The 68,780-nt window shown below is 31.8% G+C and overlaps 1 protein-coding gene across 1 annotated transcript; it reads left to right on the top strand.

Annotated features, from left to right (window-relative positions):
• The first annotated feature begins 8,996 nt into the window (after positions 1-8,996).
• Positions 8,997-65,199, top strand: LOC124369001 (inosine-5'-monophosphate dehydrogenase 2). Its single transcript, XM_046826601.1, has 12 exons — positions 8,997-9,358; positions 17,009-17,057; positions 22,374-22,475; positions 42,410-42,538; positions 46,088-46,243; positions 47,914-48,201; positions 52,832-52,922; positions 54,899-55,138; positions 55,510-55,666; positions 57,823-57,966; positions 59,800-59,909; positions 64,698-65,199. Exons 1-11 carry the CDS (start codon positions 9,261-9,263, stop codon positions 59,903-59,905), a joined length of 1,560 nt encoding a protein of 519 aa, XP_046682557.1. The 5' UTR covers positions 8,997-9,260; the 3' UTR covers positions 59,906-59,909; positions 64,698-65,199.
• Positions 65,200-68,780: the final 3,581 nt, after the last annotated feature.

Raw genomic sequence — 68,780 nt, 5'->3', positions numbered from 1 at the left:
AAAATCTCATGGTTGCTCAGGCCAATCGATTATACCACGGCGACCAATCCATTCATTAAATGTGTTATTTTTAAAATCTCGAACTTGGTTACTGAAATATGCTGGGGCACCATCTTGTTGCCAGATGAGCGAATGAATATTGAAAACAGAATTGTTTCTGAGCTCAGGAACTATTACTTCTTGCAACAACCGTAAGTAACTTTCTGAGTTAACATTCCCTTGAAGAAAATAAGGACCAATCAGTGCAGTACTCCAAAGACCTCCTCATACCATAACACCAGGCACATTGAGTTCTGCTTGGATTACATTATGAGGATTTACATCCGACCAGTACACGCAGTTATGCAGATTATCGCGGCCATTTAGTTTGAAACATGCCTTATCACACCACAAAATTGATCGCAAGAAATTTGGATCAGTCTCTGAGCTGATTGTTATTGTATCACAGAATTCCAATCGCCTATCAGAATCATCCTCGTGAAGCGCTCCGAGTAAATATGGGCGGTACGGATTAAATTTTAATTGTTTTAACATTCTTTGCACACTTCTTCTTGATACTTCGAGTTCAGCAGATGCCTTACGAGTCGATTTACCGGGACTGGATACAAAAAGGCTTGAGCAACTGTCTGCAGGTTTTCTTCGTTTCAAACTGATTGTGTACGACCGCACTTCGGGACATTTAAAACGCTTCCTGTGTTTTCAAATTTCTTATTTAACTTCCTCATATCCTGTCAAGTGGGTATTGCACAACTGTAGGATGTAAACTCATTGGGTTGTAAACACACAAACAAAATATAACAGATGCAAAGAACGTCACTTTACACTAGCCACTGGAACAGACAACAATGAACGTACTCCGTGTTGCTGCCAATTTAACATTGTACCAACCTATCGAAAAAATTTTCCCAATTGATGGGGAAACTGACACATGCGCTACGCTGTATATTGCGTAGTTTGTCTGTTTAATTTATTTTTATTAGAGGTTAAAACTGAAAGCTCATAACCTCTGCTTTTAATCGAACCAGAATGGTGAAATAATTGTAATTTTTAATGTTTAATTTTTTATGTAATCTCTACTGCTTTAACAGTCGAAAGTATATATGCGTAAAACATATTTGTACATGAAGACATACGTTCTGCCTGAGGATCCGGTCGGCAAAGGAAACTTAATAATAATTGAATCGCCGGGACGTAGCAGTAACTAAAGGCGCTAACTAAAACACAGTTGGGTATAACACTAATTATAGACTCGTGTGATACCATTCGAAATGAAGAAGCGGTTCAGGTTGACGTAAATAAAAGAGAGGTCAATAGAAACGAAAACACCCGAGTTACACCCAAGTTGGGCACTAGTAAAGCTACTAACGGGAGTTCCATTAAAACTTAGTCTGTTTATGTCTGCATTTATACAGATAAAGCAAATAATTTACAAACAATAACGTCCAGGCTTTATGTCGCTAACAACGAAAATATTGGTTAATATCGAAGATAGGTATATTTCACATGTAGCCGTCATCTCGAAATGTCAAACTGAAGAAGTTAGGCGTTTAATTGACACAACTCTAATGGGACAACAACTCCAAACGCTGACATAATAGTTTCAATTTCAAACATTTAGAAACTCCATCATCTTGAAACGCAAGTCTTTGCGCGTTACATATTATTCTAAAAAACATGAATTATAGTAAACAATCACACTCTTGAGTTTTTTAGTTTTAATTTATTCATTTTCATATTTGCTGAAATAATTTTTGTTTTAAAACATCAGATTCGGGGTTAGCAGCAGAAAAATAACAATAAAAAAAACAATGACTCGAGAACTATTTGACTGGGGTATATGTGCAAGTAACGTTTTTTACAAACAACCCTGATTGTAATATTTATTGTGACGCAATTAGACTTAATACCATATATATTTGGTACAACGATTTTGTACCAGAAGTAAGAATTTGGAATTAATAGTGTGCCAGAAATATAGCTACGGAGTTGCATAATCACATGAATACTTAATAATCTGTATTCAAGATGATTTATTTAACACTATATTCATCATTTATCGTTTATATGCACAATGGACGATTTAAAAGTAGTAAAAAAGTAGATAAAATATAGTATAATAAGGTAATAATAACCTTTGACGTCTCACAATATTTTTTTAAGTATCACAATAACTAATCAATTCAAAGAAACAATCTTGAAATGGTGTTATACAAGCTTCCAGAAGGGAAAACCAATATATTCAAAGTAAGTTTATTTTTCTTCAAATATTTTACATTCAACAAAATATACTTGACATAAAATAAGTTTCTCTGTTGTTCAAATAAATTACCTCGACATAGGATTTTAGCTCGCGAAGATTAGCACCGAAATAGATAGGCCAATTTCGATATACAATTTATTCTATCGTGGCTGGAAGTAACGTAACGATCTCCACTCCAAGAAAAAAAATAAGGTGGGAACATGAGCATGCTAATAACATTTTTGTCATTTATTCTTCATATACACCTTCGGTATAATATTCAGTAAAAGACATTAACACAAGTTTCAAAGAAACCGTGAGCTAATCATTGTCTACTGATAATTATATGACAAGCCACCCGACTTTAAAATACCAAAGTTTACAACTAGAAAAGTTTCTTGATTGTGAGCCTGGTCAGTAGCCCGCACTGCCCCTCAGATCTCCCCAACTCATGTGTTTATGTAGTGTGTCCGTAAACCCGTTGCTGCATGGATATCTCACTGGGTTCCTCAAGTCATTGTGAACGCCAACATGAAACGACAAGTCGGTCAACTAGTCAGAGTGGAATTGTCAGTTGAATCCGGACATACAGTCGTTTATAACTTTCTTAATTATTTTGTTTCATTATAACACCCTGTATGTATGAAGTTTAATAGTTATTTAGTTTACTTAATTGCGTCTGGCTAAGCCCACTACTAAAGAGGCCCAAGTGTGGGAGTACTACTCCGCCCACTTCCCTTCAACCAAGGCCGGCCGTATAGTATTTTTCTGAGAGCAACGGACTGTAACTGATACCCTGTAATAAGTTTTATAAGTTTCAGTGTGTCCGTTTTATTTATGGTTTGGTTTTTAATCGTCCTTAAAGGATTATTATTGTTATTTAGTTTTAAGTTACCGGCATTTATTAAATACATGTTCTGTATCCATTACGAACCCGCTCTGTGCCGCTGGATCCCGTGTGTGAATCGGTATTCATGTTCTAAATTATAGCAGTCCCAAATTCATAAGTTAACTAGGCATGTGTTGGCAAGCCTTCATATTATAAGAGGAGAGGGTTAAAACAAGCAGTTGCCGATTACGGTAAATTAACAAATTTTGTTCAATCTGAGTTTAAAATTAAACGTTTTAAATAATAGTTTAACAAATTACACGCTCACGATAACGACTAAGAGCTACATAACATAACATTCTAAAATTTGTGGACCACTCAGTCAAGAATAAAAGTTAAGATGGTAATTTAATAATAACATTATTTTCATTATTTTCTAAAATTACATAATACGGGTTAACACTATTAGCAAAACATACTAAATGTTACATCGGACACAAGTTATATAACATTTACTAAAGGTTCATTTATAGCACGTTCTGCTATAAGTAGAAAATCTCGGTTTTAAAAGTGCGACATATACATGCTATATCTAGCAGATTCTGTTACATTTAGCAAAACTTCTACTATCTATTCAGAGACGGTAAAGATCAAAGAAACCCGTGCTACATCTATATTTTGCTACATTTAGCAAATGCTAGCTTGTATTGCAACTATGTGTAAACCCGCCTATACTCAATTTCAGTAATCTCTAATTTATATTATATAATCATTTGGTCTCAATCGGATTAAAAATTTCCGAGTTATGAATGTTCAGAGTTGCAGTTTGATTAAAAAGCACCAAAACTGGTCTTTTTTCGTTCTTATCGATATAAAAACTAGAAATCTTTGTTAGTAAACACTCTTATATATCGAAACGCAGAAACAAACAAGCTAGATTTTCATATAACTCCCATTTATTTTAGTTCTATAATTTAGTTTTTGGTAAACTTTCGAACTCAGATATCTATACTTTTTGATCATACAGTAGACATCAAGATTTAGCTTTGGTTTTGAATTTTGATTTAAACTTAACTACTGTGTTCAATATTTTGTTAATGTTATAATTAAATTTTCCTTTAGTTTTAAATACACTTCATATAAGCTGTATTTGTTGCAGAAGATTTTAATAATCACTCTATATGCTTCCTGGTGATTGGTGTTAGAGTTGTCTTTGCTGCAAAATTTATACACTCTGCTCTGATCTTTATCCACCTTTTATCAGTTGAGGAGTACTATAAAATAACGATTTTACGGTCTACTATTTAAAAAATGTCCCGGGTGTGGATCCCCGGACCCTTACTCATATGGGAGGTTTCGCATACCATTGATTCTACGGTGTTCCTGACATCCCCCAGAAAAGTATTCTGGTTGCGCCACTGGCAGACTGTGCTAAGTGTTGTGGGGTTTTCATTCTAGGAATTTCATAAATTCATAATCACTGATTTGAAGGCGGGAATTTATATCAGTTATTTAAAACACTACAAGGGCGTGGCAAATTTCTTTGAATAGCCTGTTTACCCAAGAGTATATTACACTAAATTATATTACACAACATAATGTACAGTAAAGGTAAAGTTTAAAATTACATTTGAATCAAAATGTTCTTTACAACTTTCCCTCAGTTGCAAGCTCAGGATACTTACTGTCAATTGCCTGTATTAAAACGTTAATTTTATACTATAAATTAGTATAAAATTAAAAAATACGAGATTGATGATGGACAGCAATACCAAAGGCCTAAGATAACAACTAGGACTGCTGAACAATTTCTAAAATTGAAAAAGGGTAGATTTGTTCGATCAACGAAAACCGATAAGTTAGGAATAAGATCTAATGAGTGAAATATGGACTGAACCTTATCCAAGGTATTGAAAAATTGCCGCCACATGTAAGAAAATATAGGGATTATAGTGAATAATAACTTCGAACAGGAATAATAATTAGTAAAACAGGAATAATAAAGATGGGTCTAAAATCATAGTTCAAATCATTACGATTAGTCTGTATAAACTGCGAACCAACGCTTGATATTCTTAATTCTTCGTAAAATATCCCTTCAACCTTATAGAATAAACAGGAATAATACGACAGACCCAATTAATTTAGTAAATAATTAATTAAATAAGAAGTAAAACAAAATTAACTTTGCTGTTTCCAGGTGAATTCGTCGCTTTTAGGACCCAAGAAGTTTTAAGAGGTTTAAGCATATAAATATACATAAATGGTACAATTAAAGGATACAGATTAATTAGCTCTTACACATTATCACAACTTTTGGTCTGAAAATAATATATCACTTTAGGTACGATAAAACTAAAAATAGGAACAAAATTTAAATGTATGTAGTTTTTCTTTTGAAATGTCATGGCCTAAAACCAACTGTTTTTATGATCTGATAAAAATGTCAACATTTCTGCATGGCACTCAGTTTCAAACAAGTGAATATGGACCGATCAAACACTAAACAGTCGTTTGCTGAAATTATATGCTCATTATAATAATTGCAAGAAGGAAGGATTCATGAGGCACCTAAAAGGAAATAGTCATAGAAGGGAAGAATTGGCAAAAGTTTAAGGATGTATGTTTCCTAGACTAGCTATGCAGGTACGCTACACCCATTGTGGCTAGCTCTCCATACAACTAGTTTCTATAACTCTATTAGCTTATCTTGCAAACAAATGTCTTTGTACCAACAAGAATCTGTTCTTACAAATGGGGCATCTTAGTCCCGTAATTAAGAAACATCGCGTTACTCACCTTACATTAAAGTGTTCTTGTACCGTTGATCAGAAGTCTAATGTTATTATTTTAACACGCATATAGACTTGAGTTGTACCAAGGTACAATCACTTGACTACAATTACACGAGCGTGACTTCCTCCAAACACCACCACAGAGATATTTGTTAGTTTGCTTCAGTTTAGTGTGTGTTTTCGCTAGCATTATTTCTTTTCGATTTTGAATAGGCAATGCAACACCGACATTTAATCTGTATTCACGAAGGTACTTAACATTCGACATACGGTTTTAGCATTCTGCAATACACCAATAAATTTCTGGTTCGATTTGTTGAGTTAATAAAACTCCAAGCCGTTTCAATGAGTCTATTGTTTGAAAAGGTCATCTATGTAATAGATAATGCATCTTAAGATGCCTAATTAATGTTTCATTAATTTCATAAACAAATCATATAAACTAACTTTGCTTCACTATATAAACGCATTTAGCACTTCCAGTTTACACAGCACTGTCCCCGCATGGGCCGATTGCACTTTTTTATGATATCCGACAATTGACTTCTTTTCATATCTATCGTTCTGAAGATTGTATGACCACTCCACCGCCACAAAACTCAACCTACTCTGATTTGTAAAAGACGTAACTCATCAATGTCATTGAAAAGTGACAAGAGATACTTGGGTAGTTAAAAGCTTCTACCCATGGACTGAAATTACCCAGCTTTCGAATTGTATGTTGCCTTTAGTTCAAACTCCAATAAACTGTTTCAACTAGCTACCTTGAATTTTCGTAAACGTGAGGTAAAAACAGTTCAGAAGTTGTTAAACGTGTAGAATTATCCATCCAAACAAAACTTCAACAACTCGACAAGTCCAAGTGAGCTTTTTATGTAATTTGTTCAAGATCTACAGCTGGTAATAAAATATAACTGTCCACTCAAGGCGCAGCACAACAGGTCTTTCCCAAACTGTTTCTCAAAGGAGTTCAAACGTTCTGTTAACAATAACTCAATAATACTTCAAGAATCAAACAAACTTCATCGAGAGCGCTCTACCTATGAACAGAAAAGTTTACCGGTCACATGTAAAAGCTTTTAAAGCAATCACTAGACCATGCAAGCTTCACTGTAATGTATAGTATTTGGAAACGCCCGATGAGTAGTGTAAATTATTTATCCATTACTTTCATCAGTGCTCCGAAAATATGACCATCCCGTACATTTTAATTTTCATGAAGGTATGTGCTTATCAGATTGCATGGTGAGTGAATCGAACAGAAATTGAAGCAACTTTATTGGATTCGCCAAAGCCAGGTAACATACCCCCCAATGTCCTCAAATACTGCTGCTCTGCGCTGGTACCCAACCTGTCAATCTAATTTAAGCTCTTCTTGTCAGTGGAAACTTCCCCTCAAATCTTAAATTGAGCTTTGTTGTTTTAAGTCGGAAAACCATGAATAATCACTAATTATTTGTCGATTACAGTACAACCTGTGTTTAGCAAGCTTTTTGAAAGGTTAGTACTAGGAAGACAGATATTTTACATGAGGAGTGTACTGTACTTGCTGTTGAACAAGATGGATATTTAAGTAAGAGGTCAACGGTAATTATTCTGCAGATGTTTGAGAAATAAATGATTAATAAGCCTTTACAAAACTTCATCAAGTGGAGTGCTTATATGTTTTCTTCAAGGCGTTCTGCCGGGTTCCTCCTGTGTGTGTAACTAGCTAAGCTTGAGGAATATGGTATCCATGGTCTCCTCCTAAATTGGATGCTATCTTCAAGATCGAGGCGGTGATAAAATGACGCGGTATCCTGAGTGATTGAAGTCTCATCAGGGGTGCCACAGGCCTCACTCTTAGCATCACTTCTGTTCCTGTCATTTATGTATGATATAGACTTGGTTATTTATGCCAACTATTTGGTGTTTGCGGATGATATTAACGTCGGTCACTGATTTCTGACATCTTCAAGCAACTCTGTTCTCGATTCAGCGTTGGTGCCATTCAAACAATATGAGCGTAAACAGGTAAAAGCGCTGTTTTCACTTTCAACGAAACCCACACTGAAGATTATTTTTGCAGCGTTACCGATGAAACCGCTATACGCAGTGTTAATAAATACAATGACCTGGGAATAGTCATGTCCCAAACTCACATCAGGATCATGTGTTATCAATTTGTAATCGGACAATTCTCAACTTGGCTTCGTTCTAAGAATCTGTGAAAACTTCAAACCTCCAAATATCAAACTGACTCTGTACAAATAACTTATTATACCTATTCTGGAGTATGCTTTTTTAGTATGATCTCCCCATGTATCGTAATTCTGAATTAGGCAATAGATTTGGGCTCCTACCACTTCAAAAACGAAAAGAAATGACCAACATTGTCCTTCTTCACATACTTCTCAATGGCCATGAGGACTGTTTGAAGTTCTAGTAGAAAACTGTTCTGTGGACTATGTGATTGACTTCTCGTGTCGTGAGTTGTGTCCTGTTCAGTAACAACGCCTAAGTTCATTTTATCCTGCCTAGACTCCAAGCAGTTTTGGGTATTATACCTTTTCATTCCCTTGGTCATGTACTAAATACTTTTGCACCTGAAGAAGATAATAGATTTCAATCCGCGAATGTGTGTGTTATACATTTTGTAACATATAAATTTATATTGTTATTACAAACGTTTTGTTGTTGTCTGGTATGTAATGAGAATGCTGTTATAAATCCTAAATAACTTATAATTATAGTTGTATTGCTGTAATCGCTCAAAATGAAGATGAAAAGTTGTTAATAAGAAAGTGGTTAGCATGAAAAATATATAATTATCTTTATTAATAATTATTATATGTTATATACACTATCAGTTTCCGCTATCGACTAATGTAAAGGAGAATATTGCAAGCTGAGAAACAGTTAGTAATAAATAAGTAATCCGTATATTTAGCAACATGCGCTTGTAGTACAAAGCAACAACTAACTGGAACGTATTTAGTTATTTATGTTTGTACAAAATTATTGTTTTGACTTATTTCCAAATTTATGGGAAAGTATTTCGTTGTAATGCTGTTGGTACTGTTAAAGGTCATACGTCAATATCAGTCAGCTGTTTTCTGAAGATAATCCAATCATCGCTGGCAAATGAAAAGGCGGTCGTATTTATACAAAAACTCGGCTGCACTATACGTCTGTGATTTGTGTTTGTACTAGCCTATAGTTGTCTGTATGTATGTTAGTTGTATGTAACCACGTGGGTTTAAGCCAGTAGACGATACTTAGAAAATAGTGTACGCTTTCTTAAGGTTTGTTAATTAACAAAAGGATAACGCTAGTTTATTTGTTGTTAAAATTCCAATTATAGTTGAAATTAGTTTAACCGTTTGCAAAATAAATAAACAAATAGCCTATATTTAATATGGCTGATTATCTGATTTGTGCTGGAGTTGGTTATATTCCTGAAGACGGACTTACAGGTGCACAACTTTTTTCAAATGGAGACGGTCTTACTTACAAGTAAGTATTTTATTTCTTAATCACAATTATACAAACACATCTATTTATAAGGTGCACTTAAAAGTTACTTTGTATCTAGTTGCTTTCAGGTTAGGTTTTAGATTTACATAGGCCTAGTTATGGGAAGAAATACAAAAGCCTAGGTACCCATACATGATTTTCAAATATTAATGTATGTGTATTTGTAAGTGTGTATGTTAGGTTCAGCTTTACTGTACCTAGAGTGAATTATTGGGAATTATGTGAGAAGGTAGCTTCTTCAGACTTAAGTAATAAGCACCTCTATATAGTAAAATAGAGTTACCTTTTGTTTGAAAAATTTAGTTGTACTTGCAGCCTCATCTACTCTAGGCCTTAAGGAAATGCAAATTGAAAGCTTGATTAAAATATTGTTCATTCAAGTATTATTGACAAGTAGTTTATGATAAGAAAGAAAATATTTACTGATTTATAAAGGAAATGTTTATTTGACTAAATTAATAATTTTAAAATGTATTGATTAACTGAAGTGTAATGTGATGACAAATCAGTGTTTTGAAACTTTGTGGGTAAAATGACCGCAACATACACTGGCACTTGCAGGGTTAATGTGCTTGATACGATTTTTTTGTGAAATTCCAAGCCTGAATTTGTTGGGAGAAAGTTTGCTGTATAAAAGTTGTTGATTAAAAACTATTTAACAATTAAATTACAATTACCAATGATGCTCATTGTTGTTAATAATCCACACTTGTTGGTGTCAAATATCAATTATATCATCATTACACTTTAACTACTCCGTTAATTGTTGTTTCATTTCTTGAATTAAGTAATTTTGGATTTTTATAATACAAACATTTAATATTTTGTTTGAAAATTGTAGTTGTTATACTAAGCTATTCAGTTTTTAAACTTTGTAATGTGCTATTTTAAATGAGAAATCCCCTATTTTTGAATGATTTACTAGACAGACTACTCATTTAACAATTAGCCTATTGCAAATTCGTTCAAAGTTTAAATTTTTGTATGTTAAAGTATCCAAAATTTAAGTTGAAAAAACTGGAAAAGTTTTTCAGGTCAAGCATTTGTAGGAACCTTCTTTATTTTTGCATTATGAATATAATCTTAGCCATATCTAACATGATTTATGAGTTTTTATGAAGCCTTCTGGTATGTTTTTATGACTTAGCACTATATATATTTCATAACATGTACTCAGTGCTAAAACTTATAAACATCTTATTAATTTATCTTGTATATAGGGAATGTATGAAAGTTTTACTTATAGTAGGAAAAATAAAATGGAGTTATATTCAACAAGAGCTGTTGTATTTTAGCTATTTACTATTATTCTAATCAAAATTACAGTACCTGGAATTTTTACTTATCACTGGTTTGTAGTTTAATTAAAACTAACAAAGAAAATACCTTAGTAAGATTAATATTAAAATTGAGTTCCAACTGCAATCACACATATAAGCACTAATAGTTGCTGAAACATTTTTATAACTGTGCCGTTGTAAATATATAGCCCTTCTGTAACTTATTGTATCTGTTTTTTGTGCTTTTTTCACCAAGACGTAACTTTGAGAATTCCTGTGTTATAAAATTGTAATTTGATCCAGTGAAAGTTAATGTTACTAATACAAATTTTTTAAATGTCTCATTGTTGATTTTAGAGTTCTATTTTAAAATGGAAAAAATTAACTAATTAAGGACCTTGTTAGTTTTGCAATTTTTGCTGAAATACCAGGTGGATACTGTAAATATTAGGATGACATTATTCTATAAAAATGATGGCCATCCAGGAATTGTAGGGAAATTATTAATACGTACCTATGAAGTTTACTAATAGAGTTTACTTCTGAGGAGGACTTTAGTAATACCAAGGCTATCTTCTCTGGCTTTTAATTTTTTTCTTGCAATCATATGAATAATTAGAACAGAAAAATAAAATTTAAGTTTTTATATAATACTGTAAATTTGTAAATATATGTTGTTTACAAGTAGGCCTACTATGCATTTAAGCAGATTTTGTCATTTCATGTACAGTACTATTGTTTTATTTATCAAACAAATACTGTAATGTACGCTACCTTCTAATGTGATGAAAAATGAGTAATAAATGTGTACAGTATGACACATTTTTGTTTTGATCTTTTTGATAAAATAAAAAAGATAAATGTTTTGGACAAACATGTTTGTGGACAAGCCACAATGTAAGACGTCTCATTTATATTATGAATTAATTTATGATGTTATTTAATTTACTTCAATTTGTATCTGGTGAGCAGAACATGCTACCCTCTTGTCTGCTGGGCTTTGTAAGCAACATTATATGCACTTAAGTTAGCATTATCTTCTGAGCAGGCTCATGATTTTTAAAATCAAATTAAAAAATGTTTTTAATTAATGAACCGATACATCGGAATTTGAAAGGATCTGACAGAACGTAACTAAAGAGTTAACGCACAGTCAGAGAGGGATTGCATTTTACCTTTTGACCCCAAAATCAATTGAATTCTTGCTTGGACCAAGAGTAACCTATGTGCTTAAGTTTCTAGGATCTGTATATCAAAAGTTAACACACAAGCAGGTAGTTGGAAAGATATACACACAGACGGAGAGACTGCTTTTTTGACCTTTTGACCTCAAAATCGATAGGGTTCTTCCTTGAAATAAGATAAATCTGTGTGCAAGTCTTTTACGACCCTTCAACTATCTGACTCTTAATACCCAGAAGGACAGACAGACAGACAACACAATTTCATTAAGGTCCTGTATGGTTCTTAATAATATAAACTAAACATCTTTCACTGTACTCTAATTGATTATTTAAAACCTCCGTAAGCAGATCATTCTTATATGGCGAGTAGCATACTTAATATTTAGATTAACCAGTAACTGTAGGAACTATGTTTGTTGTAATTTAACTATTTTCATTCTTATTTAATGTTAATGAAGATGCTAACTTTAGCACAGTAAAGTATATTGTAAATATAATATGTTAAATTTATTATGGTTTCAGCAAATTAGATGCATACTTAGGACATTTATATTTGTTATGCAATTGTACAGAGATTTATTATCACTTACGTTCAGTTCAGAGTTAACTTGTAATAGTGTTACAAGTTTAGACAGTATTATTTTGATTGGTGTTATCTTAGAAATAAACCTACAGCGTAACATTAAAGTACAAACACTTTTTTATTAGACTTTGTGTTTGCCCACCACAAAGATCTCAAAATAAAATAAAAGGAACTAAACCTTAAGTCTATATGCTAGTACTGTATGGATTATATTTTTCAGCATTTTTACAAATAAGTTTTTAGTTAAAAAAATGATTCACTATCACAACAAGATAACTAACTAAGACTTATGATTCTTCTAACTTTTACAATGAAAACTTACTATGGCAATATAATTAAAAAAATCACATATTTTTGTAATTAAATTGTGTACCTGTAATAGTTGTGACTTGTTTAATATGGGACAAGCTTTTAGATTTGTGCGCTTAGGTTTTAGGAAGCCGCCAATTTGAAAATAAAGCTTCTAAACAATTGAAATTATTTCTGTCATTAGGCTTTAAGGCTATAAAGTTGTATACCAAATTTCAGCTCATTTGAATGTTACGTTCTCAAATGAATAATAGTTATGTGTAAAAAACAAAATGGTGGCTATTATTGAATTTTAAAATGTTTTAATATTAAATTTAGGTTTGTCTTAGGTCCAGGAATAATACCTGAAAATATTTTTAGAGATTGGCAGGTGTTCACAAAAGGGTGTCAATAACTTCTGCAGTTAATAGTGTTCATTATTTCAAACAAAATATGTCTTATAAACATAGGACGAAAAATGTCTCGTTTAGCCGCTAGCCACCATTTTGTATTAAAGCTAAAGAAACCAAATTCGGCATATAGTTTTGAATAGATTAGATGAAAATTTTAAAAATAGTTATGTTGTTTTAATATTAAGAAAATTACGCCCGTTTAACATTTTAAAAGTAATTTACTAAAAGACCAGTACATTTATAACAAATTTAGTAGACATTAACTATTTGAACAATTTTATTACAATTCCAATGGGGTACTTGTTTCAATGAAATCTATCAATGCATAAGCGAGCACAATCACTTTAAAGATACGCTTACACAAACGAAGAGCAATAAACAACAGATACCTTTCAACTGTGACATGTTTGACAGATGAGTTGTAGGATGTATAATTTTGATAAAATATTTATAAGTTGGAAGACTATAGACAAAGAACAGAGTGTGAGATTGTGTACTGTCATGATGCAACCCCAAAGTCTATTTTTCCTAAATGCAGGACTGTTTATGCAACAGCATCTCCCAAAAGTACTATGATTCCCTGGTAGACTTGTTTTCTGAACATGTCATATTTGAATGTCTGATGTCAATGTCACCTTGGTAATTGGTCCCATCACCTGTTTTGATATGCTTAAGGATTGTGACAGTGGCAAGCAGTTTTGGTTGATTCTAACACAAATGTTTCCAGTAGTGATATGAATTTTGTGCTGACTCGCACATCTCTAAGTTTGTTGAGACACAATATTCAATGCCATGACCCTAAGTTGACCGGCAACTTGACTTTGAAAGCAGCTTATTTCAAAGTTAAATTACCATTTCTATGAATCACAATGAGATTTCTCATTTTGGTCATAATTTTCAATATACAAGGTCATTTAGGCATGGGATCATCAATTACAAACATTGTGCCATTTTAAAAATGATCAAAACATTTTTAACACTGTTTGTGACATATAAAGTCCTCCCTCTATGCTTGACTAAGTAATTGAAATATATTTATAAAAGTTTTTTCCAAATTTGTAGTTAATTTTCATACATTAGCTTACATATTGTTCTAATTCTTTGGTTGTTACTTAGGCAAATTTGTTCATTATAGCAACTTTAGCTCGCCAAGTAACAGTGAGAATAAAATATAGCTAGTAGAGTATTCTTATTAGGTTCACTCAGTGGCATCTCTTTCAAAGGTTTTATATCGTTATAATATACCTCATATTCTGACAAACTCTGTTCCAATTTGGGTGAATATAGACTTGGTTTAAACAATAATAAAATGCCCCTTAAACATTCTAAAAAGGCTTACTAGTTAATTTAAGAACAATAGATTAACGTTTTTGTATTCAAAGCACAGGTCTTCATACTCTTCAAGGCTCCAAGTTACAATTTGGTCCCTCAACAAAATTATCAATACTAGCCCCTTTGTAAAAGGTAAAAATTAAACTTTGTAGAAGGTACAACTTGTTCTTATAGGGAATGTAATTTCATTATTCATTACAAAGATACAATCAACGAAATACGCCTGTATAACACAGGTTTATGTTAGTTTTGGATCCTAAATAAGCTTAAAATTAAATAATCCTACTCCTATAATTTAATTTATTGCTAGAAACACTTCTTGCATGTAAATTAAGATAGTTGAAAATTAAATTGTATTAGTAACATAATTTTATCATGTTCATGGGTCATCTTATTTAGTTTTTAAGACTTAAACATTGTACCTACTTCAAAACAAAACTCTTAGGTTCACAATATTTAGTGTTAATAACTGTTATAATTATAATATAATATACATATAAATGTGAAATATATTAAACAATATTAAAACATACTGAATTTCAAGGAGAAGCAAGGACACCGAATTAAAAGCATTGATCCTATAATTTTGAAATTCAGTTCAAAAATAAAATTGTAATGTCAAGGACTTTTACAGATTTCCTGGAAAGAAAAAATACTTCCTTTAAAGATACAAATTTAAATTATATTTATAGAAGATTACTAGAATTCAATTAGTCATATTTGCTGTTTGAGAATTAATTAATGAGAGAATGCTAAAGTGAATCACTTTGTGTTTATGTAAGATGGGCATAGTTCTTATATTTGTTCAGGCCAGGTTAGATTACTTGTCTTTAACTGGTAATGAATTTAAGTTGCAATTGTTTTCAATCAATTGCCTAAACAAATTTTTAAAAGTTTGTGGTCTTCTTTGAAGATGTAGCTAGAGCAAAAAGTGGTACCAGCCTGCTTTTGACCAGTCTGGATATTGATCACCATCATCAGACCACATGGGCCGGTTATATAATTCCTTTATATAACCCAGTGGTTTATATAAGCAGTTGTCCTGCGTTCCTTGACTTGGCCTTCACATTCTGACAGATCAATGTCTCACACTCTAAAAATAGACTGTCAAATTGTTATCTTCCTTATCAGATGCAAATGAATATGAAAAGGTGTTATGCAAAATTTTGTCCTATGAATAATTTTGATTTTTGCACAATTTGTATAGGATTAAGTCCGGTCCATTACCTTTTTTTACAACTACTAAATTGCTGATAGAATGTTATACAAATATAAAATAATTTTAACACATATTTTTGGAGAAGTATAAAGGATTATTTAAATGATTCACATGCAGTAGTTTTTGTTACTAAATTTTTAAAATGGAGTAATATACTGCTTGTTTTGGGTTTGTTTCACTGTAAATGGTTGAATAATTGTACATGTAGTGATGCATGTCTTTATTATTGTCATGGAATTTAAGTATTTTAAGCCATTAAATATCTTTAAGTCATCATACTCATTAGATATTATATTCCAATGAGTTTGCAGGTACGACTGGCATCATACATACAATGAATTTTTGACTAATGCTCTGGTCCAAGAAGCTTGCACCTAAACAATTTTGATGAATCTTCTTTTTGGCCCTTGTAATTGATCATGCTGACTGACATTGATTCTTCCAAATATTGTTAAATCTACATTTAATTTACAAAATTGGTTGGATTTTTTACAATGTGTAGTTTTGTACGTGCATGTTTGTGCACATGTGCGTATGTGTATTTGTGTGTGTGTGACATTAATGTATTATGTAACTTACATATGTACTTTGAAAGTATATTTAACTAAATTAGGGTTTTTTATATACAAATTCCACATATTCTAATACAGTAGTTGATCTTGATCTGAAATCTTTGGTACGCTTCTTTTGTTTATTGTACTTTTTTTAAGATGACCTTTTTTAACTTTTTTGTGGTTAATTGGACTCTATCTTCTTTGTTGTTTTTTTGCTGTTTCCATGTTTTTCTGAAAAGGAGTTCTTAAAAAACAACATTTGAGAACAATTGTCAATATCAAAAGCAATTCTTATTTTCTTAGTTTTGTCAGATAAATTACTTTTGAGTGTTTGAAAAGTAGTGACTGACCTTTTAACCTCCACATGGCATCTGATATGATATAAGCCCGTTTCATGGTGTCTTTAATGATGGGGTTGGCAAAAAAGCTCAACCACACTAGTTAAGCAATGTTTTGAGCACTGTCACTAACACACAAAGGATGGCGGCTGAAATATATGCTGTGTTGCCTAACATGTTTGAGACTTCCTTACCATAATCCATCTCCCTGCTACATAGTGTGGAAAAGTGTGACTACTCTGTAGTCTGCTACAGGGGGGCTTCACCTAGTGGGATGGATAGTTTATTCACAGTATTACATTTGTTATATACTCGTATGCCTCCTCCATTTATTCCATTAAAATATTTGTGTAACCTGTCTGCATTTTGTATGGCAAATTTAAATTCTGAATAATTAAATACTGGATGATTTATTATTAATTTACTTTATTTTTTCAGTGATTTTATCCTTTTGCCTGGATTTATTGACTTCACTGCAGACGAAGTGGTAAGTAAAAAAATTGTAATAAAATAATTTAGTTTTATTTTTTATATGTGTAGCATTATATAGAGGGTTTCATATAAGGTAATCTCAAATCGATAATAAAAGAACAGATTGTTAGAATAGTGAACTAAACGGTTTCTTTACAAAATAAATCCTTGAAAGCAGTTTAAAAATATATATTCATACATTTTAAGTACAGATTGTGCCAAAATCCTGAGGTAGGGGTTTGGTGCTTTATTTTTTTCAAGTGTAAAACATACATCATGTTATACATAATTTTAAGGTCTTTGTTGCCATACTTTGGTACAAAAACAAAACTGTATATTTTTTATTTCAAAATGGCAGATAAAAAACCGTTAAATATATGAATTTACTTATTGTAAAATAATTACAATAATGATTGTAGTGGTACGTAGAAAAACCACTTAAGTAAGGTCAGGTTTTAAAAGGTTTTTTCCAAAATTATAAAAAAATATCTAGGAAATATAATACATAAGACTTAGTTCATATTCATTGATAGTTACATATTTAATAGATCAAATTGTGTGTAGCTATAAAAAAGTAAGTTATGGTAATCTAAAAAAATGTTGTGAGTAAGTTTAACGTTAGGATTAAAGGTTGGAGAAAAACTATTGATAATCCTTAATAGTTAACAATGGTATTCAAAAATGTTAATAGTAAGTGTAAGAAAAACATCCAGTCCTAGTTCCAAATGCTATGCAGGATATTTGTTAAGAAGTAACTAGGTAGACCAGAAAAATTGACAAGTTTTAGCCCAATCTTATGAGAAACTTGAGACTAAGCGGCTCAAGGTCATGCTATTGACAGATGACATGGAGTCATACTATTGTGAAAATTACCAGTACCGTTACTGCATGCAGTTTTCAAACCAGTGCATAAGAAAATCTTACATTTTGGAGATGATTATACCAAAATACAGTGGTGTATGCTACTATTAACCAAATTAAACACATTACTCCTAAATGAATTCTAATATGTTTTCAAAAAGGGAGGATCCTTCTTTGCAATTAAACAACATTATGGTTATTTTGATGGAAGCCTTGGATCACTTAAATTACAGGGCAGCTTTTAATGTGATCTATCTAAGCATTCAATTTGTTAATAATTTTAAATTTTAAAGAGTAATCCAAGTCCTGTAGTTAGATAGTGAGGCATTTATCTAATTTCATATCCTAATTCAACAAGACAAGTTGCAACATAGTAAAATGATCAAGTTTCATGGGAATAAATAAAAGTTGGAGCCCCTTAAAACCTATTCTAGGTCAAATTTTGTTTAGTAATTATGGTAATGATATTTTAAACAATATTAAAGCTCAAAGAGACTTTTCCAGGTCACATCAGAACACTATCTATTGATGAAAATTAAAATTATTAAAATATAAGGTAAACTTGGAGGATAACGAGTAGTTCCACAGAATTATGCGCACATACAAGTACAAAACACAATTTATACACCAACAAGAATTTTTTAATCTTTTAAAGTTTTTATTTTTTTAATGTATCAAGGAAAAATCTTATAACACACTAAATATTCAGAGTTTAATTTAGGCCTAACTGCATAAATTATGTTAGATGTGTCTTAAACAGCTCGACTATATATGGAGTAAGTTATGGATATCTGATGTGCGGAAAGAACAAATTTTAACTGTGTACATTTGATTAAACATTTGCAGCTAATCCCTCAATTGTAACAAAACATATTTTTAGATAGACTACTTATAAAATTAGCTAGATAAAATAATCAACTACTGATACTTTTAATGAAAAAATGTAGTGAACTGCAACAATAAAATAAAAAAAGCAATATATATACTGTGTATACATATGGTCACTCATCTTAAATTATATTGTTGTGGATCAAGGTGCTAAATTGCCTTGATTGCTTTAATCATTTTATATTTTAGAGCAAATTACACAACAGATACATGAATATTCAACACCACATTACCAACAAAAAGGTCAGCATTGAAGAACTGAACATTGAGTAAAACCAGTTAAAATAATCTGACTTAGCATGTAGGTTTATTATGAAGTTACAAGTAATGTGATGAATACATATGCAAATCCAGTTATTTTTTTTCTAAAAGTTTTATTATTAAAAGTGAAAATAGTAAAGTCTAATAGCTAGTATTTCATGTACATTATAAATGTATTTACAAGAAATATATAGGAATTTAAATGTAATATTAACTATTAAAAACAAATTATAAAGAACTTCTGTAATAATAATAAACAGCAAACACATAAATGACAAAATAAAATCTTCCTTTGGACCAGTCAACTAAATCACAATAGAAGCTAACCAGTTAACATGGATCTGTCAAAAGACGAGTTGCTCAAAAAAGTTTTTCCAATATCAAAGGACTAGCCACTAGTCTATTTTTCAGTTATATCTTTTTAATCAAACTTGCTATTGACAATCAGAAAATAGGAACAATTGTAAATCAGATTAATCGAGATATTTCACAGTTTAATTTGATGTATTGTTTAATGAATGATAATGCATATTAAGTACGTACCGAAATTATAAAGCTGCAATATAGAATGTTGCCCACTACGCCAGAATGCAAAAAATGGGATTTTGTCTTCTACTTTTGGCGTGGGACATTTTGTTCAGGAAGAAAGTTTCCTACATTATTGTGTTAAGAATCTAGATAAATCATCATGAGGGCCTATCCTATGTACAGGTACTGTTTTATAAGTTTTGAGAAACTCAGGAAAGACAACCCATAACAAAAATTAATTAAATTAGCTAAAATTGGAGCTATGTTAAAAATAATTCTTTTCAAATTATTGGTTTACATATCAAAATCATTCTAACCATAGGTAGGTTTCAATCTATTTACAATAATTACAACATCAGTGGCATTTACAGATTTCCACTCAAATGAGTTTTGATTATCCGAAGGTATAAACAAACCTGAAGCAGAAGGCTCTCTGTTCTTAAGGCATTTATAATTTCATCTATTGAGTAGTTATTAAAATCTTCAGCAGTGGCAAAATCAGTGACAAACATTTTTAGGTTTGAGTCTACTTATAGGTTTATCAAATCCCATGCTGCCTTGAACGGATTGAAGAATGCAGCGGTGAAGTCGGTCTGTTCACATATATTGAGACAAGGTATTTCTTTCTCAAATCACGGAATGCAGGAATGAGTTGATGATGAGACTTGCTTAAGTCATTTGGAAGCACCATACAGTTCCTCATATTCACTAACTCAGGAGTGAACCTTAGGTCCTAAAGCTAAGCAAATCGATATTCGATGTTAATGGGAAAGCAAATATTAAAACTTTCCACACAACAATTAAAAAGAACAATCAAATGCCTTATTTTGTGATAGCTGTTTCACGCAACATTAAACCATTTTTCTTAATTGCTATTCCTGCAAACTCACAGTTCAATTCCTCAATAAAAAAACTTAAGTCAATAGTGTTACATTTAGTTGAAATAGACAAGAAAATGGCTACACCCCCTGTACGATACTTACAGCAGAAACACGCAACAAGATTAAGATTGGAGTTCACCCACTGTAAGCCAATGTTCCAACCCACATAAGATATCTAGGCTATTATGTTCGCATAACATTTCAAGACCTACAACTTGGCCCTCAAGTAGCAAATGTTAATGTAGAACAATCTGTTTACATCGATTAAGGAACAAAATAAATTGGACAATGTTAAAGAAGGTTCAGTTAGACCACACCTACTTCATTCTAGGTTATTTGTAAGCAAGCCACTGTGAGTCCAAACCATGTGTATTAGAAGTAAACTCAGTGAATTGGCACTCTTGACCTACCTGATGAGTTGACTGTATCACTTAAGCGCACTGAACTACATGGCGGAGACGAATCCATATTATTATTAATATTGATAAGTGATAATCCTCTGTAGTTGATCTCTGACAGTTCATTTGTATACTTTGCAAGATATTAATGTCTCAATGTTGTTACACTGGGCCAAATGTCTGCTATCATGACCCTGTCTTTAAAATTAAAATCACAGCAGAACTTAAAACTACTGTTAACCTTTGGTGTCAAGCTTATCTTCTGAAAATGAAATGTCCGAGAAGTGTCCCTTAAGATAATTCTTTACCTCATCTACAAAAGTTCCTCCTCTGATTTTTCCCAGATGAAACCAGTCATGTTTTACTCCAACTAGGCCTAATCTTCTGGACTTTTTAGATTTAGTTTGTTTTACTGTAGGATATTCCAAATTCTTTGTTTGTTTTACTTTACTAGCATAAATAACTGTCTGCCACTCTTTATTGGAGATAAAATTGAAATTATCATGAGCGAGTTCCGTGTACTGGTGTCTGGCAGACTGTTGGATTGGCTTTTTTTACAAACTGTTTTTTAAGTTTGTGAATCATCAGCAGAGCTGAAACTTAATATTCACATGCAATTTTTTAATCCTGAATCTCTTAACTTTGAATCACCAACATTAACACCAATAGGCCTATCCTGATCAACATTCCCAACCAAGTATCTGTCCAGTTTGAGGTTAAGCTTTTGGCTATATCTTGAAACTTTGTTACCATGTCATAGAGGTTACCGATTAACCTGAGTAAATTCAAACACTCTGCAGAAATCACATAGATTTCTCAAGCTTTCTAACCTAGAAGAGCACAAAAAACACATCCACTTGACATCCTCTCAAAGAGACTATACTATCAAGCTTTTTATTGTTTATGTTTACACTCTGTGAGTGAAACCACTGCTCAAAAACGGTCACAAAAAATGCTGAATAACTTTCTGTAACAATATTATTGCAAGCGCTACAATAAGTCTTTTGTTTATCTACCACCATCTTACATCAGATGACTAATATAAAATGAAGTGAAAAATAAGCACATTAACAAGAGAGTATAAACCAGTTCATATTAGATAGGGATCAAAAGGAGGATAACATATGTTTGCTTATCCAGTACAAAACTGTCAGAAAAATCCTTATTCCAGGTTATATACTTAATAGAATATAAAACACCCTCCAGTAATATACACCCTCATTTTGAATAACTTGTTATTGTTAACAAAGAATGTTGTTATAGAAGAACAATAAATGTGAAGTTGTAGGAAGAACATTAAGTGTACTTTGGCAAGTTATAAGCTGTAAAGCTTTACAACTATAATCAAGGTTTAGTTTTCAGATAAATGAATAAAGAGTACTTTTGTCATCCCAAAAATGTTTGGTAGCTGAAATACTCCACTCTCTTTTTGAATTTTCTTTATATCAAGCTGTGTTTATAGTTATGTTATATTAAACCAGAACAGACCAAACAGTAGGAGATTTTGTGTTACAGGACTTGACATCAGCACTGACTAAAAAGATCACCCTGCAGGCTCCTCTGGTTTCGTCTCCCATGGACACAGTCACGGAGTCTGACATGGCGATCGCTATGGCGGTAACTATAACTTGTCTCTTTGTTATTAATAAAATTAATTATATGTATTCCTACGAATTGAAACAGGCCTACGAATTGAAACAGGCCTAGGCAATGATCCTACAGCAATGACAAGGAAGTAACAACAAATTATTATGCGTGTTTTTATTAAAAAGAATAATAAACCTTAAAAATCAGAAGTAATATACATTACGTAAATTTAATATTTATCCTTATACTTAATTTATTTACATAATACTAAATCCAGTCAAAACAAGTCATGCAGAAGGGGTAAATGAGTAAATCATGTCCAAGAGTTATTTAAAACAAATCTAGGCTAAATTAGTTTAGTATTAAAAGGTTTAAGGGAAGAGAGTTAGTGACCCCTAAGTCTTTATTCACGGAAGCCACCTACTATGTATTATGCACAGCATAGGGACTATACTTAAGCATAGTTTCGTTATCTAGCTGAGATAAAAACATCTATCATTGTTTTTCATAGCCAATCCCATTCTTATAGCTTGACCCTAGAGAATTCAAAAGCTAAGTAGGTGTCTGAAATCCCAGCAACTGACCATTGTTCTACTTTTCAACATGAAAACTTTGTATATCTTCTATAGAAGTTTATATATATTGATGGCTTTCTGTTCATAAAAATAAATGGTGTGAAAATGGAACAATATACTATTATTCCTTTACTATGATTATAAAAATAAATGGTGTGAAAATAGAATAATATACTATTATTCCTTTACTACCTCTCGTACACATTATTTATATCTTATCTGTATACTTGCTCAACTGTGCAGACTATATCACAGTTATGAGTCTTTTCTCAATAACAACCTTCCTCAACGTTTGGTAGGCCACACATAACCGCGAGACAAGGCTTTCTACTCTTGGCCTCCTAGGTCACCTGTAGAACGTTTTTACATTTCCCTTAGTTCATAATATTGATCAGCTTAATAAAAGAATAATCAGCAGCAACAGCTTCAGTGGGAGAAGACATCTTGTGCATAGTTTGAGATGAATTGACCTATCGGCTACATCTCATCCGCGTAATTCCAGAAGGACATAATGAGCATATATTATATACTTCTGTAAATGTTATTCCCTTATGAATATTTCAAAGTCTAATCTGTTTATACGAAGTGACTTTAACATAAATATGACAGTTTAAAATCAGGTGACATGCAAAACATCAAACCAGAAACCTGCTGTTCATTATTTTTATTAAATTTCAAATGTTTAGTTTGATTAATGTTACGAGCATAGTGTAATGTTAGCTTGTGAAGTTTAATGTTTTAGTTAAATAATTCCATACGTGATATGATAATAAGCCAAACAAAAATTATTAATCTTTCGAGCACCAATGTACTGCAGGTAAAATACCACCATCTATTGGGTATTTAGAGAATATTAATTATTTATTAGAAATAGCAGTATTTTGTACCATATTCCACATATATACGGTAGTTAAAAAAGACTATCTATCATATTTAAGCTGTATACAAATATTTAGTGTGAATTTTTGTTGAAAAATATCAGATTTATACAAATGTAGAGATTAGCTATTATGTATGTGATCATGTGTTGGATTTACAAATTACATTGCATCATTGTAATGCTTCTCTCTATAGAATAGTTACTGAAACAATGAATAGAAACAGCTAAATGTATGTATACAAAAGAAGTAGTTGATTCAGTTATGGAATCAATTAGTTCACAACGAATTAATTAGATATGGAATAATTGAGCAAGGACGCCCACATCCTATATGTGTAGAAGGATTAATAAATATCCATTATTTACAAATAAAAGGACTTTTTAAATCTGTAAATTACACATATACAGTACTTAATAATACTGTATTCATAATATTAAAGTTGTATAAAATTAACAACTGTCTCCAAGTACAGTTTCCAAAACTGGTTTAAAATAGGCATATATGCTGGAAATAATTTATAATTTATTTTGCATATTTATGCTCCCTTTTATAACCAACTATAGATTTGAATAAGAATTGTTTTTATGTATAATTCTTTAATATTTGCTTGTTACTTTAAACTCAAAATTTCAGAACAACTAAAAACATCTGTTAAAAATTCTTTCTATACTTTTAAGGTACATTAGATTATGTATTATTTATTATTATATTGAATATTACTTGACAGTACATAATTTACTACAATGCAAATAAAAATGTACATATTTATCTCTATAAACAAATGTGCATTGAGTTCCAAACAAAATGGGACAAATGCACTTTTGCCTTCTCAACAAGCTGTGAGATTCTAAAAAGTTATTTTTTAGCCTGGTCTTTCTGAAACATAAACTGATTTAATGATGGTCTTTTTTAAACCAAACCTACATTTTCTGTCTAGACTTGAAGAGTTTTGAGGCTGTGTTATTTAATTTGAAATGCATGAGGAAAAAATGTCATACATGTGCTTAATTCATGACATCGTTAAGGCAGCAAAATATTTCAACTAAGTATGCTTCCATAAAAAAGGAAAAACGAAAAAAAATTGCTAATTCTAGGATTAAAAAAAAGATAAATAAGTTTCATATTTGCAGGGAAATTGTGGTATTACTCATACGTTTCAAAGTAGGCATAGAATTTTCATACTGTTTTGTTATTTCCTGGATATGCATAAATAGTTAAAACTTAAGTCAAAATCCTTCATTGAAACTAAACATTTCCTTTAAATTTACTCATCCATTTAAAATTTATATTTAAACTTCAGTATATTAACCAATGAAATTTTATAAGCTCATTGTATGTGACTAACATTCTTTTTCTTTCATACTGCAATAATTAATCACCATGTACATTGGCATAAGATTAAAGGCATAGAATTTTCATACTGTTTTGTTATTTCCTGGATATGCATAAATAGTTAAAACTTAAGTCAAAATGCTTCATTGAAACTAAAACATTTCCTTTAAATTTACTCGTCCATTTAAAATTTATATTTAAACTTCAGTATATTAACCAATGAAATTTTATAAGCTCATTGTATGTGACTAACATTCTTTTTCTTTCATACTGCAATAATTAATCACCATGTACATTGGCATAAGATTAAAGGTATTGTTTCACACAATCCCCCCCTGTATGTATTTTATTTTAATAAAAAGGGAAGTTGGTTTCCCTTTAACCTTTTTCTGCCCATCCCCATAGGCTAATGGCCTTTGGGAGGATCATACCAAACAATGTAGGGAAGTGTTAATACAGTAGTATGTACACAGTAATAATAAGATATTACAGCCACAAACAGGGCTCTACCTTGTACTCTAGAACTCATATTCATGGTCTATCTATATCGTAGACTGGTGTCGGTCAGTAATTCCACTTTGATGTCTGCTCTTCCCCAATTTCAAGTTACATTTGATTTTTAAATTGTTTTGCTTTACGGGGACTATTCACCCAGCTCAACCTTTTTTGCAAGCCGAGGAGACCAATGTAACAGAGGACATTGTAACAAGTTACAAGAAATAGTAAAAACAAACCCTACTTTTCATTGTGGCTGTGACTGTAGGATGAAATAATTAGTGTTATATAATGAAATATTATTATCGTATATCCAATTCTGAGTATATACTAGAGCAATAATGTTTCCAAATAAAATTGTTGCTTCTTTTTTATAGTAACAGATCTAGCTACTACTAAACATGCTCAATATATGTGTGTTTTAAAGTTCCCTCCCCCATCCCCCTATTCACTTTCTTATGAATAGAGATGTAGTGATTTAGTTTGGGGTGTGTTTATATGACCAACTGAGGAGTTTTTTGACGGTTGAAAATTTTTGACCCCTCCCCAAGGGGGTTAGTCAAAATTGTTAAACAGGAACTCCTAGCAAGAGACACCCCATTTTAAATGTATTATAACAATAAGAAGAATGGCACAATCTAGAGGTCTCTAATGTTACTTTATCAAATTTGGTGGACAATTAAATTTTGATTGTGTTCATACATAAAAAGACTCCTCAGTTGGTCATATATTAAACATCCCCCAAAATAAATCTCTCCATCTCTATTCATAAGAAAGTTGATAGGGGAGAGGGAAGGGGTTGGGTCTATTAGACACCAGTATTTTAGCCAGCTTAGTCTTCAACAGTAAAAAAACTATTCAACGCCAATATCAGTGTAACTTAATAATATTACAATACTATAGTTAGCATTGAGTCTGGAATTTCATTTTTACCATTGCATTAATTTAATGAGTAACTAAAAACTTACTTACTTGAGTTTGACTGTCAAGTAATTAAATTACAAACAATAATTTTTACAACAGAGGAAGTGTAACATTGAAGTGTCAGTGGTCAGAAATCCACTGTAGTTTTATTTCTCCGACAAACGGGCTACGTTATATGTTACGTGCTTTGTTCAGAATGTATTATTGACGATGGATTTCAGGGATGGCAGGATTTCGGACATTTTGGAAACAGACAACGATGGTGAATTACAGAAATCCTATCCATCTTGTATGACTTTAATAGTATCAATTGTAGTTGCGGGAAAAAAACTGTACCGGTTTTCGACACCTGAAAAGTCGCAAGTTGTACCGACCAGTGTTTTGTATCCACCTATTTTGACCCGACCGCTATTTTTTACAATCAATCTCCAAGTACTGAGACCGATTCGAGAGGTTGAGCATCGGACCAAACCGGGACCACGTGGCCGGCAACACAGGTATTCAGAGGCCGGTTATCCAGAGGCCCATGACCCCTGGGATTACAGACATCGTCGACACGAGCACTCCCGCACGCGCGTTTACAGTCATGTGCTCTTTATCTACTTTGTCCTCAACGTGCATTGATCTGTTTTATTACTTCTTATTAAATTTAATTGGTTTTATTACCTAAGTAATCTTTATAACAATGAAATTGAGTATAAACACGACCAACCTATAACTTAGTAAAGATCAATTCTAAATCTATGGCAATAAATTAAATTCAGCAAGCAATTACTTTACATTATCATTTATGCCGCGTTTATACTCAGTTACTTTTTTATCGAGATTACATATTTCACATTATAAATTAAACAGTAGTTTCTGTACTCCAAGGTACAAGCTGGTGATTTAGACGAGACATGTAGAAAGGTTTATTAGCCTATATACATCGATTGGTTAAAGGTGTAGGGTTTGCGGCAACCCGATATTTTTTCTGTTCAGAGTACACGGTTTTCCGGACAGACTATAATAAATACATGGGCTGTCGCCATGAAAGATATCAGCAAGTACGATGGTTATATATAGACGTAATGGAGTAATATCAGTACATTATGTAATGGGACATTTCGTAATTACCGTATACCGAGGCAACGGTACAGTTCTGGAGTTACTCAATTACTTACGGACAAATAAATAGTATTAGTTTTGAAACTTTGAATTATTTATAAGCAATTCTGAGGCTTGGTAATTATTTGAGCGTAAAAGTGTTTAGAAAAATTAGACATTACATACTATTAAATAAATTATTTGTATACTTAAATTAAAGTACTAGTTTTGCAGGTTTTGTGACCGGTTGTGGATCGTTCTGGTTTTTAAATTGCTGCAGTAATTGTATTATTTTAATAAATTTCAATAAATTACCAATTATGGGCAATATAGCAAAGGTTTCAGTTCCACTTTTTACTTGGAGTAGGAAATGACTATACTTTTTTATTATCAATATCGCCGTGAAATGTAGTCATGTCGACACTTTTAATTGCAAGTGTCTCCATTGCAAGTGTCTCTCTGCAAGTGAAATGTGTCTCCATTCTATATTGTCGATTTCAATGGCGTTACCAACAAAATTGTATTGTGTCCGCTAATCGTGCTAGTACAAGTATCGCTCAACGCGTGGCGGCCTGTAAACAACTATCTTAGCTAACAACTAATTTTGATTCAAGTATTTTAGAGAACACGTGGGTACCGGTTGAAAGTGGTACTGAACCCCGTCTTCATTCTCTCTACTGTCAAGAACCGGTTGATATCATCTCGGGTTGAGACAAACTTCTAAATTCAACGCAGTTGTCTGAGGAGAAGCGATCTTTTACATCCTGCTCACCTTGCCAGACTAATGTGTTTGGTGGAAACTAGAAATTTATTTATTTATTCTTTTATAAAAACAACTGCTACGGATTTGTTTACTCTGACAAAACTTTTTGTTTAACTCAGCCTACAAAATTTCAAGCTGGAATAAATGTTTTCGGATTTAATAAAACAAAAATAATGTTAACTGTTTTCGAATTCTAATAGGAATGGCTTTACTTAGTCTACCAGTAGCGGTTTTTGCCAACAAACACAATTTCTCACTATTTTTGAACTTATGTATAATATGTATATCGAACACATTTCACAATAAAAGTATATATTTATGTATTTTAAGTCAAAACAATTTAATACGGCAACACTCAACATTCATTATAAACAATTGCGTGTTAGAAAAGTAACATCTAATTTTAAGACAAACTAGACCGAGTTATTATAATGTAAAAAGATACAACGGAAGAAAGTTAAAAATCTCGGGCACCAGGCATGGACTAGTAGTACAACAGAATGTGTCTGTCCCGAAAGTACGAAAGTATCCTTTACAGTTGTTTTTCTACGCTACAGACACTTCACTCAGTTACATCCGTTCCTAGTACAAAATATTCGCGCTCGCTTAGCAGTAATTGGTACGTGTACCATTTTAGGAATACTATATAAAGTATCATTGTATATCTATATTTTGTAATCGGTTACTGTTAGTATCAAGTATAAACGAAGGAATAGTAGAAACTAACCTAATTTTTTATTGTGGCTGTGAAAACTGCAGGGTTAAAATAATTGGCGTTTAAAATTGTGAAATATTATCGTATATGCAGTGCCGTATATCTACTAAATTAATGAAAAAATTAAAATTTATAAATTTGACTTATATTAGATGTATAAATGAATAAAGTTTTATAGGTTAGTGTAATGGTCATAGAGAATTAAGATAGTTTGTATTATTTTTGTATTTATATAGTTTACAATGCCTTTTCAGTATCAAAGATTTTGTTTAGTTTTGATTATATTTTTAAGATCTGACTGTTTAGTTGGTATTTTATGTTTCCAATATTCCTCAAGAAAGGTATACACACTTCTATGCAAAACTATAAAATTTATAGATATTTAATATCTAATTTTGTTTAGTTGCAATGATTTTTGTTCCTGTGAATTTTGAACTATTCCACGTCTGTCGTAACTATGGTTTAATTCGTATATCTCAGATTAAAACAATACTTTATCAGTGCTATTTTGTACAATTAGGACTGTCAGTAACAGAGACTAATTGTAAAATGAGCTGTACTCGTCATAATTAAAGTTAGTAACTGAGTAACTTGTAAAGAATACTCTGTATTCATTATCCTCCAGGGTCTGTGTCTGGTAACTAGCACGAGTCGGTCCAAAGTGTACAGCTGTAGTAACGGTTAACGCCTTTTAGCACCCCTCCAAGTGGTAAAGTTACATAGCTTTGTTTATACCAGATGACAGTTCTTTTTTGTTCTCTTCAACCAGCCTCATTCTTGTCCCTCAAGAATTCGCAAGCTCAGCGTTTATCTCCCATCTCGGCAGCCGTTCGCCCTCGCTTACTACTTCTCTTGCTACCTCGAAACCTCTGTACTATTTCCAGTAGATATTTTAATAGTGTAGCTTTTTGTTAACTAATTATAATAATAGTGTAAAATTTAAGATACTCAACTATTCCTTTAGCACCAAATTTATGGATATTTAGTCTTGTAAACCAGTAGTTACGTATATTAAATTTTCATAACCACGGTTGTACCTTAGTTGGTCTTGAACTAACAATTTAAATGTGTATAGAATCTAAATTCCATATATCATTTAATTTTGAATACGTTCAGCGTCATAATCTTTAGTAAGTAAACTGGGATATGACAATTCCCCTTAATTGTACACGGAACACTGGTAGTGACATAAATATTTAGATTTTCGGTGAGAGATATCATGCCATGAAGGCAATAAGAACTGGTATCTTGGGTCCTCATATCTACCTCAACCCCTACTAGAGTTGTTAGCGTTCGATTTTTGTTTTTGCTAAAAACTTTTTTGAAAGAGAGGCGATTGATAACAGTATTCCCAATTATTAATTTTATAAAGGTCACAAGTCATCATCACTGTTAGTAGTACTGGAGGCGAGAGCCAATGTAAGACCACAGCCTAGTTTTTAGTGAAATTGGTGAAGAGATTTCCCATTCGAAATAGAGTGTGAGTCTTACTAGTTTCTTTTGGTCGAGAACAAAATAGGAAGGCAGCAAAATGGTCAGAGATGCCAAATAGTAAATTTTTACATGTGATTTTGTGTGTAAATCGTCATATTTACCAACCGACAGTTATTTAAATAAGATTGCTATCTTCTGTATCTTTATCTCGTTCACTGATACCGATGTACATATTATTTACGTATGTGACGGTTGGTTTTAACTGTGTCAAGCATATCAGTATGAACTTTGAAAAAAAATTGATTTTCATATTTAACCCTTTTGCTGCTTTCCAATTTTGACCATGACCAAACAGATACAGCACAAGTGGCAATCCATTTGTAAGGGGAAATTCCTTTTCGATATCACTAGAAACTAGGCCGTGTTCTTACACAATGCTAATTGAGTCTCGCCTTACAGAATATATTGAGAATTGGGATAAAAAAGAGCAAATATTTTTATATTTCCCATGAAGGACGTGCTGGCTCCTTGGCTAACTAACCTTTCCGGTAGATGGATCTTTACAAGACCACCATTGCTGAAAATTATGTGTAAATCACAGTACGATTGTAACAGTACTCTCAAGTTATAGTATATAATAATAAACAATATCAAAACAAAATCTCCTCTCCGTTTTGTCAAACCAGGGACATGCATAATCCTTGCTACACGTCTTTGAATCCTCTTGAAAACCTATTCTTCTGGTATATCTTAGGCCGAACGTTTTTACTGCCTCACTGATCACACGGCAACTGACCATCACGTGTATGACCCTTTTAGTCTTTTAACAGCCATGTTTTATATCTACTAGTGATACCCACAGGCCGGGTTTTTTTTAGCAAAATGACATAAAAAAACTTATTATTGTCTTATGGTTTCATAAAGTTATATATTTACCTTGTATGTTTTTAAGGTGTTCATTAGGACTAAATATAGTAAAAAAATATTTTTTTTATTTTATTTATTTATTTTTAAATTGTAATACATTTTATTTTACATAGAAATTGTAACCTAACATTGGACCAAAGTAAGCAAATTTAGGCAAACCTAAGAAATCTTTTGAATCTAAAATAAAAAAGACAAATTAAACCTATTGATGAATTAGGTCAAAATAAAATAGGTTCGGAGAGAAATTGTTATCATGTTCCCATGGAAACACAATCTTTTGTTTAGGCCTAGTTGTGTTAGTTTGTTCCGTTCTAGGCCTAGGTAATTGGCGAGTTTGAGTTAGGTTATGTTCAGCAGGTCTAATTGTTTCAAGGGCCGGATAGATGTTTTCATCAATACATATGTTATTTTCAATTAAATTGACATTATTACTTTCATATAACCTAGGTTCATTGATAATGGACCTGTCGCCGCTTGGCCCTGGAATGATGTCAAAGTCGCTCATCTCACTTACAACATTTGGTAAACTATCTGACTCTATTTCACCATCACTGTCACTCTCTCCATCATCTTCTGACAATTCACTTAAGTTATCACGACTAAAGTATTCATTTATGTCGTCTTCTTTCAGTTTTCGTGAAGACATTTTACTTTGTTTACAAACAAACTCATCAATACACAGCAAAAACTATGCAACAGCAGTTGTGACAGCTGGTGGACCACAAGAAAATTAATGCTTGCAGTGATGCAACCATATTGAGACAAAAAAAAAAAAAAAAAAAAAAAAAAAAAAAAAAAAAAAAAAAAAAAAAAAAACGAGAATCGCAGAAATCTCCACAAGATTTCCGTACCAAACACGAAGTATTTCCGATCGTCTATGACGGAGTAAGGCGCGAAATTCAAAACCCTTACACTCGCTCGCATATATGCGGGCGTGGCCCGCGGGAAGGACACGCTGCCGCTCGCATATATGCGAGCGTGGCTGTTAAAAGGATAAAGCATTCTAATATAACCGGAGTATCATTTATAAAGCTGGCTTCCACACGTATATCATTATCCTTTGATCACATCGATGAGTTATATCTTCTACCAACGATGGCGTGTCGGCTCTGATGGCGTAGGCGTGGTTAGTGAGTCCGAAAGAAGATAACTGGAATGGACAGAACAGCCGCCTTGATGTGCTCTGGTCGGAAAACATCAGAGTGCGGTTGCGTGTCGAAAGGCTCCACCGCACCGTGCAGTGACAGAGATGTAACTCAAGAGTGCTAAGCGTAAAACATCTCACGAAACAAAAACTTGGGTACAATTAGTTTTAGGGACAATGCAGCGTAATTGTATTCTTAATATTTATTAACTTTTAATTATACATTTAATTGCTAATTCGTTTTATCATATTTTTACTCTCTCAAAGTGAAGCAAAATCTGTCGGTTTGCCAAGAAATGATTAAAAAGCGTGTTCAAAAAATTTAATGGAGAGCTTTAGTAAATGATTGAATGAGTTAAAATAAACAATAAAGGCATAACTGACTGTATGTCGTATTCAGTTTATCCGAATGTCTTGCCTGTATTCTTTTTGTAGAAAAATGTCATTATAAAACATTTTAAGCAAACTGTTGTAACTTGGTATGAATATTTTTCTTGATTTAACTTAACTCCTCCATGCTAAAAATTAGAGAAAATTTTAGTATTTAAAAATAGTAGCAGTTCTTAATTTTAGAGCTAAATTTGACAAAAAAACCAATTATATTTTCTTTCATTTTTCTTTATAAATTGTCAACAGTTATAAAACAAGTAATTAAAAAGATTGTGAGGTGCTATGTAAATTATTGGGTATGCTCGGATGAAAAGTAACTAAGAATGAAACTTTTACCATCCAAACGGACATTAACCTTTGTGAATTTATTGTAATTTAATTGCAAGTCTAATAAAAATGTATTAGTTATTTACCACCCCATTATAACGAATAAGTTGTAAATGTATTGGTTTTATGAACTATATATACATAGTTTTTATGTCTTCTAATATCCTCTTGTTTTTACATCCGTTTCGTAAAATTTAATATTATGTAAAAACCGACGACTGTTAATTTTTTAGTAGAATTATTTTTTAAGTTCGAGTTAAAAACAAACTATAACAAAATAAATATTCATGCAAAATTTCAATGCTCTAACTTAAACCATTTGAATTCTACAATGTAAACACGAATTGACATATATATACCAAACGAAGCGAGACACAACATATTGTTAGAGGATCTTTTCTGTTTTAACTCATTTTATTGTATTTAACCCGAGGGTTTTCCCAATATCATTATTGATATTCAAATGTTAATAATCTGTTACACATAAATTAATTTCAATTTTTACTTTGTATACCCCATACCCACATCTCCCTCTCATACCTCACTCTGTGATTGTGGCGTACGGTAGGCTGAATTATTAAACGTCCACTGTATACTTAAAAGCAAAAGTATATTAGCCAAAGTTCTCAGTATAAAACTTCTTTGCTAAATAAAGGTTAGTTCACTGACCTAAAGGTAATAGAACGTTTTTTGTTATAAAGATTAATTGAGTTGGATTATCTCTCCTCGTAATTTGTAACGAGTAGCTTTTGTAAAAGATCGTCAGCGGCGCGGAAATACCCGCTTTGGATCGTCTATGTTGATTCCATGTTATAGAACAGCAATATTTAATAAATGCTTCATTGTCATCGCATGTAGATCACGGGAACTGGAAAGCCGGGCACGGTTCAACTAAACTTTGAAAACACTCTTCCTATATAGAGAGGATGACCGCGGCTGCCGAGACTGATGACATGGACATGGGTGTAAGAGGCAAGATGATGACTGGGTGAATGGGTGTTATATAAGCTAATATCTGTTATTTTGCTGATTAGTAATTTAGTTATAGTTTTTCAATTATTGAAAACAGTTGTCAGATATAAGTTTAAGAATTTAAGAAGTTTAAGAATATAAATTGAAGAAAGGACCATTGGCCTTAATTTCGCGTCTGTACTTTATTTACAAATAAAGAAATAATTAATTCATTTATTCAGAGTTTGACGTGTTCTTCTTCAGTATCATTTGATCAATTTTGAACTACGCCTATTTAAAAACTTTACAATAAAAGTATATTTGTAGTCCATTGTTTTACGGATATGTGCTTTGTTAATAAATTCACCATAGTGTCATAATTTAATGTTTTTGGTGGACAAAGCTACCCCGTTGTGTAATCAAGGTACTTTCTTCACAAATGAATACGGATATTTCCTCAGAATTCCCGCTCTTTCAGTAAAGCCTTTAAAGATTAAGTTGCCTTAGGGATAACAGCGTTATTTTAATGAGGAGTTCTTATCTATATTGTTATACTCGCTACTCCTTGCTCAGTGGTAACTAGTACCCAACTTTCTCCTATATACCGATTCTTGTCAAGCACTTCCATCTTTGTCCCGCAACGGTCTGCGCTGCGTGATCATTACGGTTGCCGCGACGCGCTGAGCCGATGTTTGAAAGTCAACATAAACCAACTGTCCTTGAACATTTGCCGTCTTATAGCCTAGGTCGCGTGTATACAAAACCTTAGGCGTCAATGGGGTATTACCGTAATTGCATTTTACAATTTCGTTTGATTGTAATTGCTGTAATATTAATAATGTTATTAAACCTTTAGCTATCACCTCATATGTTTGATTAAAAAATGCATTAGATTTTCAGGTTTCCTTATAATAAGGCGAATAAGTAAATAAGGCACTCTACCATGTAGGTGATACATTTTCTGTATTTTCAATAATTTATTTTTACTTTCCATGCAGTTTTTAAAAATGTACAAGCTCCTGAAGCCTAAATATTTGTTTTATTTTAATAAAACTTGTACATTGTACAGAAATATGAACTGAGAGTCATCACAGGTTTTACATTTTAAAACATAGCATATTGTTATTATATTAATTTCTAGTAATGTTGCTGTATTCACTTATACTGTAATTTTAACTAATATTTTCATATCAAATATAAGATGGTGCGATTAGTCTTTAGTTGAGAAAATGTTTGGTTTAATTTTAAATGTACAGAAGACAGAAAAAATCCATTGAGGAGTTACAGGAATTGAAAGTAGTAAATTTAGGCAGTCAGTTCCAATTAAAAATGGCTATCATTAAGTATGAAATGTTATTGTCTTACAATTCATACTTGAGTTATAGCTTCAGAGTGACATGTTTTTCTATTCGTTTAAGGAAATTACATTTTGAAATTAAATATAATTTAAGAGAATTAAATGTTTTCTATTAATTTTTTCTTAAGGAAATAAACTACATGTCTCTGTCTCCACTCATCTGTAAAAAGTTGATGTCCTTATCTTCAACAGTTTTTCTTTTGCACCTAAGATACACCCTTGAATTCTGCCTCAAATCACTCATAATAGAATATGATTTTTCTGTTTTTCCCGTCTTCATAAAGTTTGTCTTATAAGGCTGTGATCAATAGTTTGTTTAAAAACAAAAATATTATTCCATTCAAAACCGATTGGGCCGCTTTAAGAGAAATGCACCACATCATGAGATAATAAAATCATACTACAATAGATAAGTGCATGGTCTTCACAGCTGAATGTTTGACAGCAACGGATGTGGGGAATACAGTGTGTATTTGTGTTCTGAGTCCTGAAGTGGATAATGCAGTGAATTCTCTTTGTTCACAGTATAAAATTATTTAGAACAGTTGTATCAGTAACAGAATTGATGATTGTATACTTATAGCAAAATACTAAAGTTTGTTGTCAGTAAGAGAAACTGTTAACAGTTTTTATTAAGTCGAACACTGAACACAGTATGCTCACTTAAAGGCTGCTCCTTAAAAATGCTCAGTATATACATACTGTAATTAAAACATCACATATATCATGAAAACATTTTTTAAACATTTAAGTGTTATCTTGATAGTTAAAATTGATGTCATCAAATTTTAAGATTGATTTCTGGTTCTAGCTGCAGTTAATTTATTGTTTTACATTATACAGTAGATTCCGTATGAGTACTGATTTTCATTTGGAAACCACAACTTTATCTATGAAAGTAGATATTTTAACACTTCAATTTCCAGCCTTCCACAACCATAAGGAAGTTTTTTCCCAATGACTGCTAAATTTTCCCAGGTACGAAAAACAAAAACAAATACTACTTGATTAGTTTCAATATATATTCTCCAAAATAATTGCATTATTAATCTGTACAAGTAAACTTCTTGCTCTTCTGTATTGATGATTGAAAGAGTTTCAATTTCTTTACATTTCACATGTCAATGTTAAATCCAAAAGTATATACATTGAAATAAAATGTGGTTTACAATCCCATTGCAAATACACTATTTATCTGTAAATAGACCACAGATCAAAGAATGTATTGACATCTAAGGTCATGATTGTCAGAGGAGATTCAAGGTTGTCCTAAAATCTACTACCACGCATTCTCACACGTCACTGCTCTGAATGAAATATCAATAATATGTGTTTATGTTAAAATTGCTTTACTTGCTGCACACTTCGCTCGGCTTAGCAGATGCATGACTGTTATGGTAAAGCAATTTCAAGTGCTTTATACTGATGAAGTTTGAGTGCTCAGTAGTCGTTTTTCCAAACTTGTAGAACTGGCAACTCAAGTTTGCGATTAAATAGCCATTTAATCTTTCCTGAAAGCATTTGGTAAAATTTCCATTTGTACAAAATCTGAAAAGTAGGAAAGACATCCTGCAAATATCTAGAATGGGTGTAAGAGAATGTGTTTATAAATAAAAATTAGAAAACCACAATTTGTCCACCTGTAAGACTGAAATTTACCAATATTTTTCGTATATAAATAAATATTATTTACTAAGAAAATGTTTTTCAAGATCATGTATTTTTTTCCATTGCTTTCAATACAGGATTCACTCTTCAAACTATCAATTCAATCATATAAATGTAATGTGAGCAGAATACTTAACTTGTTTTACATATAAGCTATATGTTAAATTTTGTTATAAAATTAATATTTTTTAAATGATGAATTTTATGTAGCAGAATAATATAAAACTTTCTTATAAATTCTGAAAGCATTTTGACTGTAAAATTCTCTAAAGCACAGTTGATATGCAGTTCATTAGAATAGATTTGTATGCATGATTGATGAAAAGTATTTAAAACTTATAAAAATGCATGAAGTTGGCTGGTTAAAGTACATTTTAGATCAAGTATGCATTTAAAACAGTATATTTTAAACTAAAATTATTTTTCTTTTACTTAAATGCATGTCACTTTAAAGTATATATGTACTCTTTGTATTCTTTTATAAAACTGATTTTTGAATACAGCCTCTACTTAAACAAATTTGACAAGGATCTCTTGTGTAGTGTTATGCTATGCATGCTACACATGTAGGGTTAGATTTATTTCAGTGTAGTTAACAAACTACTTGTCCTGTAGTCAACTTGAGACAGGTAATGTGAGCACTGGCGTGTATGTACAGCTGATATAAATTTTACTCAACTAACAATTACAATGTCTGTATGGTGTAATTTTTAGCTTGTTGTGTTTTCTAGACTCAAGTAAAAGAATTAATAGATATTGCCACATTTAAAAAAAAGATATTTTAAAGCAGAGGAGCTAGCTTCTTGTACTTCATTATTGTATGCCTTGATAATGTTATTGTCAATTAAATTAATACAACATTTTAACACCTGTTAATTTGTACTACTAATAAAATAACATTAATTTTACAATAATGTAAATGCTGTATTTTTATATTTGTTGACCTTGCAAATTAAGTGAATATAAAGCTCCCATGTGAGCATGTCACCAGATTTTTCTGATAGTATGAAATTTTATATTGTGTTAATTATAAATCATAATGCCACTGTACACTGGCGTAAACACTGGTTATATGACATATATAACCATTTTATTAATCATTATTGAAAATTAAATGGAATTGGTAATGGTCTCAAAGTTATAGTTATTCAAATATTTAATGATTTCCCAGATAGTTGGATTTACTTAAATACTAAAAGTATTTGTTTAGTGGAGAAGGAATTTAGTATATTTCTATCCATGTGAAAATGGGAATGAGTATTGTTAAAGATGGGTCTGCACAAGTGATTTGCTTGATGTCTATTTTTACTTCATGGTGGTGACTTATCCTGACCAATTAAAAAATGTGATGAAATTTATTGCTGTTGATTTTTAAAGTTTATATTTGGTCATCCCCTTTTGTAATCCAAAGCATGGGAATGAATGAAATGTATATACACATACCAAAGTCTACTTACATGTGGTGGTGCATCAAGATAGGTCTGCTTGCTGTATGTAGTAAAGTACAAGATGAAATACCACTTAGATTACAGCACTTGGTACATAGAAGATTTTAGTTTGTGGAAAATTAAAATTCAAAATTTTCTCAAATTCATATACCAGTTTTGAAATCAAAGTTAAATGTTTGGGTACATCTTGAATTTTAAATTTAATCCATATAAACAATTGTAAAAACAGTGTTGGTCCTCATATTTAAGGTATGATGAGTTAAAATTGAAATTTATAATAAATAACCAATTTTGAACCATCTCAAGCGCTGGTACGGAAGTAATTTTAGTTTTATGCTTCTGAGCCATCCACCAAGAGTCATAAAAATATGACTCCTACTCACACAGAATTAATGGCACAGCATTGTCTATTTGTATTCTTACTGCCTGAATTTTTATGAATATTTTATTCTGCTGTGTGTCTGTCTGTTTACTGTTGACAATAATTGTCTATCGAAATATGATAAATTTTGTAGACACAATAGAGTTAGAGTTACTGGTAAGGTTGATCAGAAAAAAATGTTCTAGAGCATTTTAGTTTGTATGGCTTTTAGTTCAATAATGTTTTTAAATGATTACAGCAAAAATTAAAGAACCATATGTTATGTGTAATCTTTTTTGAATTAGACTGTAGTTTCAAAAATGATAAGACAACCCTAGGCGAAAAATATCTTATAAGGTAATTAAAGTAATGAAGGAAATATGTATGCAATTTATTTCATTGAATGTTCCATAGAACAAAGTTCAAATTTCAGGAAAACCAATAAAAAAATCTTGAAAACATAGCGTGTTATAGGTAGTTTTGAAATATTTACAGGATGAAATTAGTTATGCCTTTTTGACTTGACAAATATTGTTCTCTAACAGATGATGAGTATATTTGTTTAGAAATAAATTGCCTCTTTTTCCTATTATCAATGAATAATTGTACACAAATTGAATCATACAAAGTATTATATGTTGATAATCTTGTTGGAAAATATATCAAATGTAATAGAAGTTTGTATGCATATTGCATATACATATTTTCAAACTGACCCTAATTAGAGTAATAAAAGAATATTTTGCACAATATACAGTACAAAAATAATTAATAGAGGAAAATATAAATTAATTAAAATTAATTTAGGAATTCATAAAGAAAACTATTAGGGGTTAAAATAATTGTTTCAAACTGTAATGTAATATCATTTTCGTTTAAAATGTTACAAATCTAAAATGTGTAGCAGGTAGCAGATTAAAATGTGTAACAGCAGAGTATTTCAATATATTTTATGTTTCATTATTAATGTGAAATGTTATTTATGTCGCATTTGTGGTTAACTTAATATATATAGTTTTAAAATATTTTACCATTTTTATTTCATACATCCTGCGTATGATTCAGGATATTTTGTAATTTATAGTGTATTTGTTTATAGTTCTATAATTTTCTTATTGATTAATATTTTAAAGAAAGTTACCTATTTTGTTTATACTAATGGTCAGAGATGCGGAGATGTTTGTTATCTTATGTCTTTCAAAAATCGTATAAATGTTTTTAATTGTAAAAAGAAACATATGGTGAAACATGTGAAGTGCTTGGTTAAATAAACGTTTGCCTAAAGGCTCTTGACTGAATCAGGCTGCTGAACGTATTGCCATTTTAGTTCTAAAACCAATTACAGAAGTGGTAGAGATTAGATAGGTTCAGAATGTAATACCTGCTATACCTCAGTTCTTAATTGCTTAATAGCATATGTTATATCAGATATCTTATCAGCTATGCAATTCTGGAAACCCTATAAATATTCAACCACTGTTAATGTCCTGAAGTTAAAAAAGCAATTGTTTTAACCTCTTGTGGATTATTCCATCTGGAATAATACCACCCCTTAATTGCTTTCAAAGTCTAATCAACTTTGAATTTTGTTTTTGAAATAAAAAACCTTATGGAAAATTATTATTTTCCTACCCACCCACAAGAGAAATGCAGGATTTCTAACTATCCAGATAAAGCTAATTTAATCAGAGAAAGACAGTGAATTACTTTTTAGTCATACAAACTTGTTTTATATATATGGTGCGTTAGAATATTGTTAGTACACATAGTTTGTGTAACTTCTGTAACAAACATGAACCTGAAGGCCCTGGAACTGTTTTCACTGTTTCATCATGCATTGTATAACCATTGATTTTTCTTCAAACTATATTGCTTCAGACAAGCTCACAAGAAGTACCCTATTACATGTGCAGTCCCACAATACATCGTATTAATATGGACAACTTTCTCTTGTCATATAGTTTTCATTATCAGGTGTTAAGTTATTTCCCTTTTTATATTGATAACAATAAAATAAAAAATACACGTTGTTTAAAAGTATCTGTATGGTTATCATATTTTTAAGGAAATTAAATTAGAAAGTCAGATACTTCATTTAAGATTTTACTGAAGGTCAGAATTGATTGTAATGTCATCTTAAGTTGACCATCTTCTACAAAGTCATGTATAGTAAATGTCCAATACTTTAATGAAAAGCTTGTTAAAAAAATAAGTTCTTGCTTAGATTGACTGTTTGTAGGCTTTTGAATGAATCATGCCTCTGAAGCCCAGGAATAAGGTTATTAAAATTTTAATTCTAGATCGATTGAAGAAGTGGTAGAGTAAGATTAGATAAAATTCGGGGTGTAACAACACTTTCTGCTCTACCTTAGTTCTTAATTACTTTTATTTTACAACCTTATCAGCCACGAGATTGTGGAAAATCTACAAATGTCCCATCTTTGTTACAAGGAACTTGCTGGGGTTCGGACTACCCAGATAAAGCTGCTTTAATAATAATCTGCATTCTACCTACACAAACTTGTTTGGTACGCTATACTTAGATTATTTTTAGGAAAATAATACAAGTAATTTCTGTGTCTATTACTATAAAACGTCTAGTTACAATAAAAGTGAATGGAAAATTCATCCAATTGTAAACTTTTCTTAAAGTTACAATATTGATTTTCTAAATATTGGAAGGAAGTTGTGGTATTAAAATACCTGGATATGAGGGATATGAGTGCTTTTGAGTTGTAGGATTTAAACATTCACCATTAACATTTATAGATGGAGGAGAGATGATAAAATACAATTTATTTGAGAAAATAAACATTTATTTTCATGTATAACTTAAATTAATATGAATACAATTAAGTCTTATTTTACCAGGTGAATTTAGGGCAAAGAAGCCCTCTACACCTAACCTGGAGTGTACAATTATGTACATCTTTCTTTAAAAAATTTAATTTGGGAGTAGAATTGACGTACTTTTGCCATTATTAAATGTTAAGTAGAAGCTATGTCATTGTAGTTAAAACATTTTATTTCACGAAATAATGTAATTCAGTAACAACACTTTCATTCTAACCATAATGCGTTTTAAACAGAATATCAATTTAAATTCCATTTTACAATTAAAACTCCTAATGTGATGGATCGATAAATCTCGTATGATGTATGTGATGTATACAATATTTGTTGCAGTTGTGCGGAGGTATTGGGATTATTCACCACAATTGTACACCCGAGTACCAAGCCAGTGAAGTCAACAAGGTGAAGAAGTACAAACATGGTTTCATCAGAAACCCTATAGTTCTGTCACCCACTCACCTTGTAAGTACCACTATGACACTGCTCTTACAGTCTTCATATTACATAGTGAGAAATGAACATAACAAAGTACTGTATTTATAGGTTGAGAAGGACTACTTTTTGCTGTATACAAACTTTGAGAACATGTAATCTAAAATCTTTCTTCTAATTCAAAATGTCCAAATGGTAAACCCTCACCCTTTATGGTATTTCAATGGACAGGGAACTAAGACCATAGAATTTGTATGTGTTAGTTTTGATTTTCATCCAGAAATTGCCTTCAACATTTAGTTTTTCACTGACTCCCATGGTGTATAATATGTCAGTGCTTGGTGATGCTCTGTGTTGAGCTTTGTATATTTCGTAATTACCTACAGTGTCAAAAAGCAACTATTATTTTTTCAGAAATGTAGGATTTTTAAGTCAATCTCTTAGTTTGAATAACACTGTGATCTTCGTGTAGAAGATAATTGTCAAATATAGATTTTAAAGTGAATGTTGAAGGTTTAGAGAGATGTTAGTTTGGATAAATAAGAAAGGCCTTTGTAAAAGCTTATACTATATCATTATGCACTGTAATAAAAAAAACTAAACACTAATTTTATAACATTGTTTTCCATATTTTTATGTCTGAGTATTTTCCTGTTCAAGATTATATAGTCAATTTGATTAGAGGTTTAAAATTAAACTGTTTGGTCATGTTTTGTTTTTAACACTTTATTAAGTGCTTATCTAACACATAATTTGTTTTTGTAAATCATGTGCCTTCCTGTCTTGGACCTTGTTTTAGTTTGTGCTTCCATAGCAATTTCTTTATAAGTTTGGTTGTATATAACATTTGAAAGTGTGATTTATTTAATTGTTCTTCTACATATAATTCAGGAAGTGATTTTTTAAGAGATGACACTAGATTATAATCTTATGAATGATATTTACTGTAGTCAGTATGGAATTGGGTACTACAGACTCATGAATAAACCTCAGTAAAGTTAACCATGTATATCAGTGCTCCCAACTGATGATCTGCATATCCCTAGGGGTCACAGGTCTATGCTAGGGGGTACGTGGAAGGTATGATACACAACTTAGTTTTTAAGTGTTTTTGACACAACTAAAGAAACAGCCAACATATTTAGTGAGCAGCATATGACAACACTAAGATCTAGTATGTTTTAACAGTTTTCGTTTTGTCAAATAAATTGGCAAAATTGTTAAATATAGAAGAATTTGTGTTATCCATATATTCTATAATATTTTAGTGAATAGTTAACGTTTGGCTTCACATATTCAGGAATTGAAGATGAACTCGGATTTTAATGTACTATTTGTTTTGAATTACCTTCTTACAAATGAATGAAGCCTTCAAACCTTCATCGGAAACGAAACACCCAAATTGTAAAAGCATGTCTTTAGATAAAAAAAGAGTAAGAAGAAAATGACGATAAATTCTGATGTATATTTAAATGAAAATACTACTTTGGATTCATATGAAGTCTCTCAACTCGTAGCAAAGTCTGAAAAATCTTACACAATTGCTGAAAAGATTATACTACCAGCAGCTGTCATATTATGCAAGAGATAGGTGATTCAGCTGATAAACTGATAAGTACTGTTTCATTATCTAATAAGATTGTCCAATGGAGAATTCAAGTTTTGTAAGTAATATTAAAGATAATTTATTGACAAACTGACTATATGTGATGTGTTTGCTTTACTACTATTGGAACTTGATGAGTTTTTGAAGAAAACACCATTACTCGGGTGAAATGTGTAGGTATCTCTACAGATGGGGAAAAGCAATGTCTGGTGTGAAAAGTCTTCAGACTCGTATGAAAGCTGTAGCTCAAAATGCTAAGTAGACACACTGTTGTATTCATCGTGAAGCTCTTGTAGTGGATTAGTTAGCAGAATCAATGTAAATTACATTTTAAAATGGTTATTTACATAAAAAACCAGCCTCTTCAATCAAGATTGTTTTCTTTGTCATGCCAAAAACTGGTTATAACCATAGCCAACTATTTCTTCACTCTAAAGTATATTGACTTTCACATAGAAGGGTACTGTCCAGACTTTTTGAGCTTAGGGATGAGGTACATGTCTTTCTTAGTGGCAGCAAGTATGAAAATGTCCTAATTGGCTTTTTTCAGCTTTTTACCCATTTGGCTGATATGTTTGAGCATTTTAATATTTTAAATGTAAGTCTAAAAGGAAACCATGTAGCTAGTTTTATATATATATATATATATATAGATTTCACAATAAAGTAAGAACTGTAATGAAAATGTGTCAGATGAGGACAACACACATTAAGCAAGTATGTGTCACAAACCCCTTACTCTAAAAGCTTGTTGCTTCAAAGGATGAAAGTTTGCTTGATCAGCTAGCAATGGAAATATCCCAGCAACTTCAAAATTTAGCAGTCACCTCAGAGAATATTTTGCAGACCTATTTCTAACTTTCATTCGGTAAGAAATCCGTTTGTATGCAGTGAAATTAAAAAGCTTTGTAATCTCACAGATAAGGAGAAAGATGAACTTGAAAGACTTTCTGTCCAGCAATAGGACAGTTAAAAGTTTCTTCAACAAAACTCTGTTAGTACTCCAACCGTTTGTGACCACTTAAAGATGTGAACAAGCCTTCTATACTTTGTACTTTATAAAAAAAATATGAACTGGCTCAATTTTTAAGACAGATTTTCATGTCAGAGTGTCAAGCCATGAACCCGACTTATCAAAAATTGAAGAAAGAACCAACTAAATTTGCTGCATGATTATGCATTACAATTATCCAGAGATAGAGTTCAAGAAAATTTACACACATGCGCATACTACTGAAGTGAAGGAAAAAATGTTATTTGTTTATTACAGTTAATTTCCTCTAACAACTGTGGATCTGAAAAAAAGTTTCTTCAGGTTTGAGAAAAATAAGTTTGTTTGGGAGCCACTGATGTATGTTATTATTGCAGGAGATCAAATAAGACCATTCCAACTTCCCACAGCCAATTTTGCTACTGTGGTATTTTTTAGCACAAATCAAATAACTTTATTAATTTTACAATAGTTATAAACGTCATATTGTTGTCACGTTTTTGTGCAAAAGGAGGTCACAAATAAAATGTTGTTTTTACACAAAAACATGTGTTGTCACTGATATTATTGTGTATTGTGATTGATTGAGAGTGCTCTAACGCAGTAAATTCCACTTCATAAGTATATAGAGTACTCCTAACAAACATTTTTTCTCATAGTTGTACAATTTAATTAATTTTTGTATGTATTGTACTATATATCTCATTTTAGATACTGTTAAAAAATACAGAGGTGAAATATCTGGTAAAGTTTGTATAGGTGTGCTTTTGCGTAATGGCATTATATCTTTTGTTGTATAAAAATGTTAAGATAAATAATATTTATTTCATACTTAATAAGTTTATGGACTCAGCTACAACCAACATTCAGCATCGTTGGATGCCACATAGCATTTCAGGTTGGATGACACTTTTAAACAGAAACAGTCCTTCTATTTGAATGAGAGCATAGCATATATGAACTGTACTGAACATTGTTACAGGTTAGAGATGTGTTTCGCCTGAAAAAAGAACACGGTTTTTGTGGGTTTCCAGTAACAGAGAATGGAAAAATTGGTGGTAAACTAGTAGGCATCATCACTTCACGAGACATTGACTTCAGAGAGGATGTGATGAGTCAGCAACTTGAGCTGGAAACAGTGAGTGTTTGTATCCCCAATCTCCACAAAACTTTTAGTTCAAACATTGCATTAGTTTGGATTGTCTGTTAATTTTCCTGGTGATAAAATCAACTTTTACTTTCCAATATGTTATGACATGAAACTGTCACTTTTGAGTGATTGATTGCCCCCTTCAAGTGTGCTACTGTATATCTCAAGTGTGCTATAAAAATATACTATCAGATATAATGCTTTAAGTTGAAAGATTTTGTACACATTTCATTATTTTAATTTTTCCAGTAAAACACAATAAAAAAAAATCAGTATATATATATATATATATATATATATATATATATATATTTACATAGATACAAAGGTGCAGAATAATAGTACCAACTAATTTCTGGACATTAGAAGTTAAAAAAGAAATACATTTGGTAAAACATACCTTAAGTTTACTGGTCGGGCCTTCCTCTAACTATATATTTCAAGTGAGTCAGTATAACAAGGATGCCTCCAAAAATGGCTGATGATATATAATATAAGTGATTGTAGTTTAATGCTTCATGCCAATAAATATAACTCATGTTTAAAAAAACTCATATTGAAAGTGAGAATCAAAAACAAAAACACATGATTAAATATTGAATCTTCACTAAGTCTTGAGCCCCCAAATCAACCTTAGAGTGATAGAAAGTAGAAATTTTACTTAAGAGGTCTGTATAGGGCGTACATTTTACTTTTTGTTGGATGAGGCAATTTTGGCCACTTCCTACTGTAAGCTGGGATAGAAGCAAACTCAATTTCTTTTGTTAATCTCATTTTAAAGAGTAAAAATGGTGATAATGAACCAATATGTTGACTTTATATACAAAAACCTAGTAATCCTTTTTGCTCAAAATATCAGTGATCTAATTTTCCACTCAAGTTTATTTAGTTATTAGATAAAACTGTATATTTCACTTGTTTACTCTGAAAAACTTTGTCACTTGAAAAATGTAGGCTAGTGAATTTGTAATGCTTCTTATTGAGTTGTAAGCATATAACATCTTTCTGCAAATGACTGTGACATCTGTTACCATTTGTCTCATTATTCAAAACTGTGTTTTGTATTGATACAGTTGTTCTTGATTTAGTTTTTAGTAATGTAAAGCAGTCATATAAAAAGCTACAAAATTACTGAAAACAATATGGCGACAAACATTGTGTAAGATATCAACTATATAGTATATATACTTTTGATCAGTGCAGAATTCTGCTGTCTTTGATTCTATGGAATTATAAACCTTTTACACATACCTCATAGGATACAGATATTTGAAAATTCCTTGTCAAGTATGTAATTCTTATAAAAATTACAAACAATGATAATAATGTATTATTTTTTATATTTTATGACACAGTAAAATACAAGCACAGTTTTATATAATAAGTCATTTATTACTTGCATTTTCAGTAACATAAAACAGTTTTAAAATAAAATAATTATTTTTATAAATGTGCCAATATATAGGCTATTACTGCCAGTTGAAGGGTATTAAGATTTAATAAAAAAGCTACCTTTAAAAATTTGAGTGAGATTATCAAACATTATTTTTTATAAGACAAAAACAATTAAGCACTGATAGATTCTTGTGTTTTTAAAATATCGAAGATAATATCACAATTTTGTTGTTCTGTAGATGACCTTGTATTTTTGTGGCCAGGTGATGACCAAGCTGGAGCATCTGGTATATGCCACCTCAGATGTTACACTGGAAGAGGCTAACAGTATGCTTGAAAAATCCAAGAAGGGCAAGCTACCTATTGTAAACGACAAAGGGGAGCTGGTCGCTCTTATCGCAAGGACAGATCTCAAGAAATCTCGGGACTATCCTCACGCCAGTAAAGATGAGAACAAGCAGCTGTTGGTCGGAGCTGCCATCAGTACACGTAACGAGGAGAAGGAACGACTTAAACTACTTGCCAATGCTGGAGTTGACGTTATAGTTTTGGTTAGTTATTATAACGAATTTTTTTCAATGAAACACATTGTTACAAATAATTAAGTTATATTTTAATAAAATCCACCAAAAATCGCTTGAAATTTGATTAGAAAAAGGAATAGTGTAAAAAAATTTATCTTTATAATATATCTTTGATCTATTTCATTGCTGTATGTCTATTAGACAGAGACAAGACATTAATGTATAAACTTCTTAACGTATAGTTCGGGTTTCTTTCAATTCTTGGTCATTAACTGACTACTGGCATTATTAACTTGTACTAGACTGTTCAAAAGGCCAAAAGCTCTCTGGTGGTATTTAATTGTAACTTTAAGCTTTCAATATTTTGCTGCTGACTAGAAACTGTTAGATTTAACTGCAGTTATTGTTTGCCTATGTGTAGTTTTTAGTTTATTTATCAGAGATGACTCTGAATATGTTCTTGGTTCCACAAATTGTATCTTACTGCGCAGAGAATGTTGACCAAAAGATTACTCCATGTCCATAGAACCAATACAGGGTTATGGAAAACAAATCTGGATATGTTTCTTTTTAATACAGGTACCAAAAATAGTAAAACAAATCAAACAATTTCTATTGTAATGCACTTTTAAGTGTTTGTTGTTTTTGATGTCCATCTAATGTCAACTTCTGACATTTCATCAATGCACATCAGTTACACTCTGCTCAGGAAAAGGTAAAATGTTTTTGAAGTGACTACTTCTTTTCGCGAACTATGAATGTAGGTTTTGCACGGAGAAAAACTTTTGATCCGTGTCACAGAACAAAGCGTCATGCTTGTTTGCTCTGTAGTCGCTAGGGCCATTTTGATTTTAGGCATAGCGTTTCTCCGTTCAAAGTCAAAGTCAAAGGCAAAATATTTTTATTGTACATTCATCAAGAATTACAATATTGTCAATAAACAGAAATCATTTCAGCTTTAGTCAGATTGTAGGGGTTCTCCGTTGTTTTTGAAGAATTCGCCTATGCTGTAGAATGCTCACTAGCCATGTCTTCAATTCTCGTCTTAGCCGATCTCCAGTGAAGTCCTTCATGAATGCAGGTAGATGGTTTTGAAATCTGCAGCCGGCATAAGATGGTTTTTTTCTCTGATAGGGTGGTGCGATGGACTGGGAAGTTATATCTTGAGCCATGACGAGTGTGGTAGGAGTAGAAATCTCTGTTTTTTGGTGGTGAAAGTTTGTCCACATAGAGGATACTTTCTTGTATGTAAAGAGATACAACTGTCATGATCTCTAGGTCTTGGAATGCCTGACGACACGTTTGACGTTGTTCAAGGTTCGCCAATGCTCTGACAGCCTTCTTCTGTAGAAGGAGAATCCGGTTGATATTGTGTGTTAAGGTTCCTCCCCAGACTAGTAGACCATAACGGATATAAGATTCTACTAATGCAAAATAAGCTGTTTTGGCTGCTGGTAGTCCTGCAATCCATTTTATTCTTCGGACGACATATATGCTTGTACTGATTTTTCTAGACAAGTGGTCGATGTGGTCCGTCCAACTGAACTTGCTATCGAGCAATACACCAAGGAATTTTGTTTGGCTATCCAGGCATGCTAGTGAGAGGTTGCTGTCATTCCTTATTGAAGTGACTACTTCTTTTGGCGGGCTGTGGATTTGTATGAATAAATCTACGAACCATTAATTAATTTATGAATGAATCCAACATAAAATTATTTAACTTACTGCATTATTTAATAGCAATATTTAAAGCTCATCAGATACTAAATTGATTTCAGCGGGGTTAATATTAATTCCTATTCTAGTTCACTGCTATTTTCATCCTGACGAGAATAAAAAGAGGATTAGAAATAAATCGATTAGATCTTTTCTAGCTAACACAGCCATAGTGTAATTTAATCTTTGAAGAAAATTAGTCTTTCTGTTGTTTATAATTATAACTTTTACTCAATTACATTGGTTCTTACCTTACATTCATTTACAAAAATAAATTATGTACACAGATTTAATACACATTTTTCTGAAGAAACGTCATAAACATTAATTGACTTTTTGAAAGATAAATTAAATTTAACAATTACAAACGATACAAACATAAGTACAAGAAGATATGAAAAACCAATAGGTTCTGTGTTTACAAGATATTTAGCACGATTTTATTCCAGAATTTGTATTTACAATATTTTAGTTATTATAAACCCTTAATTTTATTTTTAGAATATAATGAAAATGAAAATTATTAATTATTTCAGAAGTACGAGATTGTAGTGAAAATGATAATGTCCAAATTATATAAACTAATACAAACGATAATAAAGAAAATGTATAAATACTTATTGCTTTAATATTTAGAAGTCAGTGATCATTGTAATGTATGAAATGTAAAAACTAAAAGAAATATGTGTAAAATGAATAGAAAATATAAAACTTTATGTTAAATAATTGAGTGTCTCATATTATTTGAAAATATTTAAAAATAACCATTTCATAATTAGCTAACATATTTTATCAAGATATATATCCACAGCCCGTTATAAGAAGTACGCACTTCTGTTGGTCAGTCCTGCTACTGTCTTTCCGTATTTTTTTGTGATTAGCACAGCTTTGGAAGCCACACAGAAGACAGGTGCAGTGAAGGTTACCGAGATGTTTATGCAAAATATTCTTACAAACACCAGTAAAGAGTTCACTCTTTGTGCAGGCATGAGAAATAGACCATTTACCCATACCAAGTGGTTCATTGAAATACAAAAACATTGCATTAGAGTTCTCTGAGGAACTTGTGGCTTGTGTGCTTAGCCACATGTCATTTGTTTGGCTTAGAGTGTTGGTAGCACCCCAATTCTAGATTAATGTTAGCACATTTCATTTATGAGAACAAGAATGAAATTGTTCTGGCTTGTTTGGTAATTCTAATAGAATATTATTTGTTTTATATTATTTTACAACTCACTAAATTTTTTTATGTATTAAACTGAATTAAATTAGCAATCTAGTATTAGTTTCAATTCATAATAAAAATCATTGTTTGATCATTCCAAAATGAATCAATCATGGAGCCAAATATTTAATTCTAATACTGAATGTGATATTTAAAATTAATCAAATGGACCAATTATAAAATGTTACCACAAAATGGGAAATCAAAGATAAGAAAATACATAATCCAAACTGATTTTTAACTCATGAAAAAACTGTACCCTCCTAATATTTATTTTTACATCTGGTATAGTATGATTAGGCAGAAGGTGAAAGGTAGACACTGCAAAGGGAGACAAGGTGGAAACAATAATTAGCCTTCATTGTCTGGCCCTTGTATTACGCTTACAGTTGCCTGAATATTTGATCGAGACTCAGTTGAATATACAGTGACAAAAGCTGACAGTTTTAATGATGATGTTTTTATTATTCTCTTGTCTATGTGTTATGCAACAGTAATCTTGTATTTTAATTAGAGTTGTTATTTCTATAATATAAAATTTCAAATTGGTATTAATAAAAAATAAAAAATGCTTTATATTATAAATACTTATTACTTATGCTGTCAATACTTCAACTGTTATAATCAGAAATAACTAACATTTCATTAGTTTTTTTTCTCATTAATTTTGAATTCTGCTGTAATTGTAATTTTTATTTAAAGATTCCCTATTGTTTCCTTTCAATCTGAGCCTACAAATTAATTATCTTTTTAGTACAAATTTATTTGATTTATAAGGACATCTAGTGTATAGTGAATAGACATAAATTCAAATTTTAACTTTTTTTTCTTAACAAATGAAACAAGAAATACATAAAAACTATAAATTAATGACGTGATTTGGATTTTTTTTTATTACATTGTGAATTACTAATTTAACAATGATTTTGCAGACATTATTAATAAATATAATAATTATAATTTTAACCCAGATGAAGAATGAGAATGTTGAAATTGGATTACTAGTTTGACAAAAGCATTAAAAATATTGTAAATATATTTAATCAATATTTAACCAATTTAACCAATTGTGATTTTGTTGACCGCAGTAACAATAAACAGGGGTTTTTAACCTAACTGTAGATTTATTTGTTTATTCAACACCAAATGCTGTTGTGTATTATATGAATGTCTCACTGCATGTACCAGTAACTAACTACAGATATCTGGAACTTCCGAGAAGGATTCAATTTTGCCTCTAACTATCCAAAATAGAACCTAATCAATACTGTGGTCAAATCAACGTCTTTCATTTTGATTTTGGTGGAAATACAATTTTTTACTTTCTTACTCTGAGTGCAAACGATTATGTCTTACAAACATATCTATCTGTATGTTTGTCTCTATCCCATAGATATTAACAAATGGTGGACAGTATTCAGATTTCCGATAAAATATTTTTATCACACGTTTTTTGAAAATATCAATTTTTGAACTATCATTTCAACTTTGAAAATTATTGCTGGCAATCAACAACATTTAAAAAAACTATAAAAGTAAAAAAATCAGTTGTTTTTTAATTGTGTAACTTTGTTTATATGAGATCAAATAGAATATTAAGCTTTGCTTTCTATAAAATATTTAGAGTATATTTAGAGAATAAAAAGGTAGCATACTTTTTTTAAGTTGCACAGAGTATTTAATATTGTTGATAAAAGCCTATTTTTTATGTTCCAGGATTCTTCACAAGGAAACTCGGTTTACCAGATTGATATGATCCGATATATAAAAAAAGAATACCCAAATCTTCAAGTTATTGGTGGAAATGGTAATTAAAATTTATTCTATGAATTTAGATGTATTATTTAAATATAGAGAAGATTATTTAAATATACTCAACAATGAAACTGTGGTTGAGGATTATGTTTTGTCCCAAAATCAAACTCACCTGAATTTATGGATATTAATCTTTTGGCTGAGCAAGTAATAGTTAGTGGACTAGGCTAATAAATAAAATATTTGCACATTTTTACTTATCCTGTACTAGGATTTGTTATCAAAACTTACCAATAATCAAAAGACTAAACTATTCTTATGGTCATTCATATACCATTTTATCAAGGTCACCACAGAGTAATTTGTAACTCCTTCAATTTCAAGTTGAATCAAATAGAAAGTAACACAGATTATAACTGCAAGGGTAATTTTTAAAGTAAGAACCGATGAAGCAAAGTGCTCTTCTTTGTTCTTTTTGTAGCACTATCACAAGGACTTAACTGACATTCTGAAGACACTGCACACCATACAGTAACTTTAAGGCTGTGTAACGGACGTTGATGAAGTTCACCGGGATTTCTGCGAGCCCAGTAACGCATGTTCTGCTTATTGACATGTCCATTTAAATGAAAGTGGGCCTCATCACACATCCAAAGCTTTTCAAGGAAATTTGCGTCGTCATTGATTTTAGTCAGTAGCTGTTCACAAAATTGTAAGCGCAACTCACCATCATTTGGTTTTAGAGCTTGAACAATCTGAAGCTTGTAAGGATGAAACTGCAGGCTGTGCAATATTCTTTCCACACTCTGACGCTCAAGTCGCAATGATGAAGCGATTTTTCGTAAGGACGCGGACTCCTTTCCACTGCGACTTGCACTGCATCAACATTTTCTGGGGTTCAAACAGTCACTATACGCCCAGGAGGTTTTTTCTTTAAGGCCGAACCAGTCTCTTCAAAATTCCGAACCCATGATGATATGGCATGTGAAGAAGGAACTCGACCGTGGGGAGGAATATCATAATGGCGTCGGAACACTCATGCAGCTGTTACACTGTCACCATTTTTGTAATACGCTCTCACGGCAACAGCATGCTCCGCACCACTCCACTGCTCCATCTCAACTAAATGACCGTTACTACTTGGCGTCATGACTTCCGTCCCCCACTCCTACGAGACTTGCAGGTGTACCAACAACAACTTCAAAATTTCCCGTTTCTCTGTGCCACCCTGTATACCTTTGAAAAATGCGTCAATTCATCCTTTTTACCTATACAATACCCTCCAGTTTGCACCCTCACAAAAAGTAGCATAACTAACAACCAGTTTCTTTCTTCGTCTATTGACTTAGTGGAACACTAGGTTGTGTGCTTGTACAATGCAAATTGGTTCTGCTCCCGGTATATTATCAAGATGGGAGGACATAATAGTATCTTAGTAAACAGTGACGTATACTCTACACTGTTTATTAGAAGTGGTGCTGAAATTCAACGTGAAAAGTTGTATAAACTTTGGAACTAGTAGATGGAAAATTGCATAAATGTGTGGAATTTTAGTAGTGTAATCATATGGGTAATATATATTTAGGATTAACCTTTTTCATCTTGTTTTGTGATGTGTGGTTTGTGTTTATTCTTCAACTTAGAATGACAAATATAAGGTGGTTGATGTTCATAGAAAACTTAAATTAATGTAACACACAGTTTATATTGTTTGTGTAGAAGTTGAATTAAAAGTATTTTCTGAATGATGGACAATACAGTCAACTCAGATTATTGAGCAAATAGCATTATTGTCTTACCAATTGGATCATTATAAAGTACTGATCAGTAACCTAAGCTGAGTCAATCATCAGTTGCAGAAGTAGAACTGAAGAGACATCAAATTCTCAGACTCTAATGTAAAATGGTAAGCAGCAATGTACACATCAGGAAATTAGTTTGATAATGAGCTACAAAATAGAATATATTAAAATAGTACAGGTATAAATACTCATCATGTGGTAAATACATGTGTTTGTTTTATTCCAGTGGTTACAGCAGCACAAGCTAAGAACCTGATTGATGCTGGAGCAGATGGGCTGCGAGTGGGGATGGGCTCTGGTAGCATCTGTATCACGCAGGAAGTGATGGCAGTAGGAAGACCCCAGGGTACAGCTGTGTATAAAGTGTCAGAGTACGCTCGGCGGTTCGGTGTTCCGGTCATAGCAGATGGAGGCATCCAGAATATTGGCCATATCATCAAGGCTCTTTCCCTTGGTGCATCGACAGGTAATTCATGCCTAACTCTAGCAATTACTTTGTTCAACCTTCTCACTGTCACATTTTCTCTATTTGAAAATGTTATGTGCTTAATGTATATATCAACCTATAAGGAGTTTATTTTTCTTATACATATAATATAGATCTTACATAATCTTGACAAGTGGCTTGACATAGTCCAAAGGTCTTAAAGTACCATTCTATGGCCGTTTTTGTTTCTCTTTAATTTATTTCCATTTATTCTTGTTGTAATTTTGTAGTACAGTATTGTAAATATTTACTTGCCTATACCTTAGCTCACAATGTAATCTAAATTGTTTATTTTTTAGCTCTATTCAATTAGTTTTTCTTTTTTTAAACTTTGACTTCTTCTTTTGCAGTTATGATGGGTTCACTCCTGGCAGGTACCTCAGAAGCACCTGGAGAATATTTCTTCTCAGATGGAGTAAGGCTCAAGAAATACCGAGGAATGGGCAGCCTGGAGGCAATGAATAGGAAAGATGCCCAAGGTGGAGCAATGGATAGATATTTTCATAGGTTAGTCTTATACATGACCTATAGTATAAAAAATATATTAAATATACATAATAAGTAGTATAGAATCCAGAGTTTGTCCAGAGTTACTGTCCATTTCATACAAGTTTTGCTTTACAGATGAACTTTTAGGTAGTACATGCTAAATTGACTATTATTTGTATAGAAAACAATTTGTTTGGATATCAACAATATTTTGGTTCCCAAAAAAGATTAAATATTTTTTATTTATTGACCCAATTGTACAACATGTGGGTCATATGCAATGTTTAGACTATTATATATACATTTTGAAATATCAAGTATAAAATTAAGTTTTTATGACCATTTGATGTAAAACAGTGGGTGTTGGCTCTAATCCCCTCTCCCTTACGAAAGACATAAAACCCTAAATTTTTTGTTCACTATTCCAATTTTACAAAATCTAGTATTTACATGGTTTTTGGACCTCCAGATGATCAATTTTCCACATTAGCAAAACAAGGTATTTGGGCCACAGCCTTCCCAACCAAAATAGAAAACATTGACTTTTTTTCCCAATATTGTCATATATGAGTGGATTTGGGCTCGGACTTACCATACTGACCTAAAAAAGGCAAAAACCTAAATAACTCTTGTTATTCTAAAAATAATTAAAAACCCTTAACTCTATTGTAAAATTCAGTATTTACATGGTTTTCAAACTGTGTAATAGAAAGCATTCTGCATTGATGAAAAGTGCAGAATAGTACATTTTAATTGTATTAACAAACCTTAAAACATAGTATGTATACTGTCTTAAGTATACAAAAAAATAATTCCCCCTTCATATGTATGTAAATGATGGTGGCTTAGGGTTAACCTCTCCAAACCATTATAGACAAAAACTCAAAATTGTTTGGCATTTGTCACGTAACCATTACCAAATTTACTACATACAATATATGGATTTTTGGGGCACCAGATACTAATTTTTAAGTTATTGTAAAGTAGTTTATTTATTTCTCACATCACCACCTCCTCTACAAAAGATCAAAATCAATTTTTTTAAATAAAATCTTATATGATGCATTAGCAATTAAGAACTCTCTAAAAATGATGTTAACCATATTAACAGGAGGATTAGTGTCCTTGTAATCTTGAACTTTTTTGTGCCATGTCATATTATCAGTTCCTGTGTGAAAAGTGCCATGCCATTTCATTCCAAAATGCAGTTTTAGAAAAGATTTTTGCCGAATCTCTATTTTTTAACATATTTTCATCAGATTTTTACCATTTATGTTGTAAAGAATGAATTGAGTTAAAAATATATAACACTGTAAGTTGTAAGTTTCATTTATATTGATAATTTTTAAAACTAAAAAAATCCAATTAAAATATAAAAAAACAAAATTCTAACTATGAACTAAAGTAATGTATCTATAAATTAGTTGTAATTTTTTCTAAAATGTTCACAGTAAAAATAAAAAATATCCATACAAGTATCATATTTTGGTTGTTAAAAAAAATGTTTATTTTACATAGGAAACAAAAATGTTACATTATGTTGCTCAGCAACATTAATAACACAGTAGTGACATTTTTTTGAATAGTTTCAATTATGATGCATCAATGTTACAAATATAATGTAAAATCTAAAATATATAAAATGTTAGGAGTATTTATTACAATAATAAACATTGCAATTCATGTTTCAAAAACCATCCTTAAAAAAACATTTTTTGACCTAACTTCAACTGAACAAAATAAAGTTTTGTCACTTGCTTGAACAAATTTGTGCTCCCTCATTACATTGTAGTAAACACAACACATTTATTTACAAACCAACTAAATATGTAATGCACTAGTTATATACTGTAATTTAGTGAAAAAAAAATCAGTGGAATGCCATAGCTGCAGGTCCAAACAAAAGTGAAATAGAAAAACCCTAGTTGTAGAGGCAGGTACAGAATGAAAACCACTAGACTGAAAAATTTTAATAGTATTTGCTGCCAGAATACTGTAAAGTAAAAAGAAAAAAGTGCTATTGCAAATTTGTATCATCATTGTACAAATGACTCTAGGACTTTTGCATTATTACGGACCGTTTCTCGCAACGATCCTCTGCACCGAAAGGGTTAATTAACTTAGACTGGTGACTACAGTCAGTTGTACTGTACTTACACAGCTGATTGTTATAGTGAGATTGATAAGCTGAAGGTAGCACAAGGAGTGAGTGGTTCCATTGTAGACAAGGGTTCAGTGCTCAGGTTTCTACCCTACCTTCAGTGTGGTCTCAGGCATGGATGTCAGGATATTGGTGCTCGCAGCCTTTCACTTTTGAGGTGAGTGAATAGATTTGTTTTATTTTTAAATATTTGATGTTTTATAAATATTTCTAACTTGGTGTTTATTCAGAATTCTAAATGATTTTGTCTTTATATTAAGGACAGATTCCAGTTTTCTCTGAAATATTATTGTATCATGTACTTTAAGTGGTTATAATTTGCAATTCCTTATTATTATAGTAAAGTTTCAATTATCTTGGGTGTAAGCCGTAGATACTGTGAATAATTTAATTTTGCAGGTAATTCACATAACTGCCCACACCAGCGGCTATTTATATTAGCTGGAAGTAAACTAATTTATTTTTTATCACTTTTAATATATTGCAGTATTTATATAACCTATTATATTACTTTCAAATTTTCAAGGTATTTCAAAAATAAAAACATTAATTTAGTGCATAAAAAAATAGATTTTTATAAGTGTTTAACCTTAAACACAGCATATATGTGAAGCAGATAAACTGGCTACTTTGAGAAAATACCAGTTTTAATCAAACTAACTGTAATATGCCTATTTCATTATTTTGGTTGCTAATTTATGTTTAAAAGTACTATTTCAGTACTGATAGTTTAATGTATTTTTATTTTAAGAGAGACAGAAAAGGAATTAAACATACTGTTTTAGATGGAACTAGTATCTAATAATAAATAACAATTTTAAATGCCTAGCAAACCAAGTTTATATTTTTAGGCAGGATTTCCAACTATAAGTATTTGTTGTAACCTTATTTGTAAAAACTGATAGTCTTACATGAAGTGCCAGTTCCCAAATCAGATTATAGTTCTACTGGTTTATAGAAAAGAACATGAACCAAAATAAGGGCTATGATTGAATTAAATTTAAGTAAATTCAGTAAAGTTTGAATTTTTTCATTTTGCATAGTTAGTTTTCCATCCTATAATTCTTGAGAAAACAGTGGGAACCGAGAATCAACAGAAAAATATCCTTAATCTTGGTCAGCTAATGTCTGTCCTAGTCTACTCCAATAGTTAGTGATCATTCATTGGCTTTATGTAATACAATAGTTTGATCTATATAAAATTGCACCTGTCTTTGAGATAGATGGGAGATACTGCAGTATTCTTTTGTGTTGTGATTCTTTATTCCATTTAACACTGCATCACACCATGCCATGTTAGTTTGCATCTTTTATTTCCATAATGCACTACTAATAAAGTAACTGGTACAGTAAGAGCAAACTCATCTCTTTTAAAAATTTGATTACTAAAAAATTCTTCCAATTACAAAATAAAAATTCAAAAATTTTATAAACATTCAACAAAGACCAATTTATTATTATTTTCAGTTTATGCAGTAAAATTATGTGAAAAACTACAAGGAAATAATTTTTCCTAAATGTCAATAAAGATTTATTTTTAAATATTTAAGTTATACAGATATTAAACATGTTAAGTTGTATGTCCTTAATAAATATTCATATTTTGTATAAACCATTTTTGTTATATTGACCAGCTGTTTTAGTGCAGTAAATATATAGTGTTTAGTTCTAAACACAATAATTTTGATGTTGAAATAAAAAATGAAGCAGATCTAAGAATCATGTCATGAAAAGAAAATTATACATTTTTCACACTCATTTTTCTGTGAGATATGAATCAAGGATTGCGTATGACCATGAATGGAACTGGAATAAAGGAACCAACTCATCACACCAATAACCACCACTGTTTTCAAAATGCATGCATTTATAATGAGTCATTTGTGTATTTTGTTGTGTGTGCTTTTTGTGTGTGTAATTATTTTGTTCCTTCAACAATAATTAATCTCTGCATTGAAATATTTGTTTTAATGCTAAATTCAATGTGCAGATCTATGATGTACTCTGGAGAACTGAAATTCGAACGTCGGACACAATCTGCACAGTCGGAAGGAAATGTTCATAGCCTTTTCTCATACGAGAAACGACTTTTCTAGCTAGGTAAGTTTTGCTTTACTAACCCTAAAAACTAACCTTACAATAGTAAGGTACAAACACATTACATACTACATAATCAGTGTCAAGCAAAGAAAAAAACATATATGATCTTTATATTGGTTACTGATAACCCTCTAACTGGCAAACAACTGGTAAGTAGTCATTGTAAGACATTTTCTAACAAGAAAGCCACTCGTTTCTTGTTGTTTTTGCAATAATTTTTTCATGAAATTTTGCTATTGAAAACTACATTTAAATGGGTAGTACTTATTCTGAATTATTTGAGATGTTTCATGGGTTAATTTCATTATTAAATAATAATGTGTAATAGCTATGCAACAGACACATAAAACTACTATGCAAGTTTAAATTTAGAGCCAACTAGATTTAACTGTTGTATAGATAATTTTATCTCTAATATTGGAAATAATGGAGTAGTTTGTCAGGTTGATCACCACTATTTGTCTGACCACTCTGGTCTTATTTTAAATGTTGACTTAAACAAATTGTTTTTACTTACTGACCTTCCAAATTTTACTGATCCTACCACATCAAATATTAGCTACACTTATAGGGTGCTCAATGAAAAAGCTGTATCTGCCCTAGTTATGGTCTGGGTAGTTCTGATTGGGAAACATTTTTCTCATACTGTAAGAATACAAATGAAGCGTTTAAACTTTTTATTAACGATTTAGTGGTTAAGTTTAATAACTGTTGTCCTTTAAGGAAAAAAATTGTAAAAATAAGGAAAAACCCTCAGTAGCCCAAAAAACTGGTACACTCCGTACTTAGGAAAAATTAAATCTTTTCTTGTAATATGTCATGAAAAATACAAAGCTAGACCCTGTTCTAAATATAAGGAATATAATTCTAGGCAAATAAAATTGTACAGATCAGAAATAGCAAAAGCCAAGAAACAATCTAATGCAGATTTCATTCTGAAATCTCAAAATAAATGTAAAGCAGCCTGGAAGATAATCTATAAGGAAACTGGTCGTTTAATTAAACAAAGCACTCCAAATTTACCCATCAGTCCTACTGAGTTTAACAATTATTTTGTTAATGTTGGTAATAACAACCAACAAGGTTTTCCTATTGATACAATTGCAACCCCACTTGAAATTTTACAGTCTGGTAAACCTGTAAAGGATCATAAACTGTATTTTAAATTTAACTTTCACAGTCTAAGTAATTCAAAGGAAGAAGATGTTTATGGGCTTTCAAATTACGTTCTCAAGAAGTTAGGTTTAGTTTTGCTCATTCCTTTAACGATTCTAATCAACTGGAGTTTTTCAGAAGGTGTTTTCCCCAATTGTTTAAAGGTAACAGCTGTAAGTCCCATTTTCAAAAAAGGTGATAGGCTCAGTGTAAATAATTACTGTCCAATTGCTCTTGTGCCAGTAATATCCAAGCTGATAGAGTCCATTGTTAAGGATCAGTTAGAAACCTATTTTGAAACAAACCATTTTCTCACTTCTGCTCAGTTTGGATTTAGAAGAGGATTATCTACCATTAAGGCGGTAGAAAATCTGATTTTCAATGTTACGGAGGGTTTTGAACACAACAAAGAAACTAGAACATTACTTTTTAGACCTTAGTACAGCTTTTGACCTTGTTCCGCATAAAGAACTTCTAGAAAAGCTTAATTTCTATGGCTTGGAGAATGTTGAATTATCTTTTATGAAATCTTATTTGGTATACAGATCACAATTTGTAAAACTTTCAGACCAAAGATCGGACCTGAGGATGGTGACGAGGGGGGTTCCATAGGGCTCTGTCCTTGGTTCCCTTCCTTTTTCATAATTTTTGTTAATGATTTACCTAATTTTCTTCCAGAAAAGTGCCTTCTTTATGCCGATGACACCACACTTTATACATCTAGTCCTGATCGAGAACGTAATGAATTTGTAATTAATTATATGAATGAGCGTTGTGATCTTTGGTTTTCATCCAATAAGCTTATCTTAAATAATGATAAAACTGAAGAAATCATCTTTAGTTTAAGTAAATCTACTTTGCATAAGACAGTTAAACTTCCTGGAATTAATTTGGATTCTAAATTGATGTGGGACATTCATACAAAGCATTTATGTACTTGCCTTTCTAGAGTTTTATTTCTGATCGGTAAATTAAAAATGTGTACTCATTTAGATTTAGTGACCCAAGCTTATTATGCATTTTTTCATTCACGTTTACTTTATGGTATTACTCTTTGGGGTAACTCCAGTGGAGCCCAAGAAGTTTTCATCTTGCAAAAAAAGTGGTCAGGTGTATAAAAGGTCTGGGGGATATAGATTCATGTTGAACTATATTTCCTGAGCTTAAAATACTCACATTATCTAGTCTATTTATCTTCTACAGTCTCACCCATGTCAAGGAAAACTTAAATAGTTTTATTTCAAGAGATTCAATCCACTGTTACAATACCGGAGGTCAAGGTCTATTGGATGTAAGATATGCTAGACTGAGTAAAACCCAAAAGTCTTTTAGCTTTGTTTGTATAAAACTTTTTAATAAATTGCCCTTAAACATTAGAAACCTTCCAATTAACGCTTTTAAAACAAAAATTAAAAATTGGCTGATTAGTCAAGCATTTTATAGTGTAACTGAATTTGAAAATGGGAATTTCTATTCTGTAAAATTGTAATCCAAGATATTATGTAAATATGTGTTTTTTACTTGAATCTTTATATTTATTTGTATGTTGAATTTATTTATAGGTTTTATTCATTTATATGTTTTTAACTTATTACACTTATTGTTATACATTTTAAATGTAGATTTACCATATCTTATTCACTTTTGTTGACTATAGATGTATTCTATTTGACTCATTTAATTTGACATGTAACCTTTAATATCTAAGATTAAGGCTACACTAAGGCTGTGTAAGTTTGACTTTGTCTATTGCAACTACTGTTGATTAATGACCATAAACATATTTCATTTCGTTTAATTTCATTAGATTGCTACTTCTAGTCACCCGCATTGAGAGAAATAGTGTTGTGTCTAATACATGTTTTAACTACTCATCTTATCGTAATAAATTTTGTTCGTGAAAGATGTGAGCTATATCTGAACAAGAACACATGTTTCAAACACCTATTTCTTTTTTTGTGTAGTCGATATGAATTTCTCTGTAAACATGCTGTTTCACTAATGACAAATATTGGTCACTACTCTTTCATTTCTTATGCAGGTATATAACAATTTTAGTTTTATTGTAATACACCATAATTTTGCCTACAAAATTTGCCAGTGAGTGATATAAGTTTAGTCTAAAACTGCTATTTTTGTTAGTATTTACAACTTTTCGTTTTAACAGCATTGTCACTTCTGCGGATTGAGCTGATTCAACATTTAATTATTTTTTTCAATGAGTTGTTTTGTTGAGTTAGTATAGTTACTATAGTATTCAAAGTTTGCATGTATATCAGTTACTGATCCCTTACATTAAGTATTTATTGAGTACTTGAATTCCTATTATATTTTGGGTATGGTATTTTAACCCTTTGGAGACCAGCGGCAATGTCTTGTGTCTGTATACAGGCTCGTCATCTGAACTTACACTGCCGTCTCGTCCCCAGTGGGTTAATTTTGTTGCCAAATTTAACATTATGTAAACATGTCCTGGATTTTATGTAAGAAAATATGGTCACCGTAGCCAAGGGCCCCATTAGGCAAACCAGGTGACTGCCAAGGGTGGAAACTTCAGGGAACGGCTACTTCGATGGGGAGGGGTGGGGTGACGAGAGTAAAAAGAGTAAAAATCTGGCTGCATTAAGAATCAAGAAGCTTTACTCTCATTAAAATACACAACACATTGTCAGGAAACATAGCAAACATGTACTATAATATCATGAAACCTATATTATAGTTAAAAGGTTTTCCTTTAAGTGGTTCTTATATTAGTGGCCTCAAAATAAGCATTATTCTAGTGTTAAAATTAAAATGTTCTCAAATAAAAATACACAAAACAGGAAGATGAAAAACAACTACCAACAGTGTAACTAGAAACCTTCAAATATAACACTTAAAATGTGTACAATTATCATCCAAACAACATTAATAAATAAAATATATAAAGTTAAAACACATACAATAATTTAAAAAATAACAAAGTTGACAGTTAAAAAACATTAAAGTACTTGTATCATAGGCTAAGAATTCATTAGCAGTGTATAAGGGAGTTATCTTAAGCAAATTCTTAAGTGCAATTTAAAATGTATTGAGAGTTGTTGTCCACACACTATCACATAACTTATAGAAAACTTGAACCTCCATAAAGCAAGTCTTACCGGAATTACATTTAACATATATCTGGCCCTTGTATTATAGTCATTGACGTTGTGAAGTATCTCGTATTGATTCAAATTTTCTTTAACTTACTAAACAATAATATATATACATAGATGGTACTGTCATGAGAAACTCCTTAAAAATTGATCTACAGAATTCCTTACCTTAACATTCTTGATCAATCTTTAAGCTTGCTTTTGCCATAGGAAACCTCTTGTGGTTTGGATTTTCTATATGTACTAACTACTATAGTACGAGACATAATTATTGCAAGTCTGGTCATGGCTTACTTGCACAGTTGTTTAATGCACTTAGGCATGAGATATATTTTTTAAACTTCACTTGAGTTTAGAAAATTAACTTGTTGCGATAACACTAGTATTAACATTATTAACTGAGATCTCTCTCTGAGCCAAACGTCCAGGCTTGCAATGATATGTCTTGTACTGTAAGTACTACTATAACTGAAGAAAGAAATATCACCTGTTTCAGGATCTGGGCAACAACCGACAAGTGTGAGTGACTGAGGCATATCAAGTTCCTATTGTCTCACTACTCAACCTCACAACCCTAGCCTTCTAATGTGATACATTTAGTAATTTTTCTTCCTTTTCGCTCTTGGTTTCATTGACATAATGAACTGTGTTTTTTTGGTAAAAGAGTTTTTTTTTACTTTGTTAATTCGTGTATTGTTATACTCTTCTTATTATATGTAGTTTTAAAAGTTTTGTATTTATTTAGGTTTTGTGTGTTTTGTTTACCGTCATTAACTCAGAATTACTTAATAAGGCAAGTTTTATCTAGTTTGGACTGTGGTTCTCTATAAATTACTGTTATTTTACTGTGTAATATTTGTTTAGTTTTTATATTTGTTCATGTTTTAATTGTAATAAGACTAAATGCTAGGCATAATTCCAGATTTTTTGCATTATGTTTATTGTCAGAAAATGTATTAATACTTGTATCACTAAATACAATTTTGGTTTGAGCTTTATTTGTTCTTTCTAACACTAACACTTTCACTGCCGACGTCATTTGACGCCGTGCATGGAATTCTAAAGACTGCCGACAACTTCTTTTGATGGCGCCGACTTTTAATTCATTCGTTATTTCCATATTTTTATTTCTTACTCTATGGATTACGATCTATGAAATGTTGTTTGCAGTCACCTGGAATATAGGAAAAAAGTGGTATGTTTACGAACGCATCGTCAGGTCGCTTCGGCCGTTTGTTGTCATTCTGCTATTAGTCGTCTGTATTGTTATTGTTTTGCTTGCTATTACCTTAGTTTACAATGATTGTTTTGAGAGTAAATACAATGAATCGTGACAGTATTGGAGATAATAATGTACTAGAAGAGTTACTCAGATTTTCAAGTGACAGTGAAAGTGATGATTAATGAAGAAAAACAAAATTTATGCAATCTGATCTCTTCTTCAGGTAAATAATAACCTTAACACATAATTACAAAGTAGACTAAAATAAGACTCTTTTTTAGTATATAAGTAGGCTAAATCTTTTAAAACAAGACTTTCTGTTTGAAAATATCTATGCATGAGCATTTGTGTAGAAAGAGGAAGAACTTAGTTAAAAAAAGTGTAAGTCCAATAGTTTTCTTAAAATTGGTTAAAAAATTATATTTATTTAAAAAACATTAAAACGGGTGGCAGTGTAAGAAAGTTGTCAAAAGTAGGAGGCGGCAGTGAAAGTGTTAAATGCTGCAACTGCCATATTAGGGGTCTCATGTGAACTAAAGGTTTTTGGTTGTATTTGCAACAGAAAGGCTGGCCCATACTTGTTACTTTATTGCATTGATGAGAGTTTTGGAAATAATAAATAGTGACATTCTTCTGTTATGATAATTTAATTTAACCAGAATCTTACTGAGCCAGGAAAAGTTTTAGTTGTTTTAATAAAAGGACCAGAAATGTTGAGCTGTCCAAAAACTTTTTTTTATAATACATACCAATTTTGTGGGAGAGGACCAACCATGTATTAGTTAGGTTTAACTGCCCTTCATATGAGAAGTAATTAAAATTCTAAGAACTGCTGATATTATAGGTTTAGTTTTCAATAACATATTGGGTCCAGGATTTTTCCGGACATTTGCCATCGTTCAGTGAAACAAAAAATCAGTAACAGCACAATTCGAGATCTGCAATCTTATCTCTTCTTCAGGTATGAGGGGGTACTAAAAAAAAAACCGGAATTATTTTATAAAAATTATATATTATCAAATTTTTTACAATACGACCTTATCTCCTTCAAAATAATTTCCATTACAACTAATACACTTGTCCCAACGGTATTTCCATTGATCAAAACATTTTTTGTAGTCATCTTTAGAAATGGCTGCAAGCTCGAGCTTCGTTTTTTTCTTAACCTCTTCAACGCTGTCAAATCGTTGACCTTTCAAGCCTCTTTTCATGTGTGGAAATAAAAAAAGTCGCATGGAGCGAGGTCAGGCGAGTAAGGTGCGTGGGGCAGCGGAACCATGCCATTTTTGGCTAAAAACTGCCTAACTGAGATGGCTGTGTGTGCCGGTGCGTTGTCGTGGTGGAAGAACCAGTCTCCAGTCTGCCACAAATCGGGTCTTTTCTGGCGAACACTGTTGCGCAATCTTCTTAAAATCTCCAAATAAAATGTTTGGTTGACAGTCTGACCTGGAGGAACAAACTCAGAATGAACAATGCCTTTAGCATCAAAAAAGCAAATCAACATGGTTTTGACGTTTGATTTGACTTGCCGACATTTTTTTGGACGAGGTGAAGATGGCGACTTCCATTGGCTTGACTGTTGCTTCGTTTCTGGGTCATAACCATAGCACCATGACTCATCACCAGTAATTACCTTTTCCAGAAAATCGGGATCATTTTCGAGATGTTCTTTCAGAAGGCGGCAAGTTTCAACTCGATGTGCCTTTTGATGGTCAGTCAGAAGTCGAGGAACAAATTTGGCAGCAACACTTTTCAGTCCTAAATCTCCTGTTAAAATTCGTTGAACCGAGCTCCAAGTTAACCCACTACTCTCTGATAGTTCCTCAATTGTCTGTCGACGGTCGGTGAGCACAAGTTCACGAATTTTCTCAACATTTTCGTCCGTTCGAGAGGTTGATGGACGTCCAGAACGAGGTTTGTCTTCAATCGACATGTCGCCATTTTTAAATCGAGCGAACCACTCGTAGACCTGAGTTTTCCCCATAGCATCATCTTTGTAAGCTGTATTCAACATTAAAATAGTTTCTGCAGCATTTTTACCAAGTAAAAAACAAAATTTCACAGCTGCACGTTGTTCACTTAAACTTGCCATGACAAAAAAAGAACAAGAACAAAACAGGGTTAGCGAAAGCAGTCACTATGAACGAACAGAATGCATTAGGACAACGGAACTGGGGTCACTGAGCTCGCAATGGGTTGCACGACACACTCCTAGCGGCAGGAATGTGTACTACACGCTGCCGGCTGCCAGCAATACAATTCCGGTTACTTTTGGGTACCCCCTCGTAGATAACTAACCTAATAAACTAGGTTAAAATAAACAAATCATACCAAAGCGTTGTGACACGCCTAAGTCGGGAATTACAACCACCATGTTGTGTGTCAACTTCACTAATTCTAAAACATGCACTTAATAAAGAACTATAAACAACACTAATCATTAAAACTGAACTACAGATTACAGGTCACAGTACGTCTGCACTTGGTCCTCAACGGAATTATGCACCTACATTATGTTTATCCGTCAAATGTGAGGCTTCTACAAAAGCCTATAGATTAGTGGTTTCTGTTCTCTTATTAAATTAAGCTTTATCACCTCTCTACTCAAAATCTCTATTGCACTTCATCTGGCTTCCTTCTTCACCTCCTGTCCCAGAGATTGTTTCCCAGTATAATCTCAAGTGCCAAAGTTGGGCAGGAGCTCATTGCCCCAGTAATACTTATACATGCCAAACTCTGAAGACTCTATAGCTTCTTTGCTGCTGTTCTTCGTTCTGCTTTTGATCACCACATAAGAGCAGCATATCTGGCAATTGGTTTTATTATAGTTTTGTAGGTCCAATATGTCATCTTTGTTTTAGTCCCAATTTATATCCAAGGAGCCTTTTTCAAGCATATAAAGAATTTGTTGATTTAGATATAATATTTTCTATGTGAGGATTGCATCTTGGCCTAGAACAGTCTAGAACATCTCCCAGATACTTGGTCACATTTGAATATATTGCTCCTCGCATCTCTTGTTTATTGTGGAGCTGCCCCAGAAGGTATGGTGGGTATTGCTGTCATATCCGAGGATCGAATAGGTGTCCTTCTCCTGCAGTATTCTAACAATCTTTCCACTTCTGTTGGTGGACAATTTGTGGATGGATCTGGGAAGTATGCTGAGGTAAAGACCATCTCTCTTCCCCCTTGATTGGTAGCAAATTCTACTGCCACTACCAAATTTATAGTTAGTAGTTCATAACAAGAAACTATTAATTTGTTTTAAGAGTGTAATATATTCTCTTAGGTTTTCAGTCATATAGGTTATCTACCTTAATTGTAAGGCCTCTGAGTACCTTGTTAACTCAAGGTTCC

Source organism: Homalodisca vitripennis, chromosome X (assembly GCF_021130785.1).
Source record: "Homalodisca vitripennis isolate AUS2020 chromosome X, UT_GWSS_2.1, whole genome shotgun sequence".
Taxonomy (NCBI): domain Eukaryota; kingdom Metazoa; phylum Arthropoda; class Insecta; order Hemiptera; family Cicadellidae; genus Homalodisca; species Homalodisca vitripennis.
Note: the sequence above shows the minus strand (reverse complement) of the source record. Positions and strands in the feature narration are given on the sequence as shown.

Excerpts from the sequence above, each read along its gene's own strand:
- LOC124369001 (XM_046826601.1), top strand. The coding sequence starts at position 9,261 with ATGGCTGATTATCTGATTTGTGCTGGAGTTGGTTATATTCCTGAAGAC. Across the intron at positions 17,058-22,373 it reads ACTTCACTGCAGACGAAGTG|GACTTGACATCAGCACTGAC; the intron begins GTAAGTAAAAAA and ends TTTGTGTTACAG. Across the intron at positions 55,667-57,822 it reads ATGGATAGATATTTTCATAG|TGAGATTGATAAGCTGAAGG; the intron begins GTTAGTCTTATA and ends TGATTGTTATAG.